A 72,089-nucleotide genomic window follows, 5' to 3' on the forward strand; every position below is an offset into this window, starting at 1 on the left:
GATGAGCTCACTAAACGTGTAGTATAAATTTTTGTATACAGAGAAAAGCTGGGAGATAGTGAATAAAGAGAGATCATATAGGATCATATAGGATCATAAAGAGAGATGTAGGATAGTTGGAAATACTTGACCTAGGAACTTAAGTTGTGAGCATTGATCTATAAAAAACATGATGAAAAGAGATGGGGATGTGGTTTAAAGAGTTTTGTTGAGGTCATTTAGGTTTTTTAACACTGAGTAATAAATCACCACTAACTTAGTGGCTTAAAACAACACCCGTTTGTTAACTCACATTTCTGTAAGTCAGAAGAACAAGCCGGCTTGACAGTTCTTTGTCGAAGATGTCATAATACCAAGTCCAGAATTTCAAATAGGCTGGAATCGTACCTGAGGTATCTGGGGAAACTTTGCTTCCAAGCTCATTCAAGTTGTTAGAATCCACTTTCTTGAGGTTATATGACCAAGGGCCTATTTCATTATTGACTCTCAGTTACAAGGTTCTCTCCTCTTTTAAAGGCCATCAGCCTCAGTTCTTTTCATGGCATCCCTTACATCTCCAACCCAACAAAAAGTGCCTTAAAGCATTCTCGTGCTTTGAATCTCTTTGACTTTTCTTTCCATTACCAGGTGGAGATACATTTCTGCTTTTAGATCTCCCATGGGATCAGATGAAGCCTATCACATACTCTTAACCTCAACTGTGCAACATGATGTAACTTCGTTACCAACATGATATTTTATCATATTTCCACTTTCTAGGGATTGGGGTGTGATATTTCTGGAACATAATTTACAAATCCTGTCTGTAACCAAATGTAGGCCCCTTTAAAAGCCAATACTCAAGAGAAAGGTGCTTGCTGATATAAAGGAGGGTGGCTTATTTTCAAGTGCCTGCCATCTGGAAGACAGGGGACTGATGTCTCTAAGCCCATTTCCTTGAGAAGATGGGGAACTTCCCGTCTACCAGTTTTTGAGGAAAGTAGGACTTGGGCTTGGAGGCCAAACTACAACAGCTCGTTTATACCAGAACTCTTAACTGGGAGTACATATTTGAATCAATCACTACCCAGACTTGGTCACTTCTCTAGAACAACCAAGTTAGAATTCCTGAGGGTGGAGACTAGGGATCAGTACAAAGCTTTCCAATTACCTTAACTAATGGGGGTCTCAGCAGTTTCAGATTTACGTACTCAACACAATATATGTGGTAACAACAACAGAAATGGTTCTAGCTAACAGCAGATATTGTCAATCTTATTTGACACTAATTAATACTTTCCCAGTGTTGCTTTCTAATTTTAGAGATTCTGAGATTTCTAATTAAGTTGAATATTTGTGTACATATTATGGCTCACATTTGAACAATGCACATATGCACACGGAAGTCAATCTAGAAATGGACCAATAGGTCTTGCCAAATTTGGAAAATCACTTAAAAACATTCAAAACCTGCTGAAGCATTAAATTACTTTCAAAGGTGGCTTATTCAGTAGAAATATCAGATCTTTGAGTGAGACAGTGGATCCGCTAAAATAACTGTAAAGCATGTAAGCATTAGGAATATTACTTAGTATTTTGAAAAAGAATGTGTAAGCTTTATTAAAACTGAAAGGTTTCCTAACTTTAATTTTTTGGAGAATTATGTTTATCAAGTCAAAGCTTGTTATTATAATAATTATGAAGATTTTAAAATTATTTCATAAATTTGAATTAAACCCATCTGATTTTTAGAAATAGTGCATGTATTTGAAAATGACCAATTTCTAAGGAAATACCTGAAACCATCACTAAAAATGGCCATAACTTATTAAAACTCAGCTAAACATAGGGCATATATTAAGAATATCACATTATCATATTTGAATTTGGAAGTATGTCCCATATAGCAAATATATAGCTGACATTTTTAAACCTTGAAATATTATTCTAAGCTTCTAAAAAATTAAAATAGAATTCAAACAATTAAGCTTCAAAAAGCATACCCTTTTCCACTTTGCTCTACAAACTCCCACAATGGTAGAACCAGCTGTAACAAAACTGCAATGCAGAACAAAACACATGCAGCCCACATGTAAATGTGAATTATTAATTTAGATTTCAGATGTGACATTTGAATTAAAGGTAGAATTTCAGTCGGTATAAAATTTCAGGGGGCAGAGTGTTTAAGACATTGGCAATACCATGAATTGAAGTCTTAATGTGTAGTTTGAAACACTGAGATTGCATTATCATTACCTTTCTTTTACAAATCTCAAAAGGATGTTCATTATCTGCTCCTTTCATTATCTTATCTCTTACTTATTCTTAAAATATTTTAATTTGATTTTTATCTATTCCATAGAAAAATATTCCCTGCATCGTTTTTCTACCTTATTAAATTATTTTGTAAATGTATATAAAATATTGTCAAATTGTTTTAGCCCCAAATTGTGTGTATTTACCATGAGAAAGTAACAAAACATTCACCAGCATTTAAAACTTTTTTTTATTATTTAGAGTTACTAATTAGTATCTTATTTTGATGACTTATCTTTTAACAGGATGGAAATTTCTCAACACAAGGGGTATCCTCATAAAACACAACTAATATCATATTTAATGGTAAATTATTGAATATTTTCTCATTATAACTGGAAATAAAGATTGTATTTATTAACTTTTCCATGTCTATTCAAAATCTCACTTGAGGAGTATTTAGTCAGTGTAATAAGGCAAAAATGCATAAAAATTGAAAAATTAGAAATAAAACTGCATTTTCACAACAGATCTATTTTCATACATGATCCTGAAGAATCTCAGGATACTCAGTAGAATTAATTAGCAAATGTATCAGTCTTATGATAAAATGTCAATATATGAAAATCAGATGTAGTTATTGAATTTCTATATAAAACGATCAGATATGACAAAACTAAATTTTATGATATTATCAAAAACCATAAATAGGATAGTGGGTTAAACTGAGCTTCTAAAATATTTATATGCCAATGTCCTAATCCCTAGTGACTGTGAATCTTACTTTATATTTAAAAAGGGAATTTGTGGATATAAGTGAATTAAAGATCTCAAAATGAGGAAATTATTCTGGATTTTCTAGATGTTTCTTAAATTCAATAAATGTTCTTAGAAGAGAAGCAGAGAGGAAAAGGTGACATGAAAATGGAAGAAAAGATTGAAGAGATGTTTGCACCAGGTAGAGAATTCTCTGACAGCCAGCAGCAGCTGGGAAAAGCAACGGACAGAATCTCCCAAGAGTCTCCAGAGAGCATAATCCTGCAGATAGCTTGGTGGTAGACTTCCTGCTTACAGAGATGTGAGAGAAAAATTTCTTTCTTTAAGACACCAAGTTTGTGATAATTTGTTACCTTAGTTCCAGAAAAATAATATAATGAGTATTATTTTTATGAAATGAATGTAAGGTATACATAGAAAAGTATAAAATGTTGCTGTGGGAAACTAAAGACTAACTAAATACATTAAGGAAAATATCATACTGAAATATTCAAAACTGATGTTATCACTGTCCCCAAATTGTTCTACAGACTTAATCGACTCAAGTATAAATACTCAAAGCCTTTTTCTTCCTTCAAGTTTAAAAGTTTACTTTACATAAAAATTAATATACAATTTTCTGTCTTTTTCCTTTGGTGCACTTTAAGTGCATCTTCTCACTGTTTTCTGGCCTCCAAGGTTTCTGTAAGGTATCAGCTGATATTTTTATAAAGATCACTGTACATAATGAGTTGCTTTACTTTTCTTTTCTCTTTTTAAAATTTTTAGGTATTTCACTTTTTTTACTGTTGTTCAAGTACAATTATCTCCATTTTCCTGTCACCACTTTCCCCTGCTCTTCTCTTGTTAGTTTCAAGATTCTCATTTTTGTCTGTATGTTTCAATAGTTTGGTTACAATGTGCTTCACTGTGCTCCTCTCTGGAATTTTTCTTTTATAATGTTCTGGAGCTTATTATATTTGCAAATCCATGTATTTCCTCATGTTTAATTAATTAATTTATTACAATAATTAATTAAAAAATCTCTGCGTCCTCTGCCTTCTCAGAAAAACATCAGCGTGTGGTTACCTCTCGCATTGTCCCTACCAGTGACCTGGCCCACAACCCAGGCTTGTGCCCTGACTAGGAATCAAACTGGTGACCCTTTGGTCCACAGACCAGCACTTAATCCACTAAGCCACAGAAACCAGGGCTCTTTCTTCATTTTCTAAGACTCCTATAATATGTAGATAAGGTCTGTGTAAAAAATCTCAAGCCGTGGTTAATATTACTAAAATTGTTTGCACAATATTGATGTAACTTGGCTACTAGGGAGAGTGGACTAGAATGCACATGTGTACTAGAAAGTGGGGGTGTTATATGCCACTGAGTGAGCACCTGTACTGTGTGGCCATTGCATTCAAAATGACTGAGTAAGTAGAACTATGAATCTGCATGAAATTTTGCATTAAGTGTGAACATTCCTCGGCAGAAACAATTCAGATGATTCAGAAGGCCACATCTATGGGCAACTGGGGACTGGCAGCTTCATCACAACAATGTGCCTACTCATGCATCATATCTCATGCAGTTGTTTTATTTTTTTTGTCAAAATATCAAATCATCCAGGTGTTACCCCACCCACAACTCAGACTTGGTGACTGTGACTTCTGGCTTTTCCAAAAACTAAAATCAACTTTAAAAGGGATGAAATTTCACACTATTGATGAGATTCAAGAAAACACAACAGCGCAGCTATGGCAATTGAGAGAACTGTGTGAGGTCCCAAGGTGCCTACTTTGAAGGGGACTAAGACATCATTATCTTATTACAATGTTACTCATATCTTCTTCAATGATATCTCTACTTTTCATATTGTGTGGATGGATACATCTGAACAGAGCTTGTATTAGTCCAATTTGTGATACTCATACAATCCTTAGAGTATTTTCACTTTTCTTTAACTCTTTTTTTCTTTCTGCTCTACAGACTCAATAATTTCAAATGACTTATCTTCAAATCTACTGATCCTTTTTTTTAAATGACGAGTGTCTTTTTTTTAAGATTTTATTTATTTATTTTTAGAGGGGAAGGGAAGGAGAGAAGGAGGGAAGTATCAATGTATGGTTGCCTCTTGTGAGTCCCCTGCTGGGAACTGACCCACAACCCAGGCATGTGCCCTGACTGGGAATTGAACCGTGATCGTGTGGTTCTCAGGCCCGAGCTCAATCCACTGAGCTACACCAGCCAGGGCCTGATCCTTTTTTCCCCTAGATATTTAAATCTGTTGTTGAATACCTGAAGAGATTTTTTTAAAAATCCAATTATTGTATTTTTCAGTTCCAGAATTTCTTTTGGCTCCTTTTAAACAAAATTTCTCTCTTTGCTGAAACTCACATTTTAGTAACATATTGTTCTCCTGATGGCTTATAATTCATGCTTGTATTTTTATTTAGCTATTTGAGCATATTTGGGACAGTTGTTTTAAAGTCTTTGTCTGGTCAGTCCAATGTCCACATGTCTTCAAGGACAGATTCTGGAGATTTATCTAGTCCTTTGAATGGATCAGATTTTCCTGGGTTTTTGGTATGTTTTGTATGACTTCAACATTGGGCATTAAGGCCCAATGAAAGCCAATGAAAGTCAAGTGAGTTGGACATAAAGGGGGGGGTGGTTATAAAGAGTATGATTGTCTAACCACTATGTTCTACACCAGAAACTAATACAAAGGGATATTGAATGTAAACTGTAATTAAAGAATAAAATGGAAAAATACTGAAGAAATATGCATTGAACAAAAAGCCACCTCTCCCCATTTTTGCAGACAGAGCTTGTGTTGGGAAAATACTCTGCTCATTATTTGGGTATTCTTTGATCCATTAGGATCAGCCTGAGATGTAGATTTAAGGTCTTTTCACTTCTTCTCTGCAGTGACTTTTGTATGTTTAACTTTAACAAAGTGCTTCACCACAGTTCTTCCTCGGTGCCTTAGATGATTTACTATATGTCTCCACCTGTAATCTCTTGCCTCAGTCTATAGTTTTGTCTCCTATAGCTTTCTCAAGCAGCACCCACTGCTTCTCCTTGTCTGACATTCAAGTTATACCATTGCCCTCAACCCTTTGCCTGAGCTCCAGGTTAGAGAAATAAAAGATTAATCTTTCAGGCAGGCTCCAGGCAGATTAGAATACTACAAATAATGTATTTTTCTGATTATTTCCACTAAAAAGGGGGAGTTGGGAACACATCTGTTGCCTCCTCTAGAACAAAACTGTACCATACCAGGGAGGAAGAAAGGTATGGGATGAAGGTGAACATAAATGAGAAAAATTTCCTCCCAACTTGAATGTGGTTCTTTCTTGAGTGGGTGTTCACTTTATGGCTGTAGACCTTTGACTGATTTACAGAGCTCTTATAGACTTACATTGGCCTGTTTCTAGTTCAGTAGTTTTAATTTGCTTTTCCAAATGTTTCTGTAGAGAACGAAGGCTTAGAGCTTTCTACTAATGATTTTGCTGATATAAAGCTCAACTTTGAGTTTTAATATTTCATGTTTAACCTAGGACTTGTTGATATGTTACTTTTCTCGAGCATGTTAAAAATTATATAATTGAACTAATTTATCATCATTTATTTAGTATATATCAAGGCATGTATTAATATTATCACAATTTTTCCCTACATATTGTATGATGAAAAAAGATGGAGCTACAAATGGTTAAAACAATTTTTTCTAACATTATTTTTGTTACTAATTCTGCAATACTGGATTATTCTTTATGTATATTTCATAGAATTTTTGTAATAATGCCATGATTCTTGAAATGATGTAAGTTCAATGAATAAGATACTACTATTGTTCAATAATTTTAAGTTGCTATTTTTATCTTTATTTGGTTATATAGTAAAGATTCCAGATTTTAATATCAGTTTGACACTAAATTATGGGCTTTTACTGTATTGTATTTTGGGCCAATACTTAATATAGTGTTAAGAAACTTAATATTATTCTCTGTGATCATAAAAATTAATGTAGATTGAGTTGGTAGCCATGTTGATGCCAAATACTGGTAAATGTAGACCTCAATTTTTATTCCCACTTATATGGTATTTTCAAGAAATTAAAACAAAAGAAGTTTCAAAGGCATCTTTTTGTTTTGCTTAGGGGACAGGAAAGAACAGAGCTAAAAATTTCTATAGAATAATACGATCCTTTCAGAGGTATTTCCTGAAAATAATCTAGCTATGGGAAAATATTATGATCAACATTGTCATTTTAATTTTTCCCAAGCTGCATAACAAGGCCACTGTAATCAAAACAGCCTGGTACTGGCATAAAAACAGGCACATAGACCAATGGAATAGAACAGAGAGCCCAGAAATAAACCCAACTCTCTACGGTCAATTAATATTCGACAAAGGGGGCAATAACATAAAATGGAGTAAAGACAGCCTTTTCAACAAATGGTGTTGGGAGAACTGGACAGCTACATGCAAAAAAATGAAACTTGAGCACCAACTTACACCATACACCAAAATAAATTCAAGGTGGATAAAAGACTTAAATATAAGCCGTGAAACCATTAAAGCCCTAGAGGAGAGCCTTGGCAAGAAAATCTCAGATATTCCACGCAGCAATATTTTTACTGATACGTCCCCTAGAGCAAGGGATATAAAGGAAAGAATAAACAAATGGGATCTCATCAAAATTAAAAGCTTCTGCATGGCTAAGGAAAACAGTATCAAGATACAAAGAGAAGCAACAGCTTGGGAAAACATATTTGCCAATGATACCTCAGATAAGGGTTTAATCTCCAAAATATACAAAGAACTCATTCGGCTCCACTCAAAGAAGACAAGCAACCCAATCAAAAAATGGGCAGAGGACTTGAACAGACATTTCTCCAAGGAGGACATACAGAGAATCCAGAGACACATGAAAAGATGCTCGATATCACTAGCTATCAGAGAGATGCAAATTAAAACCGCAATGAGATACCACTTAACACCAGTCAGATTGGCTATCATAAACAAAGAAACAAACAACAAGTGCTGGAGAGGTTGTGGGGAAAAGGGGACTCTAGTTCACTGTTGGTGGGATTGCAGACTGGTACAACCACTATGGAAAACAGTATGGAATTTTCTAAGAAAACTAAAAATGAACGTACCTTTTGACCCAGCAATTCCACTCTTGGGAGTATATCCTAAGAACCCTGAAACACCAATCCAAAAGAACCTATGCACCCCGATGTTCATAGCAGCACAATTTACGATAGCCAAGAGTTGGAAGCAGCCTAGATGCCCATCGGTAAATGACTGGATCAAAAAACTATGGTACATTTACACAATGGAATTCTATGCTGCAGAAAGGAAGAAGGAACTACTACCCTTTGCAACATCATGGATGGAACTGGAAAGCATTATGCTGAGCGAAATAAGCCAGGCGGTGAAAGACAAATATCATATGATCTCACCGTTAACAGGAATCTAAACAAACCAAACAAGCAAGCAAAATACGACCAATGACACTCAAATATGGAACAGGCTGTCAGGGCCCAGAGGGGAGAGTGGAGAGAATCATAGGGGAAAAGGGAATGGACTCACATGAACAAGTATAAAAGACACATGGACAATAACTAAGGGTGGGGGGTGGAAAGGGGAGGGAGGTGGGGAGCATGGGGTGGGGGGTGGGCAGGGTTGGGAATATAAGACAGAAACCTGTACTTGAACAAGAATTAAATAAAAATTATATTAAAAAAAAGAAAAAGAAAAATCCCTTTCTGTCATATGTAAAGGAATGTTAAATCATTTCATTATATTTTGCATGAATTTACTTCACGTCTTTCCTAACTCTCTGTGGCATTGAAAATGAACAAAATATTTTAAAGATAAAATGGAGACAATATAAATGTGGAACATACATTCTTCGAATGCAAATAGACTTTGAATAAATATATAAAATATACAGTATGCTTCTGCTTTTATTTATTTTAGCATATTTTGAAGCTCTAATATTAGATGTTCTATATACTCTAGACATGTAAATATTTGAGTCTAATAAACATACAAACATCAAAAATGTGCTTAAAATCTGCTTTTGTATGTAATACTACACAGTTGTCATTTAAAACTAAAATAAATGTGATTGAAATGAATCCAGTTCTAATTAACATGTATAGTATCTCTACTTACTTACATATAAAACATTTTTAATTAAAAGTTTGCTTAAAACTGTCCACTAAACAGAAAACACCATTTTTATATTGTCTAGACTTCATGATTTCTATTGAAATTAATCCAGATTACTAAATTTAATTATGAAACTGAGTCATAAAGTTTTTTTTCTTTTTGTTAGATGGCAGAGAAGAGGAGTTGTTAATGACAAAGCAGTGGAAAAATGGGCAGTAGTTACTAAGAGTTCAAACTGACATATAAGATTACAGTCCAATTCTCTGTGGGCTCAAAAATTTGAAGTACAGTAATTTCCATAAACTTCTTAAATTGTCACCAAATACTAGATTGGATTTCAGGATGTGAATATTTTAGTAAAGATTTATTTTTTCACCAAACTACTCTGTCTTGACGTGTCGTGTTTCCTCTCACTTGTGACAATATTTTTTCTAGAATTTTCATGAAATGAATGTATTTGGTATGTAAATAAATATTAAAAGATTAACGAGCCATCAGCTTTACTTTTTTTGCTTTCACTCTCTTTTAAATCCAGTCCAACAAGTTTTTGTCTTCATCTCTCAATTAAATATATGTATATATATATATATATAGATAGATAGATAGATAGGTATAGATATATAGATATATAGATATATTATGAACTATCCCTAAGAGGGAGTGATCAATTCTTGATTTGTATCTTACCATCTTTCTCAATTTTCAGTGGTATTTGACAGAACAGATCAACACTACTTTTCTTAATTGTGTTTCACTTGCCTTCCAATACACATCCTCCACTAGATTTCTTTTTATTTCACATATTGTTTTTTATGTTTTTTAATTTTCTGAATGTTTCTCCTTGTCTCAAATTTTGAATGTTAGAGTATGACACAGCTTATTCTTTCTACCATGTTTCTTTTTCATCTACAGTCCACCAAGGAACTCACTTCAAGTTCCCTAAGTTTAAGTAGGGTGTCTTCACTAATTCCCAAATCCTTCTCTCAACCCTCAGTTACCAGCCATAGGTGTATTTATGTAAACACCTCTGAAACACAGATCATATCAATAATACAGATGACTCTATTGGAAAATATAACATGAATGTGACTATACGCCACTGTGACTATAGGTATAATCCTTGTACAAGTCCTCATCACTTTTATCTAAGCTATTTCAAAATCCACCTAAAAAGTTTCCTTGCTTGCACTAATAACTCTTCATATATTAGCTAGACAATTGATAATCAGTAAAACACATTACATTCTTTTCAGCTTAATATGCTGTACTATGTATTTAAAAAATTGGAACAGAATCCCAAGTGCTATGTAGCTTTACGTAACATGGCCTGTATTACTTTCTTATTATTCCTGTAACCAAGTTCCACAAATTTAGTAGCTTAAAACAACAAAAGTTTATTTTATAGCTTTGGAGATTAGAAGTTCAAAATGCATCTCATTGGTCTAGAATCATGGTGTCTAGAAAGCTGTTTCTATGTTTTTTAATTGTTGTTCAAACACAGTTGTCTCCATTTCCCCCCACCACCACTCTCCCCTGCCTCACCCATCCTCGCCTCCCACCCTGAATCTTACCCCACTTTGGCTTTGTCCATGGGTCCTTTATATATGTTTCTCAATGACTGACCCTCCCCCCTTTTCTCCCACTATCCCTCCCACCTTCCCTCTGGTTACTGTCAATTTGTTCTTTATTTCAATGTCTCCAGGTATATTTTATTTGCTTGTTTTGTTGATTAGGTTCGACTTATAGATGAGATAATATGGTATTCATCTTTCAATGTCCAGCTTATTTCATTTAGCATAATGCTCTACAGTTCCATCTATGCTGTCATTAAGGGTAGGAACGCCTTCTTTCTTTCTGCTGCATAGTATTCCATTGTATAAATGTACCATAGTGTTTTGATCCATCCATTTACTGACAAGTACTTAAGTTGCCCCAGCACTTGGCTATTGAAAATTGTGTGTAGCTGTCCAGTTCTCCCAACACCATTTGTTGAAGAGGCTATCTTTACCCCATTTTATGTTACTGCCCCCTTTGTCGAATATTAATTGACTGTAGAGAGTTGGGTTTATTTCTGGGTTCTCTATTCTGTTCCATTGGTCTATGTGCCTGTTTTTATGCCAGTACCAGGCTGTTTTGATTACAGTGGCCTTGTAATACAGTTTGATATCATGTATTGTGATCCCTCCTACTTTGTTCTTCTTTCTTAACATTGCAGCTGCTATTTGGGGTCTTTTATGGTTCCATATAAATTTTTGAAGTGTTTGTTCTATGTCTGTGAAATATGCCATTGGTACTTTAATAGGTATTGCATTGAATCTGNTGCACCCCAATGTTCATAGCAGCACAATTTACAATAGCCAAGAGTTGGAAGCAACCTAGGTGCCCGTCAGTAAATGAATGGATCAAAAAACTATGGTACATATACACAATGGAATTTTATGCTGCAGAAAGAAAGAAGGAGCTCCTACCTTTTGCAACATCATGGATGGAACTGGAAAGCATGATGCTGAGTGAAATAAGCCAGGTGTTGAAGGACAAATACCATATGATCTGACCTTTAACAGGAAGCTAAACAACAAAACAAACAAGCAAGCAAAATATAACCAAAGACATTGAAACAGAGAACAGGCTGACAGGGACCAGAGAGAAGAGGGGAGGGAATTTCAGGGGAAATAAGGGAGGGATTTAGAGGAACCTATATAAAGGATACATGGACAACAACTGAGAAGGGTGGAAATGGGAGGGAGGGGGGAGAATGGGGGATGGGATGAGATGGGAGTAATAGACAGAAAACTGTACTTGAAAAATAATTAAATAAAAAAATTGGAGGAAAAAAAACAAACAAAATACAGTAATGACAAAAAAAAAAGAAAATTGTGTGGCTGTGAGCATTGGAGTGCATAGGTTCTTTTGGATTGGTGTTTTAGGATTTTTAGAGCATAATTCCAGCAGTGGAATTTAAGGAGTCTCTAGGGGAGAATCCATATCCTTGCATTTATGTTTTCTCTTGGTTGCCCTCATTTCTTGGCTTATAGTTTCCTTCTGTCTTTAAAGCCAGCAATGAACAGTGAGTCTTTCTTACTTTGTATCTGCTACTGATTTTCCTACCTCCTTTTTTTTACTTATAAGGCCTTTGTGACTACACTGGGCCTGCAGATAACCGAGGATAGTTTCCTCATCTCTGAGTCATCTGATGAGCAGCTTTAATTCCATCCACGATTTTAATTCCCCTTTGCTATGTAACATAGCATATTCACAGGTTCTAGAAAGTAACTATGCACATTTTTGTAGGGCCATTATTCTGCCTAGCACATGGGCCTTGGCTATATTTCTGACCTTCTATTCTAAAATACTCTTTCTCCTTTATTTTATGCATCAAAATAATGACCATGATATTCTTCCCTCATGTTAGTTTATAAAAAAAAATCAGGGCATAAAAAGTTCTGATTCTTTCTACTTGAATTAATCTTCACATAGGTTTTCAAATGCCTTTCTCATTTCATTCAGATTCTATCCAAGTGTGTATCTCAAGTTTTCCTTCATTATCCTATTCATAATTTTCTTTTACCCCTTTAATCTTTTCCAAGTTAAACTTTTGTATTACTTTTTAGCCTGTATAACAGTACTTATCATTACACTGCATTTTTATATAGTACTATGACTGTGTATATACACACATATATGTAGTCATATATGTATACGTACATGAGATCTGTCCATAAGGTATCCAGACACATAATATGAAAAAAATAGACACATATATTGAAGAAGTTATAAGAAACAAGAAACATTGTACTTAGGACAATGACACCTTAGTCCCCTTCAAAGTCAGCACCTTGGAACCTCACACAGTTTTTCCAACTGCCATCAGCAGTCTCATCATATTCTCCTGAATCTCATTGACAGTCTGAAATTCCTTCCCTTTCAAAGGTGATTTTAGTTTTGGGAAAAGCCAGAAGTTGCAGGGCACCAAATCTGTGCTGTAGGGGAGTTGAGTCACCTGGGTGATTTGATGTTTCACAAAAAAATTCCTCCAGACATGATGCATGAGCAGGTGCATTGCTGTGATGAAATTACTGATCAACAGTTGCCCATAGATGTGGCCTTTTGAATCTTCCAAATCATTTCTGTGAAGGAATGTTCAAGCTTCAGGCAAAATTTGATGTAGATTTCTTGCTTTCTTGCTCAGTCATTTTGAATGTGATGGCCACACAGTACATGTACTCATTCAAGTGTCTACTGCACCCACTGACTAGTACAGTGAAGTCATCATTATTCACGCATGCACATTCTAGTCCACTCTCCTTAGCTGCCAGTTACATCTATGTGGTGCAAACTGTTCTCATTGTATTAACAATGGCTGGACTTTTTCCTGACACAATCATGTGTGTGTATGTATTTTTTCTAAGTCCCAAAATCAGAATATAAACTCATAATTCTGCATTATTTATCAACATATTCTTAGAAATTTAATCAGTGTTTTGTGTAATATGCTTCATAAACTTTTACTGAATAAAAATAAATATTTAAATAAGTCTTTGTGATTACAAACTACCATTGGTTAATTTATTTTATCCTTTACTGACCTTTTGATTTAAAAAATATATGGCAAGGTTATTATGAGTAATACGTTGAATTATTATTCAAATCTACATCCATTTACCTTTGTGATATGACTCAATTTATTTACTTCTGTAATCTCAGAAAATTTTAAATACAATTAATACACATTGTAATTGAAATATTGTTAGTGCTGACCTCTCTTTAATATGACAGATTCATGTTTGTGTGAGAGACTCTCATTCTCATGTTGTCATTCAAAAGATAAAACAATTAATATGAAATACATTTTATTTAATTTACTGGGGTGACATTGGTTAATAATACTATATAGATTTCAAGTATAAATTTCTATGATACATAATCTGTGTATTGACTTGTGTGCCCACCACCTAAAAACAAATCATTTTTTGTCAGAAATACACAGGATGCAAATATGATATTAAAAAATTAGCTTAAGCCAAAAAAAGAACACATTAAGAAATTAGAAAGAGCCCTTGCTGGTGTGGCTCAGTGGATTGAGCACAGGCCTGCGAACCAGAAGATCACGGTTCCATTCCCAGTCAAGGCACATGACTGGGTTGCAGGCCAGTTCCCAGCAGGAGACACATGAGAAGCAACCATACATTGATGCTTCTCTCCCTTTCTCCTTCCCTTTCCCTCTAAAGATAAATTTTTTAAAAATCTTAAAAAACAAGAAATTAGAAAGAAAAAAGAGCCCTGGCTGGTGTAGCTCAGTGGATTGAGCCCAGGCCTGCGAACCACATGATCGCAGTTCGATTCCCAGTCAGGGCACATGCCTGGGTTGCAGGCCAGTTCCCAGACAGGAAACCATAAACTCAAGAGAGGCAACCACACATTGATGTTTCTCTCCTTCTCTCTCCTTCCCTTCCCCTCTAACGATAAATAAATAAAATTTTTTAAAAAGAAAAAGATCAGAATTCTATATCATAGTCAATATCTGTAAATAGGACTTTAATTTAGAGAAATCACACGTAAATCAGAACCAAATTAAAATATGAACTGGGAGTTAGGATATTAACAACTATACATGAATAAGAAACTAGTAATTTATCTTTTGGTATATAATCAAGATCTGTGTTAATATTACTGGTAAATAGGGCTCTTCCACAAAGTCACAAGAAAAGCATTTCAAGGACCCATTCATGAGAGGTTGAAAGGTAATGGTAAAATTTATTGAAGTAAAAACAATTAATTGTCTCCAGGTGCCATTTCTCATTTACAACCAGGTGGCTTAGCTCCATAGCCCTTGTCTTCACCAAGCCTAGTAGAAGGGCCGGGATGTAGGGTATCTGAAGCTGCTATAGTTCAGTTTATTCCATGCCAAAGCTTAGTCCAGCTCAGTTTCTGTCTCTGCAACTAGCTTAGTCTCTGTTCCTGGCTGTACTCCGACCAGTGCCGTGCTGCTGCACCCGGCCCATAACTGGAGCCCACCCAACCTCGGGTTCACACAGCTGTGGGGCCACAGGGCTACAAAAGAGAGAATGCACAAATGACCCAAGGACAAATAAACAAACACATGCTATGAGATGGGCCTTTGTTAACCTTTGATTGTATTTGCTCTGGCTTGGGAAGAGAGAAGCTTTCTTTCCAACTAACCATATCTTTCCTGACTTTTCATGGCTTGTGTTGTGTCTTTTTGTTATGCCATCTATTCCTTAGATCCTCCCAGTTTCATGCCTTCAGCCAATCTGGTTCTTTTCCCAGGCTAGGCACCTCTCCTTCATGGTCTCCATCTTGGCTCCTCCCGTGTACGCCCCAAAGTAGAAAGACCTCCCCAGTGCCAAATTGGTATCTATTGAGCATGTGCACAGCAAAGTAATTTCCCTTTTATTGTTTATTTCTCTCACCATAGTCTGAGAAAGTGAACTAGTTGTAATCCTGGGGAAGTAGAAAAGTTGGACCCTCTTCCCTACATGGGGGGCAAAGGGGTATTAATCCCCATGGCAGGGATTTGGTTATCTCCTCCAGGGTATTTGAAGCTGTAACTTCCAGATTTAAGCCTGATGAAGTGTAACTTCCAGAATCAATCAAGCCCAAGCAGTATAGCTCTCTTCTTTTTTGTTAACTCCTAGCTGCCTACACTAACATTATTACACAAAGACAGTAGACACAAAAAGCTGATGCATCAGCAAAATTAAATTCTGAACTTGTTTTATCCTTGAAACCTGCTTACCATTCAGGATCATAGAAAAACAAAGGACACCAAGGTATCAGAGGCCTAATTATGCGTTGTGCTTGGGTGTGAATTCTAAATGCATATAACCGACAAGGTACAAGTATAGATACTCCAGATAAATGTACATGACAACATGTTGTGAATTTGTAAAATTGCAAATCTTTGTAAGTACAAATGTAAACTCGGGGAATAAATTTAAAAAATGTACTTGAACTCAAAATAAAACCAAAATAAAACACAATACACACACGCACACACACACACTTGAAACAGGATGCAGAGTACAGATTGAGGTAATTCTAAATATAAGAAAGTGTATACTCACACAAAAATGAGCGATAATAGAAACTTTAAGGAGTTATTAAAATAAGTATATTCAAAATATTCATATATACCAATCATAACTCAAGAACAGATATGGCAACAATTTCAAATTTTGAAGAAATATATTTGAATAATGGCAAAATTTCAAAAGTTAAAAATATATTCACTAAAATGAGTACTCAGAGAACATGGCAAAGTAGGAAGTACTAGGTATCTGTCTTGCTACTAGATAGCAAAGGCACTGACCAAATCTCTCTGATACAACTATTTTGGAATTTTGGAGTCTAATGAAGACTTGAAATTTCCAGTGAGAAGACTTAACAGTAAATAGTGGTAAACTCTCAGCCTAGCAGCTGTTACCCATGCCCCACCTCCAGGTAGGCAGCTGTGTGCTAGTCCCTGGAGCAACCAGCACAGAGCTTGCAAGAACCACAGTGGACAAAAAGGACCTTGTTTTACAAATATCAAGGACCACTGGTATAATCACTGGTTGCTACTTCTGACTGCAGAGGTGCAGAAGAAAAGTCTCATAGCCATTGTTGTTGCCCCTGCAGGCATTGTTGCAACCCCCTCCTCCTCTTGATAAAGGGCCCTGCAAGGGGAATTTAAAGGTCACTGCTGATCTCCCCCGAGCCCCTTCGTTTTCTTTTGTCCCCTTTACAGAACTGGAGATTCAAAAGCACCTGTACATACTGGAAAAATCAGAGTGACCATATATGCCCAGGAAAAGGTGCAGTTTCAGAAAAATCCAGAGAAGACCTTAAGTTTACAACTCAGGTTGATTCTTGGACTAGAGACAGACTACAATAATAAAGCATAATAATAAAAGAAATAACAAGTGAAAAAATGTAACTCCCCAGTTCACCCTGAGGTTCAGGAAGGACCTGATTTATATAGTTGCTATATTATTGGATATAACTGTACAATGTTTAACAACAACAACAAAACAATAAAAGCATACAAAGAAACAAGAAAGTATGGCTCATTTAGAGGAAAATAAATAAAAAGCAACTGTCCCTCATAAAAACCTGATGGTAGATCTTATAGACAAAAACAACAGCCCTAAAAATGCTGAAAGAGCTAAAACAAGGTAAAGATAGATTCAAGAAAAAAACATCTGAACAAAAGGGAATTATAAAAAAAGGCCAAAAAAACCTAAAAGAGATAAAAATTATAGCTGAAAATTACAATAACAAATATTAATAATTCCCTGGAGGAAATAGTAGGTGGAGCTGAGCAGGTAGAAGAAAGAATTCACAAAGTTAATGATAAGATAGTGAAAATTATTGAATCTGAAAAGCAGAAAGAAAAAAGTGTATTAAAAAAGTGAACAGAGCCTAAGGAACCCATAGGACATCAGCAAAGAGTCTAAGATACGCAGTTTGCGTGTCCTGGGAGGAGAGGAGATAGAGATAAAAATGCAGAGAGAATATTGGAAGAAGTAATGGCTAAAAACGTCCCAATTTTCTAAAATGCATGCATATAAATATTCAAGAAGTTCAACGAATACCAAGATAAACTGAGAAACTCACACTAAGATGCACTGCCATCAATCTTTTGAAATCCAGAGACAAACTGAGAATCCTGGAAGACGTCAGTAACAACTAATTACATACAAATGCTCCTCAAGAATAACACAGCAGATTCCTCATCAGAATCTTTGAGACCAAAAGGCAGTGCGCTGATATATTCAAAGTACAAAAAACAAACAAAAAAATTTTGTCAACCACAAATCTTACATCCAGCAAAACTGTTCTTCAAAAGTAAGATATTCCTACCTAAACAAAAGCTGAGGGAATTCTTCACCAGAGCTTCCCTGCAATAAATGCTCAAAGAGGGCACTTCTAAATAAAAAAAAAACCAAAACACTAGATAATAGCTTGAAGCAATATACAAAAATAAAGATCTCAATAGCGGTAAATACATGGCAAATTATAAAAGATATTATAACAACAGTTTGTAATTCCATTATTTGTTTCCTACGTGATTTAAGAGACTAATACTTTAAAAAATGTATTAGTCTAAAAGCTAGTATTACTGTAACTTTGGTTGAGAATTCCACATTTTTATGCATTATTTAAGATACTAATGAATTTAAAGAAATTATTAATGTATTTTGTGGCACATAAGATGTAAAGATGTAATTTTGTGATATCAATATACAAAAGGAATGAGAACAGAGCTGCAAAAAATACAGTTTTCATGTTTTATTGAAGTTAAGCTGTTATAAATGCAAATCAGAGTATTTTAACTTTAGGTTGTTAAATGTATTTCCACAATAACCACAAAGAAAAATTTTATATGATACATATATAAAAATAAAACAAGGAATGTAAATATTTTACTACAAATTAATTAAACAAAAATAAAGACAGTATTGCATGATAAGAGTAACACAATTTATAAGGTGCACAAAAACAAATAAAATGACAGAAGTCCAACTTTTTAAATAATCATAATTATTTTAACTGTAAATAGGTTAAACCTCTTCATCAAAAGACAGATATTGGCTATATAGAAGCTTTTTGCTGCAGTCCCATTTGTTTATTTTCTGCTTTGTTTCCAGTGCCTTAGGAGATATATCACCAAAACTATTTTTACCTTGACTATCTGAGATTTTATTTCCTACGTTTTCTTCTAGGATATTTAAAAATATTTTATTTATTTATCATTAGAGGGAAAGGGAAAGAGAGAGGGAGAGAAATATCAATGTATGGTTGCCTCTCATGCATCCCCTGCTGGGAACTGGCCTGCAACCCAGGCATGTGGCCTGACTGGGAACCGAATGGTGATCCTCTGGTTCACAGGCCCACACTCAATCCACTGAGCTACACCAGCCAGGGCTTCTAGGATTTTTATGGTTTTGAAACTTACTTTTTTGTCTTTTATCTATTTTGAGTTTATTTTTGGAGTGTGGTGTAAGTTAGTGGTCTAGTTTCATTTTTTACATGTACCAGTCCAGATTTCCTAATACAGTTATTGAAGAGATTGTCTTTGCTCTACTGTATGTTCTTGCCACATTTGTCAAATGTCAATTTCTCATACTGGTGTGGGTTTATTCCTAGGCTCTCTGTTCTGTTCCATTGATCTATACATCTGTTCTTGTACCAGTACCAGACTGGTTTTATTATAGTGTCCTTACAGTATAGCTTGATATCAGGAGTTGCAAAACCTCTACCTTTGTACTTTCATGAGTTGGTTGAGGCTATCCAGGGTCTTTCTGGTTCAATATATGTTTTTTGGAGTATTTGTTCTAATTATGTGAAGTGTGCCATGGATATTTTAATAGGAATTTTGTTTGAATGTATAAATCACTAAGATGAACAGGAAACCCACTATAATGGAGGACATTTTTGCCAGTGATGCATCTGACAAAAGTTTAATCTCCAAAATATACAAACAACTAATACAACTCAATGCCAGGAAGACAAACAACCCCATTAACAAATGGGCAAAAGACCTGAATAGACACGTCTCCAAAGAGGACATAGAGTTATCCGTACACATATGAAAAACTGCTCAACATCACTAATTGTCACAGAAGTGCAAATTCAAACCTCAATGAGATATTACCATAACACTTGTCAGAGTGTCTACCATACATATCAAAAAACACCAAGTGTTTGTGAGGTTGTGGAGAAACAGGATTCCTACTGAACTGTTGGTGGGAATGAAATTTGGTACAGCCACTATAGAAAATAATACATAGTCTTCTTTAAAAATTAAAAATGGAACTCCCGTTTGAGCCCGGGATTCCACTTTTTGGAATATACCCTAAGGATCCTGAAAAACTAATACAAAAATGTACACACTTCTATGTTTATAGTAGTCTTATTTATAATAGTCAAGATGTGGAAATACCCTAAATCCCTATCAGTAGACGTGAAGATAAAAAAATTTGTGATACATTTACACAATGGGATACCATGCACCAGTAAAAAAGAAGAAACTCTCACATTTTGCAACAGCATGGATGGACCTGGAGAAAATTATGCTAAGTGAACTAAGCCAGTCAATGAAAGAAAAATAACACGTGATCTCACTTATTTGTGGAATCTAATGAACACAATAAGCCAACTAACCAAATAGTAACAGAAACTTAGATATGTAAAACAGATCACAACTGTAGGGAAGGAGGAGGGGGACAGGAAGAAAGGTAGGGAAGGAATAAACCAAAGAACATTTATGCACTACCCATGGACATGGACAAGGACAATAACATGGGGATGGGCTTTGGTGGGGAGAAGGTGAGGCTGGGTGGAGGTGGGAAAAGGGAGAAAAAAAAGGAATGACTGTAAGTGACATAAACAATAAAATTAAAACTAAGAAAATAAATAAATGAAAAGAAAATAAGAGTGTTACAGCTATGAAACTAGAAATGACATTATATTACAATGACATATTTGAAAAAGAACAAGCCTTTTTCCCACTGTATTCAGCAATGCATTCTTTCATACACAGAAACGTTTTCTAAGAAACCCATGTATAGTCTATTTCGTGGCTTGTAATCCACAAGTATCTAAAATCTACGAGACAAATTTGTCTAGAACAGTCTACTTATAGTTCTCAATCTGTTTTTCATTCTGTGAAACCTACAGTGGACTCTTTGAACACTCGTGTTTAATTTGTACCAAGCAGGATTTTTACAAAGTCTTTTCAGCAGAGGATATAACCCCTAAATACAAACACTTCTCATTATGTAATGAGTACATGTGATTTCAGAGGTAATAAAATGTGTTATTTTAAAATGAGAAAAATCAGATATTTGAAGAATTAACTAAACATTATTCAAGTATATGATATCTGTAAAAGACTCACTTTAATTCCCATGCACAGATAGATTAAAAATAAAAGGATGCAAATACATATTCCATGCAAATGGTAACCAAACAAGAGCAGGGTACGTATACTAATATTGGACAATAGAGTTTTTAAAATTGAAAAAGACCACTAAAGACAATGAAGGTCAAATAAAAAGTTCAAATAATCAAGAAGTTGCAGTAATTTTAAATATTTATGTGCCTAAAATAAACTAACAACATATATGATATAAAAACTGACAGAATTAAAAGGTAAACTAGACATTTTTCTTTTTTCCTTTGCTTTATTTTATTTTTAATTATAGTCGTCCCCATTTTCTCCCCATTACTCTCGCTTGCCTTGCCCACCCCCACCTGTCACATTCAACCTCCCCATTGTTTTTGTCACTAAGTATTTTATACCTGTTCCTTAACTTGACCCTTCCCCTTCTTTGCCCCATTATTCCCTCCCACTTTCCCTCTAGTCACTATCAATTTTTTCTTTATTTCCATGTCTCTGGACATTTTTTAATGTCTGTAGACATTTTTTGTCAAAACTGGGGGAGGGTAAGGCACCCCCTGGCATCCAGTGAGAAGAGGCCATGGATGTTGCTAAATATCTTAAAATGAAGAAGGGTAATCCTATATAATAAAGAGTTTTCTGGACTCAATTGTCAATTGTTCCAAGATTAAGGAACCATGATATAGGTACATTTATCAGACAGTCTGGGTTTAATGTAATAACCTAAGGAGTTAGTTCTTTTTTTAAAAAAAAATTTATTTATTTATCTTTAGAGGGGAAAGGAGAGAGGGAGAGAAACATCAATGTATGGTTGCCTTTGGTGTGTCCCCTGCTGGGAGTTGGCCTGCAGGGAACCGGCCTGCAACCCACCTAAGCAGTTAGTTCTAATTGCTTATTTGGTTGGCTCACTGTGAGGATGTAAAACAAGACTGAGTTTTTATAAAATCCTTAGAATGACATAATAAAATATGTAAATACAAATAAAAGACTATTAGAATGGATTATAATATATAACATAACTATTCTACTACTATATTTTTTTCTTTTTAGACACAGAGAAGATTGTTATTTCACCAAGGCAATGGGAAATTAAGTTTTGTTGTGTCAGTTTCTTATAGCTAGGTGCATTGGTGGATGTGAGTGGAGAGATGAGAAATACTCATGGAAATGGTTCTATACCAGAAGGACAGATACTAAAGAATATGTAACTGTCAGAGTTAAGATATTGGGCAGCAACATCAAAATAATGACCAAACTTTCTAACCCATAACAATTCTTGGCATGAGAAACTTAACCATGGTGCCCCTAGGACTAAAATATGTACATATTTTATTGTGTCTTCTTTAGTTGCTATATCCAAAAGAATAGTAGGGGTGGGCAGGGCAGGAGAGAGCAATGGGGGAGAAATTGGGAAAACTATAATTGAACAACAGTGAAAAAAACATTTGCAAATTTCTGTGTAACAACTGAAATAATATGTGTAAATGTTTTTTTTGTGGAAAAACCTCTTCAAAACCTGTACAAGATACACTTTAAAATACATTTTTAAAATGAGATGAATTGATAAATAGGTAGAAGGATGGCTAGATAGGACAAAAAGGACAGTGGTAAAATATTAATGGTAGAATCTAAGTGGTGAGTATATGGATGCAACTGTAAAATTTTTTCAACTTTGCTCTGTTTGAAAATGTTTATAATAAAATGTTGGGGGGAAACATGCCAGCCTGTTTATTGCAATAACAAAGAAAAGGGAAAGATAGTTGTCCATTAAATTGACAATGAAAACATGGCAGATAGACTTTACTGGAAATCACTTATTCCCCAAGAAAAGGAAGGAAACAAATGCGAAACACCTACTGACCTTAGATAGATGCCTAGTTGTGAGCAAAAATTCTCTGAACTCGAAACTAAAAAAAATGGTGATAAAGTGCTCTAAAATACCAAAAATAAATAAATAAACAGATAGATAAATGGAAAGGGGTAAGGGGAGAAAGAAATTAAAAGTAATCTCATAACAAGCAAGCTGAAATTATTAAATGTGTTGCAATTTTGTTTTGCAGAGACTAAATGGGTAAAAGAAAACTAATTATCTTAGGAATTTTTGAGTTACGAAATTTCTACTCTATGACCTATTTTATGTTTTAAAAGTTTGTATTTATTTGTTTTTTACAGAGAGGGAGGGAGGGAGAAGGAGAGAGAGAGAAACATCAAAGTGTGGTTTCCTTTCCTGCACCCCCTACTGGGAACATGGTCTACAACCCAGGCATGTGCCCGGACTGGGAATTGAATCAGCGACCCTTTGGTTCATGGGCTGGCACTCAATCCACTGAGCCACACCAGCCAGGGCTCTATGACTTATTTTAAAAGGATCAGATAGTCTAGCTGAGAAGGGTGGCACATTCAATTTTGGCAAATGTCCCAAATGTCACACTTTTCATTCCCTTATCTTAATGTTCTATGTAGAACCACCTAGCAATTTTATTATTATCTATTAGTCTAGTCTACTCTCCCTGGAATTTCATGTAGACCTTGTCTAGTGTATTCATCACTATATCAAATGTCTGATATACAGGATTTCAGTAATTTCATGCACTAGTAGAAATACAATGGTAATTTTCATTAAAATACTTGAGACTGAAAGAAAAATATGGCAACATAAAAGGGAAAGCTTTCATGTTACTAGAAATGTTAATTTATGTGAAGTATCACTTTCCTTGAAAGTCAGATTGAGTAAATGCTACCAGAAATAAACTATCACTAAATTCTCACCAATCTTCCACCAGTGTATTATTCATGTAGGTCAGTATTGTGCGGGTCCACTGAAGTTCTTTAGCTTTGAATAACTCAAGGGCCTTGGTATAAGATGTAGTTTCACTATGTTTTACAGGACCCCCTTCTCCCAAGCTACTTCCAACAGCCTCTGCATGTAGAAATTATATTTCAGTAGAATTATAGCTAAGAGATCATACATACAACAGAAATTTCCTAATTTCTGAAATGTAATGCCATTTTGTCATCCTTCTAGAGTTAAGTGTTCTCACAATTTTGAATAAATTAAAGAAGCTACAAGGAAAAAGAATATTCTGATGTTTGACAGTTGAAGCTAGGCTCGAGTCGCCATGGTTTACAACTGATTTTATCCATATTTCAGGTCTTAGTCATTTCACAGCCTCTAAGCCATGCAAATAAAAGGGAACAGGAGTATTAAAAAACAAACCTGAAGTGAATGATATCACTGTTCTGTATGGTGAATTTTCAATCTAACATGTCTGGCAACATACCTGCTGCAATTTAGCAGTTCGAATTATAAAAACAAAAGAATATTTTTGTCTCCTTTGAAATATGCAGTGTGGAGGAGATTCTTAATATTCATGAGAACAGAATCACTTATTCTAAGGATGTCATCACTAAACTTCCTCTAAAACCTCAGTGTTTACTGAGTTTTCGAGCCCCCCCAACCACCGCAAAATTGGCCATGATGACAAAATGGAAGCTATTTGGCAGTTTTTCAAAAGAAACTACACTCACTAAAACTGATTTGAGCACCTCCACTGTTGAAGGCCCAGCTTAAGCATCTTCCATTTCCTGAAATAGAACAGAACACAGGATTATTTTTCCCCAGAATGCTGGTTGTTAAACATTTCTCAATAAACCACTGAAGCATTACCACAGTGATTTTGAACATTTTTCAAGACAGATGTTGGGAGGGCATATAACCCTCCCTGGTGGTGGGGAATGATCCTTGGTTAATCTTTCATGCTGCTTCTGGAAACTAAAGGAGACCAAACTCTCCTGAACAGTGAGTACTTATTCTACTGTCTGGATATTCAAGGTTAGAAGCACAGTAGTTCATTTTCATTCTCAAACTATCCAAACTGCTGTTCTTTTAAAAAGTACAATTCTTCAAAAATCCAAATATATTATACTTCTTTAATTTCAATATATCCAATGCAATAAAAACAATATGCAATATTTTTGAGATACAGTATCTGAATTTATCTGATTACTAACTCCTGTCTTTTAGCAATCTGGAACTTGTTCTACTTCAGTGGAAAAGCCACATGCCCATTCTCTTCCCTGAGGCATTCTGTACATTTGAAAAGTTATACATTCAAGTAGGTTCTACATTCTTAACTTGATCTTTGCTCTTAGACATTTTAATTCATTTATTGGTTTTAAAAGTGGTAGAAAGCAGGTCAGCAGTTAATAGGCAAGGGAGTAAAGGAGGGATGGATTATAAAAACACACAAAAAATGCTTTGTGGCTATTGGCATTATTGTTTCATATTCCAGTTTGTGGCAGTGGTTTCTTGGATTGTATACATATGTCAAAACATATAGAATATATATAGTATTTATATTATTTAATACTACGCAAGTTATTGTATATATACCTAAATACATATCTGGTGAAAAATAATAAATGCAAAGTTCACCCCTTGATTTGATCTTTGTAAACAAGCCTTTTCAATTTCATTGTTTTCTAGTTGTGTGGGGCGGAAAAATTGTTATTTAATGGTCACATTACTTACTGATGAATGATTTGGTATTTTCTGAAGTTATCCCTCTCTTGTCAGTGCCAGTAATAACCAATATATATTATTAACATTCTGCTTTCCAACCTCTGCTTCTTGCACTACATTTCATTAAGTCAAATATTTTTCCACTGCCCAACTTGGATAACCAACATCCAAGCTTCTAGCATCTTCTCTGTTACCAGGCCTTGGGGCCATTTTCACATTTGTTAATAATTTGTTGTCACATTGCACTTCTAGGGGAAAACTTATGTTTTAGTCAACGTAGCCTATGCTACGCAGTATAACAAATACATTACAAAATATTGATTAAACAATAAAATACTATATCTTATTACACTTTGTATTAAGCACTATGCGATGTCTTTAGGGCAGAAATTTCCCTGGAAGATAACAGAACAATAGGTAGATTACACGTATACACATCATGGGTTGGCAGGAACTTTAGTACTTGTTTTTACTTTGGAAATCAATTGACCAGAGCAACTGTTATCTGGAATGTTACCAATAGCTCCATATAGACAAGTTGGAGAGATCCATATGCCACAAGAAGAAGAAACCTGGAAGGTGGTATTCAGAGAGTAGAGTGCTCATAACTGAGAGCATGGAAGGTGTGTGGATATTGGTAGTGACAAGGCCTAGCGTATAACCACGGGATTGAGAAACCGATGGATATTGGAGAGATTGCAGGGCAAGATTATTAAACAAGGGTAATATTTCAAACAACTGAGAAGCCAAGGCATTTAATTTCTCTAGGTGTGTATTAAAATAATAAGAATTAATATTGGGATAAAATTGGGGAGAGTAATGTAAACCATGAGTTAAAGTTATTGAGAAAGGAAGTGGAGTGAATTGAGCTCGTAAATATTCACTGTTGCCTGAAAACAGTAGTTAGAACAACATAATAGCTCCCCATACTTTTTAAATATATGGTGTGTTAGCAATTGTAACTATATTTTAACAAATTTTACATTTACATTAAAATATTCTCTATTCTCCCAACTTATTTGTACACAGTTTAGATGATGGTTAAATTTACATTTTAGCTTATAGATTAAAGTATATTGAGATGTGACCACGGAGTGACATAAAAGAGATTAAAGATTTGGATCAGAAATAACTGATGCACTTTAGAGTTGAGGAGAAAGAGTGCATTTTAGTTTATACCAGAAAATGACATATTATATTGGAAATATTTTGGAAGAAAAATGTCCAAAGTGTTGAAGTGACTCTTATTCTTGGTATAATTAAAGGTTTGAAACTACTTTCTATTAAGAAATGTCCCATATTATTGGAATTGGTAGAAGGTAAAGTCTATATTCCAGTAAAGACACAGAAAAGTACACATGCCTACTTTCTTAATTTTTCTTGCAGTGCAGCATAAATATACCTCTTAGATTGGGTCAAATACACTCACTTGAACAGCATGGGCCTATGTTTCAATCAACAGGAAATTGTGGGACAGCATTTTCTGACATGGTCACAGCAATATCCAGTCTCTAGAGTCCAGTGGGAGGCGTGGATGGGTAGGAGGGGAGGACATTGTGGGGGGAAAATGGAGACAACTATACTTGAATAATGATAAAACAATAAATAAATGAGTAAGTGAATCATGGAAGGGGCTAGACAAAGAATGTATAAATGACTCATAGACATGGACAACAGTGTGGGGATTGACTGTGGGAGCAGGGATGTGGCATGGACAGAGGAGGGCAAGGGGGAAAATTGGGACAACTATAACAGAGCAACAATAAAATTTTTTTAATAAAAAAGAGCTACAATATGACCCAGCAACTCCACTTCTAGGTATTTATCTGAAGAAATCAGAAACCTTAATTCAAAAGACATATGCACATCTATGTTCCCTCCAGGCTTATATACAAGAGCCAAGAAATGGAAGCAACCCAAGTGTCCATCAATCGAGGAGTGGAAAAAGACGTGGTACTTGTATACAATGGACTTACTCAGCCATAAAAACATGCCGTCTTACCCTTTGTGACAACACGAGTGGACCCAGAGGGTATTGTGCTAAATGAAATAAATTACAGAAAAACAAATACAATATGATTGCACTTACATAATTAATGAATAAACAAAATAGAAGCAGACCCATAGATACAGAGAATAGATTTATGGTTCCCAGAAGGGAGGGAGTTTGGGGAACTGGATGAAAAAGATGAAGAGGTTAAGTACAAATTCATGGCTACAAAACTGTCACAGGGAAGTAGAGGACAGCATACGGAATATAATCAATACTACAGTAATAACTATGCATGGTGCAAGCTGGGTCCTTGAAATAACATGGGGAACACATTGTAGAGGACATGCTTGTCTAACCACTATGCTGTACACCTGACTGATAGAAATTAATTTTAAAGGTAAACTGCAATTGAAAAATAATTTTAAAAAGAATCAACTTAGCTTGTTTCAATGTAAGCATATTTTGGTTGGAAAATATGCCTTCTTAGTTAACCAAAAAGTTACTGAAAGAAAACACAAGTCTCTACTTTTTAAATTAAGTACAAAAAATAAAATCTAAAGTTTCTAATAAATATTGATATTTATTTTATAGTCACACATAGATTATTGTTTTAGTAAAACAAATAGTTAAATGCTGAAGAAATAATTCATGTTCAAGCACGAACAAAATTGACAGTAAAGATTAAACTCAAATTATACTAGAAATGCAAGGGATTTCAATTTGAGCCTCAAGCAACTATAGAAGTTCTAGTTAGAATGTCTCAGTAAGATAAGATAGTTCAGGCTTTCCTCTGAGTAATGTAGACAAGACTACATTTTCGAACATACATTATTGTTAAAGAATGGTAGTTAATATCAGCAAGTAGCTTTCATTCAACATACACTTATAAGACTTTGTTATGTGCCAGGAAAAGTTCTACGTTAGGCTTACACCAATAAACTGAACCAGAAAAAACCTTTGCATTACGAAGCTGATACTCTGGTAAGCAAACTTCTAAGTCAAGACATGAAATTCCCAATGTATGCAACTTCATATAACTGTCTGTCATACATACACAAACATATATTTTTCTTTAGGACTTGGTGAAAATATAACTCATTTTTTAAAATTATGAAACCAAAAATTCTGTCTTATTTAAGCAGTTACCTCTCAAATAAAAAAAAAAAAAAACCTCCCTAGAAAATGTTTTATCATTTGAGTGCATTTGCGTATAATTGACTAAATTACAGTTAGGCTGTAGTTAGGTAACTTCAACTATCAAACATCAGAATATTCAACATTATTCAAACAACATTTACCTAACTGTTAGGTAACAGTTGCCTGTATTGCCTAGTGAATACTTTGAGATAATCAGTTCATTTGTATTTATTTCTGCAGTATAACATGATTTTAACACTATTTTTTTTACTGGTCTGTTACAGTTGTCCCAATTTTCCCCCATTGCTCTCCCCTGCCTCCCTCAGTCGATCCCCACTCTGTTGTCCATGTTCATGGGTCATTTATACCTGTTCTCTCACTAGACCCTTCCGCTTCTTACCTCCCTTGCAGTCCTACCTCCCCTCTGGTCCCTGACAGTTCATTCCTTGTTTCCATGCCTCTGGTTTTATTTGGCTCCTTTGTTTGTTTCCTTCATTGGATTCCTGTTATAGATGAGATCATATGGAATTTATATTTTGCTGATTGGATTATTTCACTTAGCATAACGCTTTCCAGTGCCATGCAGACTGTTGAGAAATGTAGAAGTTCCCTTTTTCTGCTGCATGGTATTCCATTGTGCAAATATATCATAGTTTTTAATCCATTCACTACTGACAGGCAGTTAGGCTGTTTCCAGAACTTGGCTATTGTAGATAATGCTGCAATGAACATAGGGGTACAGAGGTTGTTTTGAATTGATATTTCAAGCCTCTTAGGGTATAATACCAGCAGTGGAATTGCCAGGTACAAAGGCAGTTCCATTTTTAGTTTTGTTTTTTTTTCCAGGAAATTCTATACTGTTTTTCACAGTGGCTGTGCCAGTCTGCAATCCCACCAACAGTTTACTAGGGTTCCCTTTTCTCCATATCCTTGTCAGCACTTTTTATTTATTGATATATTATTGATGGCCATTCTGACCCATGTGAAGTGGTATCCCATTGTGGTTTTAATTGCATCCCCCTGATGGTTAGTGATGCTGTACACCTTTTCATGTCTCTGGGCCCACTATATGTCCTCCTTGGAGAAGTATCTATGTAAGTCCTTTGCTCATTTTTAAATTGGATTGTTTGTCTTCTTGGTGTTGAGTAATTTGAGATCAGTATATATTTTGGAGATTAAACCTTTGTCCAGTGTATCATTGGCAAATATGTTCTTCCACAGAGTAGGTTCCCTAGTCATCTTGCTGATGGTTTCTTTAGCTGTGCAGAAGATTTTAACTTGGTGTAGTCACATTTTTTATTGTTTTCTTTGTTTCTCTTGCCCTGGGAAATATATTAGCAAAAATATTTTTATGCAAGATATCTGAAATTTTACTGCCTATGTTTTCCTCTAGGATTTTATGGTATTGCGGCTTATATTTAGCTCTTTTTATCTATTTTGAGCTTATTATATTGTATAGCATAAATTGGTGGTCTAGTTTCATTATTTTGCAAGTACTAGTCCAGTTCTAACACACTATTTATTGAAAAGTTGGCTTTACTCCGTTGTATGCTCTTGTATCCTTTGTCAGATATTAATTGACCAAAAAGGTATGGGATTTTTATGGGCTCTGTATTCTTTTCCATTGATGTATATGTCTGCTCTTATGGCAGTACAAGACTGTTTTGAATACAGTGACTTCATAGTATAGTTTGATATCAAGTATTTTAATCCTTCCTGCTTTATTCTTTCCTTTCAAGATTTAGGAGGCTATTTGGGATTTTGGGGGGTTCCATATAAATTTTTGAAATATTCATTCTAGATCTGTGAAATATGCCACTGATATTTTAATAGGAATTGCATTGAATCTATAGATTCCTTTGGATAGTATGGACATTTTAATGATGTTAATTCTTCTAATCCATGAACAGGGTCTATTTATTTGTGTCTTCCTTAATTTCTTTCTTCAGTGTTCTGTGGTTTTCTGAGTACAGGTTTTTTACCTCCTTGCTTAAAATTTTTCCTAGGTTTTTAATTTTTCTTGTTGCTATAGTAAATGGGATTTTTTCCTTGTTCCTTTTTCTGATATTTCATTGTGGATATACAAATATGGCCTTAATTTCTAAATGTTGACTTTGTATCCTGTTATTTGGTCAAATTCACTTATTAAAGCAAGTAGTTGTTTGGTGGAGACTGTAGGGTTTTCTATGTACACTATCATGTCCTTTGTGAATAATGACTATTTTATTTCCTCCTTCCCAATTTGTATCTCATTTATTTCTTTTTCTTGTCTGATCACCATGGCCTGAACTTCCAGTACTATGTTGAATAAGAATGGTGAAAATGGATACTCCTGTCTTGTTCCTTATCTTAAGGGGATTGCTTTTAGTTTTTTCCCCATCAAGTGTGACGTTGGCAGTAGGTTTCTTGTATATGGCTTTTACTATGTTCAGGTATGCTCCCTCTATTCCCACTTTCATGAGTGCATTTATCATAAATAGATGCTGGATTTTATTAAAAAATTTGCATCTAGTGGTATGATCATTTAATTTTTGTCCTTCATTTTGTTTATGCAGTTTATTACATTTATTGATTTGAAAATATTGTACCATCCTTGCATCCCTGGGATAAAACCCATTTGGTTTCAGTGTATGATCTTTTAAATGTATTGCTGGATCCAGATTGCCAATATTTTGTGGAGGATTTTAGCATCTATATTCATCACAGATAATGGCCTGTGGTTTTCTTTCTTTGTTTTGTCTTTACCTGGTTTTGAAATTAGGATAACACTGGTCTTGTAAAAAAAATTTTCAGAGTTTTCCCTTTTCTTGAATTTTTTGGAATAATTTGAGAAGGATAGCAGTTAGTTCTTTAAATATTTGGTAATTTTGCCTGTGAAGCCATCCAGTCCGGGGCTTTCACATTCCTGGAGTTTTTTCATTACTGCTTCAATGTCACCAGTTGTTACTGGTCTCTTCAGGCCTTCTGCTTCTTCTTGATTCAGTTTTGGAAGACAGTGTTTCTAGAAAGTTGTCCATTTTGCCAAGACTGTCTGATTTCTTAGCATATATTTGATCATAGTAATTTTTCATAGTAATTTCTTACACTCCTTTGTATTTCTGTGGTATCAGTTGTAACTTCTCTTTGGTTTCTGATTTTATTTATTTGGGTTCTCTCTCTTTTTTTTCTTGATGACTCTGGTTGAAGGTTTGTCAATTGTGTTTATCTTTTCAAAGAGCCAGCCCCTGGATGCATTGATCCTTTGAATTATTTGTTTAGTCTCTATGTCATTTAATTCTCCACTTCTCTTATTTCCTTCCTTCTGCTCCCTGTGGGCTGTGTTGTCATTCCTCTATTTCTTTTAGTTGTAGAGTTAGGTTTGTTATTTTAGATTTTTCTCTTTTCTTTAGGTAGGCCTTTATTGCTATGAGCTTCCCTATCAGGACTGCCTTTGCTGTATCCCATAAATTTTGGGTTATTTTGTGCTCATCTTCATTGGTTTCCAGATATTTTTTATTTCTTCCTTGATCTCACTGTTAACCCATTTATTATTTAATAACATGTTATTCAGTCTCTATGTATTTTTATGTTTTTGAATTTTTTCCTTGAGGTTGGTTTTTAGTTTCAAGTCATTGTGATATGAGCACTTGCTTAGTAAGATTTCAATTTCCTTGAATATGCTGAGGCTTTTTTGTGTACTTCCATGTAGTTTATATTTGGAAATATTCCATGTAATTTTGAAAAGAATGTGTATTTTATTTCTTTTCAATTTCAAATACCCTTGTTGATTCTTTGTTTGGAAGATCTATCCATTGTTGACAATGGGGTGTTAAAATACCTTATAATGACTATGTTACCGTCAATATTTTTCTTGAAGTCCTCCAAGATTTTCCTTATATATTTAGGTGCTTCTACGTTGGGTGCATCTATGTTTACAGGGGTTATCCTCTGTGTATATCNTTAGTTGTAGAGTTAGGTTTGTTATTTTAGATTTTTCTCTTTTCTTTAGGTAGGCCTTTATTGCTATGAGCTTCCCTATCAGGACTGCCTTTGCTGTATCCCATAAATTTTGGGTTATTTTGTGCTCATCTTCATTGGTTTCCAGATATTTTTTATTTCTTCCTTGATCTCACTGTTAACCCATTTATTATTTAATAACATGTTATTCAGTCTCTATGTATTTTTATGTTTTTGAATTTTTTCCTTGAGGTTGGTTTTTAGTTTCAAGTCATTGTGATATGAGTGCTTGCTTGGTAAGATTTCAATTTCCTTGAATATGCTGAGGCTTTTTTGTGTACTTCCATGTAGTTTATATTTGGAAATATTCCATGTAATTTTGAAAAGAATGTATATTTTATTTCTTTGGGGCAAAGGTTTCTGTATAAGTTAATTGTGTCCATTTGCTTTATAGCGCTGTTCAATTTCAAATACCCTTGTTGATTCTTTGTTTGGAAGATCTATCCATTGTTGACAATGGGGTGTTAAAATACCTTATAATGACTATGTTACTGTCAATATCTTTCTTGAAGTCCTCCAAGATTTTCCTTATATATTTAGGTGCTTCTATGCTGGGTGCATCTATGTTTACAGGGGTTATCCTCTGTGTATATCCTCTCTTTGCACCACTCCCTCAAATATTCAATAGTGACATTTTTTTATCTCTTGTTATGGCCTTTGTTTTGAAGCCTCTTTTGTCTGTAATAAGCATTTCTATCCCAGCTTTTTTAATGTTCATTTACTTGAAATAATTTTTTTCCATCCCTTCACTTTCATCCTATGTAGATTTTTTGTTCTGGGGTGGGTCTCTAATAGACAGCATATGTGTGGGTTGTGTTTTCTTACACCTTCAGCTACCCTATGTCTTTTGATTGGACCACTTCATCCATAAGCTTTAGTTATGACCAAGTTATTTACAGACTAAGATAACATTCCATTTTAGGTAACTCTGTAATGTTTGAGTTTGTAAATTGTACTTTGACAGGAACTTGTTTAGCTAAGGAATCTAGACCATATTATTATTGACAAGGAACACAAAATTATTGGCAACTGTCATTATTAGAGTCTGATTAATAATAAGGCATGTTCATTTAAATTTCAATTTATTAAAAAATTAAGTAAAATTTTAAAACATAACTTTTAAACTATAGAAATATAGGCAAAGAATGAATGAGCATGTCATGCTGCAGAAATGTTGTTGGTACTGACTTTTGTGATAGCTTATACATTATAGCTAAATTCCTATCTAAGTTGGCTGGTATGTTTAATGATGGGCTTTCAACTTAACTCTACATTTTCTTGCTTTTCTGGATTTCACTTCGACCTTTAATATCATTTCAGCACATTTTTTTGGTCCTGTGCTTTCTTGCTAAGCAGCTCAGAATTACCTCCAGGGCCCCTATGGGCTCAGTGCTGGACCTAGTAAAACTTTCTTTGATGAATAATCTCCTGATAAGTGTGAGTTGTGCGGCAAAGCACACTTATTTATGGCTGACATAGTCTTGTGTCAAAGAACATAAAATTGAAGCTAGAGTTAATAACCTGCCACTTGGTATTATACCTGAATTTTCACTCCTTTGCTGTTAAGGTTGTATGAGTATTTCCATTAAAAATTGATTTTCAGTGGCTTGTAACTTAACTGCAAATGATCTGTCCATGAGAGATGAAAACTAATATATGAGTGCATCCCTTAGGAGCCAATGCATAATTAAATTTGCATGGTTGTTTTAAAGCTAAATTGTGGAAAGTTAGGGGTGATAATAAAGAAGCCATGGGTTTAGGGGAATACTACAAATTAAATTTACGTTGAATTTCTTTTATTTTTAATTAGCAAATACCATTAATTTAATCATTTTGATTTCATAGAAATTAAAAAAATATCAAAGTGCATAACATTTTTTTCCTTTTTAAGAATATGTAGGCTCACCACATGTTCCTACCAGTATTAGGAACATTCAACGAAAGCTTGCTTTGGATTTTATTGTGATATCCACTTTATATCAATGCATATTTTAATTTTTAGTTTTCAAAGCATTTAACCATTTGAATTAATAAATAATTAACAATTACTTTCTCTTCATAAGGTACTTTTTACTAGGTGCTGAGGGCTCAAAGATAAATTACACCATACCTGCATGGAAGGCCTAACAGTCTATTATGATGGAAAGCAAGATGGCACATGTCAGTTCATGAATGACAAAGGCAAACAAAACGGGTCTCAGAAGAGGGTGGTGAGGGCTTCAGGTTAGGAATGAAGAATTAGGAGTGAAGAAGTTCAACTATTTGCCCATGAAATAAGTGCATTTGGAGAGAATAGCTTAAGAAAAGCCATAGAAAGGAGCATGCAAATATGTATTTAAAAAACCTAGGGATTTTTCAGAAAAGGAAATTCAAGAAAGGAAAAAATCAGGACAAAAATCAGGTTTGGAGTTACATTTTCATCACTATGCCACAGGATATCACTGACTGTTTTTAAACAAAACATTGTTCTTGTTGGAAGAATAGATGAAGAAAATTAATCTGGAAATGCTGTAAATTGGCATCATTGTATTTTGTTTGAGAGTGTTGACTTAGGTCATCTTCCTGGGTTACAATCTCAGCAGCAATATTCCCTTGCCCTATAAACTTGGAAAAGCCTTTTAATGCTCTAGTCTTTGAATGGTTTGTAGATAAAAGATGATAAAATACACAACATTTTTTGTAAACTTGTAAGAAGTAAATGAAAATACACATAAGCACTTGGTGCTATGATTGAATACGTGATAAGCATTAGCTGTTATAGTTATTAAGATGAATGGAAAGAATAAAAATGTAAATTACAAAGAATTTAGCAATAAATATAATTTTTAAGATAGAATTATTGGTTAACCTATATGAGGGCTTTAGAATGAAACTATGCATTATATATAGAAAGTGTGCAGGTGCAATACGCAAGGCTAGAAGGCAGATCAGATTTAAGCGGTAAGAAAACTGAAGTAAAATAATAATTTTCAGATTTTAAACCCAAATAACTAAGAGCGTGAAGAGATTTCATGATCATAAAAGAGACATCATTAATCTTAATGACATTATTAAGAAACTAGTAATATAAATGTTGAAGCTTCAAGTGTTTATTGGACATGCAAATATCTGGAGGATAGTTGTAAATAAGGTAAGAGACTTTAGTATAAGGTGTCTCTTAAAATAGACAACAACAAAATGGAAATTTATAACTGTAATATATATTCATAACACTTGCATTATAATACACACAAATGAAATTGATTATTTGTGAACTAACTGCAAACAAATTATAAATATATATATATGTAATACAAAAGATGATTGTGTAAATAGAAATTTTAGTCAAATTGAAATTATGAATAACTACAAAATTTGAGAGGTAAGGATACTTGCAAAAGTGAACTATAAGTTTGAATAATAAATAGCACAAAATATCTTTGAATTTCTTAGAAACAAAGAAAGACAGAGCAATATAATATATTTCCATAAGCAAATTGTTATAATTGTCTTTAATAATGAATATCTAGAGCTACCAAGGTTATAAAGAAATCAATAATCTCCTCCAGCACAATACTCTGGTCATATCAGTGATATTCCTACATAATTAGCTCCTTTATCTCTTTTTATCCTTTTGGATATAGTGCTGTTATTTTTTTTACAAAGCAAATACAAATGTGAGTCTTCTCAATAAATTTCTGTGATTCTAATTTATGTCCAGGCACCAGTTATTAAAGAATATTTTCTTGAAAATATACTTAAAATTCATCTCTTATTTTTTATCATCAATCCTATCACTGCATTTATGTGTTTTTAATATTGTGCAAGAATCATTGTAGGTATTTTTAAGATTTTCTGTATGTCTCTAAAATGTCATTTATCTGAGTTATCCTTCATTCTGTTCTAAGAATAATATTTTAAAAAGGATTCACAATGCTTAAATAATATATATATATTTTTAAATACTTTATTTATTTATTTTCAGAAAGAGGGGAAGGGAAGGAGAGAGGGAGAGAAATATGAATCTGTGGTTGCCTTTCATGTGTCCCCCACTGGGAACTGGCCTGCAACCCAGGCATGTGCCCTGACTGGGAATCGAACTGTGATCCCTTTCTTCACAGGCCCACACTCAATCCACTGAGCTACACCAGCCAGGGCTAAATAATATATTTTTCATAATTATATGTTTGTTTTTAAGGGAGGAAATAAGAATTATCATAAAAGCAAAGGTTCAATCTTTGATGTGTTTATTCCCCTTGAGGAAATAATTAAAAAAACAATTAAAGTAATTATAATTCTGGCCAGTGTGTCTTAGTGGGTTCAAGCATTATCTTATAATCAAAAGTTTGTGGATTTGATTCCTGGTCAGGGCATATGCCTGGGTTGTGGGTTTGATCCTCAGTCTGGGTGCATATGGGAGGTAACCAATCTATGTTTTTCCCTAACATTCATGTTTCTCTCCCTAAAGGCAATAAAAAATGGTCTCAGGTGAGGATAATTTTTTAAATTTAATTACAATATTACTGAAGGAGTGTTTACCCCTTCCTTTCTATAGAAAATTACCATCAGAAAAAGGTGGCTGTGGGAAAATATGAATGGCTAAAAACACTAAACACATAGTTTCCTTTGCTATTATCAATTGCAACTTTTCAGTACAGATTGATTAATGTAAATCTAGTCACTTCTCTTGATTGAATGGTAGATAGTTGTGAAGCACTGAGAAAAGCCAGTAATTAAATACAGACAATTGCAAACAATAAAAACCTCAAGGGGCAAAGCAAAACCAAACCAATAAATAATAATTACCCCACCACATACAAAACAGATGAATGAAATACAAGTCAACTTGAAATTAATCCTGCATCAATATTTCCTTAAAGTTGCCCATCTAGCAAAATCACTGCAATGACTTGCAGGAGGAAATGCCTGCAGAAGATGGAGGTATGCAGGAAGTACAAAGAAATGAATTAAGAATAAATGGCAATTGAGGTATCTGTGAAAATATTGCAGCATGGAATATCTGAGATTTCCCTACTTATGTTATCTGCTAGGACTTTGATGGCTTCAAAATTTTTATTTATTTATTTATTTTTAAACAAGGGTTTTGCAATCTTTTACAAATTTTTATTTATTTATTTTAGAGAGGGCAAAGGAGGGAAAAAGAGAGGGAGAGAAACATCACTATGCAGTTGCCTCTCATGTGCCCCTTGTTGGGGACCTGGCCTGCAACCCAGGTATGTGCGCTGACTAGGAGTAGAACTGGCAACCCTTTGGTTCACGGGCTGTCGCTGAATCCACTGAGCCACACTAGCCACGGCATAACTTATCTTTAAGTCTTTTATCCATCTTGACTTTATTTTGGTGTATGTTGTAAGTTGGAGGTTGAGTTTCATTTTTTTTACATGTAGCTGTCTAAGTCTCCCAACACCATTTGTTGAAGAAGCTATTTTAACTGTATTTTATGCTTTTGCCTCTTTTGTCAGTATTAATTGACCATAAAGACATAGGTTTATTTCTGAGCTCTATATTCAGTTCCATTGATCTATGAGTTTGTTTTTATGCCAGTACCAGACTGCTTTGATTACAGAAACCTTATAATATAGTTTGATATGTTATTGTGATCCTTCCTGCTTTGTTCTTTCTCAAAATTGCTGCAGTTATTTGAGGTCATTTATGGTTCCATATGAATTTTTGAAATGTTTGTTCTGTAACTGAGAAATATGTCATTGGTACTTTAATAGGGATTGTGTTGGCACGTTACAATTGGTACTTTAATAGGAATCTATATATTGATTTGGGAAGTGTGGACATTTTAATGATGTTAATCATTCCAGCCCATGAACACAGTATATGCTTCCATTCATTTGCACCTTCCTTAATTTCTTTCTTCAATGTTGTGTAGTTTTCTGCGTAGAGTTCTTTTACCGCCTCGGTTATGTTTACTTCTTGGCACTTTATTTTTCTTGTTACTATAGCAAATGGGGGGATTTTCCTCCTCATTTCTGTTTCTGACATTTCGTTGTTGGTGTACAAAAATGCCTTCAATTCCTAAATCTTGACTTTGCATCTTGTTGCTTTGCCAAATTCACTTATTAGTTCACATGGTTTTTTGGTGGCGTCTGTAGGGTTTTCTGTGAATGCTGTCAAGTTATCTGCAAACAATAACAGCTTTATATCCTCCTTTCCCAATCAGATGCCTTTTATCTCTTTTTCTTGTCTGATTACTGTGGCTAGCACTTCCAATACTATGTTGGATGGAAGTGGTGAAAGTGGACATTATGGTCCCCTAGACCAAGAGACATAAAGGAAACAATAAACAAATGTGACCTCATCAAAATAAAAATTGTCTGCACAGCTAAAGAAAATATAAGGAAAATGAAAAGGGAAGCAACTGTATGGGGAAATATATTCCCAGTAATACCTCATACAAAGGTTTGATTTTCAAAATATATAAAAAACTCCCACAACTCCACTCCAGGAAGAACAACCCAATAAAAAATGAGCAAAATATCTGAACAGATACTTCTCCAAGAAAGATATATACAGTGCCAAGAGACATATGAAAGGATACTCAGCATTGTTAGCCTTCAGAGAGATGCAAATTAAAAACACAATGAAATACCAAATCAGAACAGTCAGAATGCCCATCATAAACAAATCAATAAACAATAAATGCTAATGAGGTTGTGGAGAAAAGGGAACTCTAGTGCACTGTTGGTGGGAAAGCAAACTGTGGAAAACAGTTTGAAATTTCCTCAAAAAACTAAAAATGGAACTGCCTTTGGACTTGGCAATTCCACTGCTGGAATTATACCCTAAGAATATTAAAACACCAATTCAAAAGAACCTATGCACTATGATGTTGCATAGGTTGTATAATTTACAATATAATTTACAGTATAATTTATAATAGTCAAGTGCTGGAAGCAGCCTAACTGTCCATCAGTAAATGAGTGGATCAAAAAACTGTGGCACGTTTACACAATGGAATATTATGCATTGGAAAAAAAGAAGCTCAGCTCCTACCCTTTGCAACAACATGGACAGAATAGGAGATCATTGTGCTAAGTGAAATAAGACAGGCAGTGAAAGACAAATACCATATGATCTCACCAATAAGTGGAACTTAATCAACAAAACAAACAAGCAAAATATAACCAGAGACATTGAAGTGAAGAACAAACTGACAGTAACCAGAGGGGAGGGGGAGGAACATGAGCAGGGAGAAGGGAAGGGCCATCATGGAACTGGTATAGAGGAACACATGGACAGAGCCACAGGGGGCAGCACTGAAGGCAGGAGGTGGGGTGGGTGAGCCAGAAGAAAGTGGTGGCAGGAAAATGCAGACTGTACTTGAATAATGATTAAAAAAAGGAAAATAAAAAAGTAATTGAGAGTGATAGGAATATATTTTAAATTGCTCTAATTTTCTGTTTTAATAAACTATGATTATGACAATCAAAGATAGAAAAGGAAACAAAATCAAGATAACAGAATAAAATGAGGTGTAGAAAGAACACCTGTCAGGAAACTAGAAAATCTTAATTTAAGTTCTTGCTTTATTGCTTACTCACTATGTGACCCTGGGGAATTCACTTTCTCTCCTACAATATCTATTTCCAAACCCATAGGATATCGTGCAAAAATGGTTCAGCTAACCAAAAGATAAATAAGGGGATATGAAGTTAGGTAGCTCCAAATTCCACAGGATTGTGGTATCGCAGTCAAAAGGGGTAAGAGGTTGGTCTTAATCTTAAAGTCTATACAATTTCCATTACTCTAAACTACAATAAATAAAACAGCAAAAAGGAAACATTTACATGAAAGATACACAGATCCAAGTGGACCCAACATTTCACCTGGGCACTGTTCAAGGTATCCAGGTACTCATTTGTTGGTTCACTCACTAAACATTTATTGAACAACTACTATAATTCAAACATTGTGTCAAACAGTAATAGGGGGGCTGCCTATGGTGGAATCTGGGTGACTCCCACATACATGAAAGAAATGAAGCCAACCCAGATATTTTGTTGTTGTTCCTGTTTCAGGGATGAACACAAATATGGAACAGAAAATGGAATGCCTACTCTGAATTTGGAGGTGATGGCATTGGAAATGAAGACTTCAATAAAGTTAAAAGGATTGAGGCAACTCTAGGGGAAGTTTTTAACTATTTAAGGCATCTTGGGAAGTAACTGAGACTAAAACTAACTGTGCAATTAGATTACATTAATCTTATATTACTGATACATTTCCTAGTTGAATTCTTAAGTACATGTATCAAGTACATACTACTTTTCTGCTTATAATAAAATAGTAAATTCATGAGAATAATTAGAATATTTAATTTTTTCATTTTAATTATTTTAAAAGAAAGTGTGAGTTTAAAATACATAAAAACTGAAAGTTGGCAGATGTTAAAGATACTGCATCTTACAGAAAGAACAGGTTTCTGATAAAAATAAGCAAGAAGCACAAATGTAAGATTTTTAAAATCAGTGTAGATATTTAGAAGATTTTATTTATAATGTGATCAAGGAGAATATGTTATAGGTAATTTACATTATATATAGAAGTTTCAGTGTTGTGATTCACTGAGATATTCCCAGTGTAAATTCTATTTTTGATGTTATCATTTGAGTTTTTGGAGTTCAATTGCTCATATTTTCAACTGAGTCTGGCATAATATCTACAGTATTTTTATTAATTTATAATACCACTATTATTCTGTACATATTTTACACATGAAAGTTTACAAATATAATTTGTCATTATTTTCTATAAACTTGTATCTTTCTTAGTTTTTGTATTTTCTATTACAGTATTTTTTTGTATGACAAACTAAACTTTTCAGTGGATTGAGGAAATCTCTCTGCAAGTAAAGTTTATATGCAGTGAAAATTATATGTAGAATTACTTGAATTTAATCAATTCGTTTAGCTATAAGTCCTATTTTAATTACTGTCCATTTCTTTCAGTCCTAATTCTGCCAGTTATAAGAAAGACCTGTCTTGTAATATTATATTTTTTCTGGACACAACACCTGTCCGGTGATTCAATCATTTTATTAACTTTTATGCCCACCTTGAGTATGTTCTTCTTAGGGCTTTAAGCATGTTTGTGGACATGTAGCACAAAGTAGTATCAACATATCTCCCTTCTTCCCCATTTTACTGGTCATCTATTTAATTCTTTTTAAAAAATCAAGATTTTTCTATAGCCAGTTCTCAGCACTATGACATAAACCCTATCACCAAGCTTCTCCAATGATTAAAATATTCTAGAAACAGTTACCTACTGTGTGTCCCTGATATTTTTCTCTTTGTTGGTGATTTATCTGCTACAGAAAAGATTGTTTTTCTTTTACTCTAAAAATATTTGTTTCTCCCTCTATCAGGGCTTCATCACATTATTTCCCTATTCATTTGCTCTTTGGGCATAACTTGATATGGATCAAATATTTGCTACTGTTAAGGATGTTTTGCTTTAGAATAATCTTTAAATTTTTCTATGGATTCACTTACCTCCCTACAAAATAAGTCATAATACTTGACCAACTTTCATGGCCCATAAGGTTTTTTGACTTTACTAAGATCTTTGAGGCACTTGAATGCAGAAAAGAAAAAAAGTTGAAATCTAGGAGATGATTACTGTTGTTCTGTGGAAAAATGATACTAAAATACAACTGTGTTTTAACACTTCCCCTGGATCCTTGTCCATTCCGTTTTCACTTCATTGACTCTTCTCCGTTATGCTGCCATGGATAAAATTATGTAGGAGATCAAAGGCTGCTGAGCTCTATGGGTGTGATTGAAACACCCCCTCTAAGTCAATTAGATAAGCTTCTCGGTCTCCTCCTCCTAAATTTATATTAAGGCCTATGCTTTTTGTGAATATATTTTATTTTCACGGGGGTGTGACTTAGTTGGCATATGTACAACTACATGAAAACACTGAATGTGTTGGAAAGATAAAATATGTTAGCTTAAAATTTAATTTTTCACATGAATTACTTGCCTTAGTAAAGTGGACAATGCTTTCTTAAATCATGCCTGGCAGAACTTTATTTTCTATTTTCAGCTATGTGCAATAAATCTATTGTATTCTGATCATTTTATTATTAGTGTTTCTAGGTTTATAATGCAATTTTTAAAAACTCTAAGAGAAAAACGTTTATGGATTTGAATAACTTTAGTTTAAATTTTGACCCACATTTGCCAGAGATACTACATGACATCTAGTTATTCCCCCAGTTTTCCTTCAGAACAGTAGGTCTTGATGACTTGAGCAAAGAGATATGGTTTTGTATAAAATCAGTTTCCATGTTGTTTGGAGAAGGATAGCAAACTCTTCAGCCTTTGGAGACTTTCCAGTGAAGTTCAAATGTGCCTACTGATGTCAGAAGCATGCACACAAATTAGTAGAGAAGAAACAGAGTAAGAAAACTGTACAAAGAGGTTCATATGGTGAGAGACACTAGAATTAACATTAGCAATTGTTTTGAATGCTGCAAGTTTCATAAATTTCAGAGGAAATAAAATAATGAGTATATTGTCAATTAACATAAAGGCTTGGAGTTTGTAATTGCATTTCTCTTTGCATTTAACATTCAATGACTTGAGGGCAGAAAGAACTGTATCCTTTAAAAGAAGAAAAGAGTGATTGTTGTAAGTTTATTATTTTCCTCTTAACTGTTATTTTGACATGATTTCAAATTTGTAGAAAAGTTGCAAGAATAGTACAAAGAATCCCATTAATTTTCTCTCCCAAATATTAACACTGTACTGTATTGAGAATAGATTGTGCATATGTTACTCCTTTATCCCTATCTTAGTATGTATTTTCTAAAAATGTGGCTAATAATGAAAACTCTTGTAAATTATCACAGCACAGGCAATAATTTCAGGAAATGTACCTCAATATGGTTCTGTTATCTAATATACAAACATTATTCAGATTTCACCAAGTGTTTTAATAATTCTCTTTAGAGCAAAATAAAATGCAGGATCAGGTATGGCAGTCAGTTATCATGCCTCTTTAGTCTTTTAATCCAGAATAGTCTCTCAATTATTTAATTCTGTTTGATATTTCAAAGTACAAAGGTCATATGTTTTGTACAGTGTCCTTCAATTTTGGTTTGTCTAATCACATTTTACCTTGATTAAATTCAGGACATACAGTTTGGTAGGAATACTTAGTGACAGCATTGTGCTGTCCTCTCAGGAGACACAAGAGGTTGATCCGCCCCATTCCTGGTGGTGTCACCCTTGGTCACTTGGTTAAAGTGCTGTCAGGTTTCTGTAAGGTTAGATGTGAGTGTCTTTGCATATAGACTATTTGCATATAAGACTTGCCATTCCACCTTTATCACCCCAGATAAAGTCTCAGTGGCTTTACTCACAGTGTATGTAAAGGTAATGTACAACACATATGTTTCAGGATAACGGTGTGATGAAGTGCAAAAAAAAAAGAGGAGATAAGAAGTAAGAAAAGAATGGAGAAAGAATAAAAGTGGCTTTGACTTTATGCAGGTCTGTAAATAAATTTTGTTTTGCTACTTATTTTCTGTGTTTTGTTTTTTCTTCTGATCTGTGAAGATAAGATTTTCCACTTTACATGGCTGTTTGTAAATTAAAAACCAGATATACCTAAGTCCCCAACCCCTTCATCAATGTATGTCAGCTTGCTGTTTCTCTATGCATCTGTTTTTAATTTGCTTGTTCGTTTTGTTCATTAGAACCCACATATGAGTGAAATTATATAGTACTCATCTTTCTCTGACTGGCTTATTTCACTTAGCATAGTGTTCTCCAGGTCCATTTGTACTGTTGCAAAAGGTAAGATTTCCTTCTTTATTATGGCCTAATAGTATTCCATCGTGTAAATGTATTACAGCTTTATTATCATTACATTATTATTATTTATTTTAGAGAAAGGAAGGGAGAGAGAGAAACATTGATGTGAGAGAGAAACGTCAGTTGGTTACCTCCCACATGTTCCCCGACCAAGGGTTGAAAACGTAACCTCCATAGGTCCCCTGACCTGGAATTGAAATCCCAACATTTTAGTGTACGGGACAAAGCTCCAACTAATTGAACCATACAGACCAGGGCCAAAAGCTGTATTATTGTGTTAACCAGTGTCACCCCAATAAAATCAATAAAAAGGAAAGAATTCAGATACACCTAGAGCTTGGAAAAAATCAAGTACTTAGTGCTCAGTGTCGTGGGTTAGCTATCATAAATATTGTAGCTCTGACAAGTGACCAAAACAATTAGGATGAACTGGGGGCAATTTAAATTTAATCCCAGTGAAGCAAAGACACCTGAAAATATCTGGTAGAGCTGCTTTGTTTGCCAAAACAATTTAATCTGGAAAACATAGGTGTGATGAGCAGAGTCTACTTACCATTACTTAAAAATAGAAAACAAAAAATCACCATTTACTTCTGCTGCATCTGACCTATTCAGACATACCAAAATATGAAACTCTTTCCGTGCTTAACATTGTTACATTGTTAATAACTCACCATTGCCATCTTCCAGTCATGAAAGGTGGCTATCTTCCCTTGCTTTAGTTTTCACATTGGTACTTCAGGAAAAGAAAGATGGTATACAACTTTTAAAAGATCCTCATCTTTTATTATTAAAATATAAAAACTAGAAATATTATTTCAAGAGTAATACAATAGCCACTCTAGTAAAGTTAAAAATATGGAGTACTGGGACGCCAAGAACCCTGAGGGGACCCTCACTGACTGTGCTGTCTGGAGTGGTAATTTCTGCTGCCGCCATAGCAGCCCCCGCTATAAAGAACGCAGCCTCCTCGGCCCAGGGGTACCGCAGGCAACAACGATCTTCCACACTGGGCAGCTAAGTCTTGTCCCTGTACCACCCCTTCTAGAACATGGAGGAAAATGGCTGATCCCTGAAGAATTCTTCCAGTTCCTTTATCTTAAAACCAGTGTAGCGGGACCCTATGCAGTTGGAACTGGTTTTATCCCATATTTTCTATCCAAAGAAATATATGTGGTTACTCCAGAGAGCATTTCTGCCTTGTCAACAATAGGTCTGCTTCTCTATATTGTTAAAAAAATATGGTGCCTCCAATGGGGGATTTTCTAACAAACTCAATGAGCAAAAAAAATATCACCCAACTAGAAGGGACAGGCTTCCATCAACAACATCCAGGATGTGCTCAATCTGGAGAAGTCCCAGCAGGCACTGATTCAAAAACACCATTACTTTTTTGATGTCCAGGGAAATAACATTGCTATGGTCTTGGAGGTTACTTGCCATGAACAGCTGCATAGAGTATATCAGGAGGCAAAAAATTGCCTGGGCTGTATTATATCTTGGTGCAGAATATGGTGCATGAGAAGGAGCAAGAGCGCATGATACATGGTGTGGAGAAGCATGCGGTGCAGGGTATCTGTGCACAGCAGGAAAGGAGACGATTACTAAGTGCATTGCAAATCTAAAGCTGCTTGCAGAGAAGGCCCAAGCACAGCCAGTTAGGTAAATAAATCTACCCAAATTGAATGGAAACTAGACTGTGAAAAACCTTTCTGTATCACCTTCTACTGGAGTCCAGTGTATCTCACCTAAAGAGGTAAAGTGTGAATTTTGTCTAATGACAGAATTAAAACGATCTATTGGCCAGTGAGATGTTTCTTGTCCTTCTTTCTCTGCATTTTGAATCCTGCCATGTTTCCTTTTGAATAAGCAGTGTGCTTTTAACAATATCTAATACCTGACTAAAGACTACCAGGTCATCGTTCACATTTGTAATTAATTCTGTCATCTTACAATGAAGTGATAGTAAAACAAAAAATTTAAATAAATAAAAGTATGGAGGTGGACTTCATTTTAGTCAAAGAAAAATATATAGAATGTGTGCATTGTTATGTGATGATAAATAATAGGAATATAAACAGTTTTCAAAATAATTATTTGTATTATCTAAACTAAAATTAGCAAACTCAATTATCACTGTTTTGATGATTCAATAGTTTGATTTTTTGTATATGATTTATATAGAAGAGTCCATTTAGTCTCAGATTAGATGATTTGTTTAAAAATAGAGCATGTGATTATCCTCGTAGTGTTTCTTCTAGAATTCTTCTGAAACAAAACGGCAGCTCTCTGTTAAGTTACATGCAGCAGACAAATTTATTGTAGTTTTTCACAATGATAGAATTTTTCATGGATTTTTCAATGCTTAGTTGAGGACATTCTTTGGCATACATATCTGGTAGCTTTCCAAGCCTCCTTCTATTTCCATTTCTTCCTTGCCATCAGTAATAATAATAACAACAACAACAACAATAATTTCTTATGCCAGGTGGTCATAACTTCAAGAAATCATTCTGGCTCTAGGACATGAATTTTGATAAATTAAGAAGAGGAGGAATGAGGATAGGATGCACTTTGGGCCAGTTTGTGAGGAGGACACATTTGCAAAGGCTTTCTAGAAAAGAGAGAGGAGGTGTGATATAAGGTAACTCCCTAGGTTGTTACAATTTTGTGACCATAGAGGATCAGGCTTGAACACAAAAATCTATAACACTAATGATGGCAGAAGAAAGCTCAGGGTGGAGAAAAAGAAAGAAAATATGAGCATAGGAACACATTGTACAGTTGTTCAGTGAACCAGTCCTAGAACTGCAGATATTTGCTATACAGAAAATGATATAGTCTTACCTTTTATCATTTATGGTTTATATTTGTGTTACTGCAGTCATCATCATCTTATCTTTTTCAGGTGTTTTGGCATAAAAGTAAAGATAAATAACATCATTCATGCAAAAAATATTTGGAGTATCTAACTGCAAATCACTGTTCTCGGTGCTAAGGATGTATTTATTAATTTTTAAAAGATTTGCTTTAAATTGTATTCATGTATTTTTAAAGAGATGAGAAGAGAGGGAGAAAGAGAGGGAAAGAAATATCAGTATGTAGTTGCCTCTCATGTGTCTCCTACTGAGACCTAGCAGGCAATCCAGGCATGAGCCCTGATGGGAAATTGAACTAGCAACCCTTTGGTTTGCAGCACTCACTCCATTAAGCCACGTCAGCCAGGGAATGCAGTATTTAGATCAAGAAATTCCCCTAGCCATATTTTGGCTATCATAATAATTAAAATGAGAATATAGAGAGGAACAAAAAAAAGAATACACATTAAATTTTTAAAAAGGCAATGAAGGAACATAACATTTATTGCACATTGTTGTAACAATTTTTAAAAGGAATTAAATGAGATAATACTGAAAAATCGAGCCAGATCTTGGCACCTAGTAAGCACTGAGTTAACTAATAATAGTAGCATTTTAACTAAATATTACCAGAACAAAGTTTTGGAATATAATGATGAATTCTGAATTGTATAAGAAAGTTTTTTTAAAATATAAGAAGAAAGTATGTAAAACTATAAATATATGTTTAATCTTTAAATTTTATTTTTAACTGTATTTTATTAATTATACTGTTACAGTTGTCCCAATTTTTCCCCTTTGCCTCTCCCTGCCCAGTACTCCTCACTCCCTCAGGAAATCCCCACACCTTTGTTTATGTCCATGGGTCATGTGTATAAATTCTTTGGCTACTCCATTTCCTGTTCTGTACTATACATCTCTATGGCTATTCTGTGACTACGAAGTTGTACTTTTTAATCCCCTCACCTCTTTACCCCTCTTCTCAAAAACCCATTCTGTCTAGCAACTATCAAAGCACTCTCCTTATCCATGATTCTGTCTCAGTTCTTTTTGTTTGCTTAGTTGTTTTTTTTTAATTCAATTGTTGATAGGTATGTGTTCACTGCCATTTTATTGTCCATAGTTCTGATACTCTTATTTTCTTAAATAAGTACCTTTAATATTTCACATAATAATGATTTGGAAATGATAAACTCCTTTAGTTTTTCTTGTTTTGGAAGCTCTTTATCTGCCCTTTGATTCTAAACTACATCTTTGCTGGATAGAGCATTCTTGGCTGTAGTTTCATTGCTTTTCATAACTTTGAATATTTCTTGCCAGTCCCTTCTAGCTTGAAAAGTTTCTTTTGAGAAAGCAGCTGACAGTCTTATAGGGATTCTCCAGTAGGTAACTAACTTCTTTCCTCTGGCTGCTTTTAAGAATCTGTCTCTATCTTCAACCTTTGGCATTTTAATTATTATGTTTTGTGATGTGGACCTGTTTGGATCCATCTTGTTTTAGACTCTCTGTGCTTCTAGGACTTGCATGCCCATTTCCTTCACAAAATTAGGGAAGTTTTCTTTCATTAATTTTTAAAATAGATTTCTAGTTTCTTGCTCTTCCTCTTCTTCTTTTGGTGCCCCAATGATGTGAATATTGTGTGCTTAAAGTTGTCCCAGAGGCTCCTTACATTGTTCTAGTCTTTTTAGACTCTTTTTCTCTTTTAAAAAAAATTTTTGGGGTTCCTTGTGTTCCAAATCATTGATTTGATTCTCACCTTCATCCACTCCACTATTGATTCCCTGTAAATTGTTCTTTTTTTTCCATTAGTGTATTCTTCATTTCTGCATGGATCTTTTTTATGCTGTCAAGATCCTCACTAAGTTCTTTGTGCATCCTTTTAACCAAAGTTTTGAATTTCCATCTGATAAATTGTTCATCTCCATTTTGTTTAGCTCTTTTTGTGGAGTTTTATCTGTTCTTTCATTTGGCTCGTTTCTTTGACTCCTCATTTTGGCAGCCTCCCTGTGTTTGTTTCTGTGTATTAAATAGAGCAGCTATTACTCCCTATCTTCAAAGTGTGGCCTAATATAGTAGGTGTCCTGTAGGGTCCAGTGGCAGAGTTCCTCACCCCATCATCCATGCTGGGCACTCAAAGTGTACCTTTCATGTTGGCTGAGTATGTCCTCCTCTTGTAGTTAAGACTTGGTTGCTGTTGGCAGGTCAATGGGAGGTATTTACTTGGGTCAATCAGTCAGCTGCAATGACTGGCTATGACCACTGACAACAAATATCCACCGTCCATGGAAGTTCAGCTGTTCAGGAGCCGGGTGGTGGTGCTCTGATATGGTCTGTTGCTGTCCACTGACTGTGCACACTCTGGGTTTTCCTGGGTGGTGTAAGCAAGGCTCAGCTACTACCTGTGTTATGCCTGGATCCACCCAGCATGAGCAACCAATTAATTGGAAGATGGCTGCTAGTTCTGCTGGGCTTGTAGGCTCCCATGCAAAGCAAAACTGTGATCTAGAGCTGGCTGCTGCTAGTGCCATTCCTGAGGTAACTTAGCCAGAGGTATAGGTGTCGGGAACTTGCTGAGACTGGCTATTGTTGTTTGAGAGAATTTAGGAGAATGTGACTCCTGAGCGAAGACCAGTCATTCATATAGAAAAAAAACACTGTTTACAGTGTTTACAGTGGGGTTTTTTTTTTTTTGGTGGGAGCTCAGGGATTTCTCAGGGGACAGTCAACTCTGTTAGCCAGTTTGGTGGTGTATCAGATATGGCTCCTGCCTGCCAGCTCTGTCGCTCTGTCAGGGTAGAGCTCAGAAAGAGAATGATGGCCTCTATCCACCTCTTTGTCTGGGGGGAATTTTACCCCAGCTCTACCCTTGATGATAGACACATCATTTCCTCCCTGTATGTCTCTGGTGCCTTGCAAGCTGCCACTGTAGTCATGAAGCTCAGAAGGAGTGAGTCTGAGTAAGTGGTGTGTGGCCCCTTTAAGAAGAACTGCTTGGAATTCCAGTAGTTGTTTTCATTGACTCCAAGCACACTGATTTTTACAGCCAGAAGTTATGAGGACTTATCTTCTTGACACTGGAACTCTAGGTTGGGGGTCCTGGTGTGGGGCTGGGACTCCTCATTCCTGTGATATCCATCCTGAGTTTTATCCACCACACATGGTGGGATCAGCCTGTTCCACATCTCCATGTCTCCCCTCTGGATGGATATGGCTTGTTCTTTAATTCCTTAGTTGTCGGACTTCCATTCAACTCAATTTCTGACAATTCTGAGTGATGGTTGTTCTATAGCTGTAACTTTGATGTGGTTGTGTGAGGAGGCAAGCCATGTTTGCCTACATCTCCATCTTGACTGAACATGCCTAATCTTTAAATTTTAAAGTAAGTACTATTTTTTAAAGGAAAAGACTGTCAGTTTGAACTACACTTACAAAATCCTAACCATATAAAAATCTAAGCACTGTAATAAAAATGTGCAATCTTTTAAATTAGATAGTTTTATTGAGATACACAGGGAGTTTTAGGAATTGGAAGAGGATTGGACTCCTCATATGCTTTACAAAAAACCTTGTATCTGTAGTTATCTCCAGGTAGCTTATCTTTTTTTTTTCATAAGCAGCATGGTAGCCTTCTCCAAAATGTTTTTCCAAAATCTCAATTAAGCAATTGAAATGAAGTCACTCTCTGATCCTAGCAAAAGAATAGTAGTGTCAAAACATGGTATAATATCAATGAATATCAGAGAAATATTAATGAGTCACTACCCTGTGGTTGGAAAGATAATCTTACCAGAGACTACTGAATACTTTGTCAAAACTGCCCAAACATCAGAATTTGCATTTCTGTTTACACTTTCCTCCATCATAATTGGTAGTTTGTCACTATTTTTTTACTTGCTTGGAGGCATTTTTCTAACTGAATACATTCTGAGACAGAAGAATCCTCACTTATCAAGGCTGTCAACTTGGCCATTTCTCTTTTTAGTTTTTCTTGTTAGTTACTCTCCTGCTTTTACTTACTTAAGACATGTCACTCATTCAACAGATGCACTGACAGATACTAGGCTGACGTGTAAATTTATTCACAGGAAAGAAAAGGACATTTTTGTCCTGATGTTTTATTTTTATCTCTGTGTGCCATCTTTATTTGACAGATTATAAAACCATATCCATATTAAAAAGCATCTTTAAATAAAAAGTAATTTGCCATATCAATATTGCCTTTCCACCTCTTTTATTTCCATGGCCTCAGAAAGCTTATTGAAAATAACATTTTTCACATATGGAGACAGTAATCCAAGTAATGGTGAATAGCCGTTCTTTCTTTCTTTCTTTCTTTCTTTCTTTCTTTCTTTCTTTCTTTCTTTCTTTCTTTCTTTCTTTCTTTCTTTCTTTCTTTCTTTCTTTCCTTCCTTCCTTCCTTCTTTCTCTTTCTTTCTTTCTTTCTTTCTCTCTCTCCCTCCCTCTCTTCCTTCCTTCCTCCCTTCATTTCTCCCTTCGTGCCTTCCCTCCTTTCTTTCATTCTTCCTTTTTCTTTTTTAAAAATTATGTCTTGCTCAACGTACACAAGGAAAAAATGTGTTGTCTCCCTATATCATAGAGACAAGTGGAGAGTGTATACTCTGCTTGCACTTTTCTCAAAAGCTAAAGATATTACAACTCAGAAGGATAGGAAATAAAATAGTCAAATTCAGAACTTAGAAACAAGAGTCAACAAGAAAATCTGTATTACATTTTGTTTAGGAAAGACCCTTCTTTAAAATGGAATAAAGCTCTTCTTCATATGTCAGTGAAATGAGCAGTCTTTCTGTAATTAGAATGTATAGACTCAATTTACTCCCTTTAAGAGTTTAGATATGGAAATTAAATGACGCTGTTGTAAAATGATGTTTGAAAATACACATTTTTCCTATATTTAAAGTATGTATAGTTAGTGTGAGTTACCATTTGAAAAAAATCAAAGTCCAATTCCCATAGAACCAGTCATCCTGGATGTAAAAAATTCACTACGTAGCCACATCACTGAACACATGTCAAGCTAAAAGCAATAAATACACAGCACTTATGTAGGGTCTAATAGTTCTGAACACAAATAGAGTAATTAGTATAAGTATTTATCAGATGTTGTGCATGTCTTAAAAAGACATTTCATTCCATTAAGCTAGTTCTTTTCATGACTGGCAATACTCAAGTGGTTCTTGAAAGCTAGAAGGTCTCCATTTGCAAGCTCATTTAATTGTTTCAAAATATCTTAGAATTTAGATATTTAGGGGTTATCTCAGTCAGTCTGATAATCAGCATGAATAAATGAGCACTGTACCCTCCTGAGATAGAATATTAGTATTTGTCAGGTACGTCAGAACAGTTTATCATTTATGCAACTTTTCATAGAGATATTTACTCTAGGAGCATGCTTATTCAATCTGGAATAAACCCTTTATATCACAATGTGGATTTGGGAGAAAGCAATCAAAGAAATATGTGAGAAAAATTAATATGAATTAATATAAGACACTATAATTGAATAAGAGACTAATAAAGTATTTTTAAGTACGAGTTATTGATTATGCTATTACAGTTGTCTCATTTTTTTCTCCCCTTTACCCTCCTCCACCCTGCAACCTCTCTCCCACCAGCATTGCCCTCTCTTAGTTCATGTCCATGGTCATACATATAAATTCTTTGGCTTCCCCATTTTCTATACTATTCTTATTCTCCCCCTGTCTATATTGTACCTACAAAGTATGCTTCTTGCTCCCTGTACCTTTTCCCCCATCCTCCCCACTCCCTTCTGATAATCCCCATGTGATCTCTATTTGTAGGATTCTGTTCCTGTTCTAGTTGTTTGCTTAGCTTGTTTTGTTTTTGTTTTTTAGTTTCAGTTGTTAATGTGAGTTTATTGTCATTTTAGTGTTCATAGTTTTGATCTTTCTCTTTTCCTTTGATGAGTCTCTTTAACGTGTCAGGGCTTGGTGATTATGAGCTCCTCTAACTTGACCTTATCTGGGAAGAGCTTTATGTGCCCTTCCATTCTAAATGATTGCTTTGCTGGATAGAGTAATCTTTGGTGTAGATCCTTGCCTTTCATAACTTTGAATACTTCTTTCCAGCACCTTCTTGCTTGTAAGGTTTCTTTTGAGAAATCAGCTGACAGTCTTATGGGAGCTCCTTTGTAGGTAACTGTCTTCTTTTCTCTTGCTGCTCTTATGATTTTCTCTTTATCTTTAATCTTGGTTAATGTAATTATGATGTGTCTTCATGTTTCCCCTTTGAGTTCAACTCCTTTAGGACTCTCCAAGTGTCCTGGACTTGTATGTCTATTTCCTTCACCAGACTGGGAAAGTTTTGCTTCATTATATTTTCAAATAAAATTTTAATTTCTTGCCATCCCTATTCTCCTTCTTGCACCCCTATGATTTGGATGTCGGGGTGTTTAAAGTTGTCCAAGATGTTCCTAAGTTTATTCTCAATATTTTGAATTCTTGTTTCTTTATTCTGTTCCAGTTAAAAATATTTATTTCTTCCTTCTGTTTCAAGTCTTTGATTTGAGTCCCAATTTCCTCCCCTTCATTGTTGGTTCTCTGCACAGTTTTCTTTATTTCTCTTTGAATAGCCATCACTTCTTCTTCTATTTTGTGTCTGTACTCAATCATTTTTGTGAGCATCCTGATTGTCAGTGTGGTGATCTCTGCAACTGATAGGTTAGCTATGTCACTTATTTTTTCTGTTTTTTTTTCCTGGAGTTTTGATCTGTTCTTTCATTTAGACCACATTCCTAATCTTGGTGAACCTATATGTTGAAAGGGGCAGAGCCTTAGGTATTCACCAGTGAGGACAAACCCATGTTGCTGTGTTGTAGTGCTATATGTGGGGGAGGGGTCAGAGAGGGAACAATGCCACTTGCTCAGCTCTTGTCCCACTTTCTGTCACTTTCCTTGCTACCCACAGCAAATTGGGCCCTTCTGGTGCTGATTCCTGGGTGGATGGGTTTGTGTATGTTCTAGGACTCCATGGGTCACTCCAACAGTCTCCCTTGTGAGACTGGGAGTTTCTGCTGTCACCCCAACCCTCACAGATTTTGATATCCGGAGGTTTTGAGGCTTTGTTTCCCCTCACTGGAATCCTGAGTTACATTGTCTGCCTCGCTCCCCAGTTGTTCCTCCTGGTTGATTGGCATGCAGATGTGAGACCCCCAGTTCGCCAGCAGCCAACTGGCTCTATGTCCTTTCTGCCCTGTCTGCTGGTCCCCACCCCTCCTACCAGTGTGGACGAATGCTTCTTTAACTCCTTGGTTGTTGGACTTTCATATAGTTCAGTTTTCTGGCAGTTCTGGTTATTTTTTGTTTTTAAATTTGCTATACATTTTTTTTGGTTGTTCAAGGAGGAAAAGAGTATATCTACCTACACCTACATCTTGACTGGAAGTTCCTGTCCACAATATTTCTTATAATGGCATAAAAATTAAAATTCAATGTTGTGCTTAACATCAGGTCTTGAGTGTCTAATGCAGATATTGCTAGTATATAGTAAGTACTTAATGATAGCTGAGTGAAAAATAAGTAAATGAACCCCTCAAAGCTACATGCTTAAAAGACTCACAATTCACTGTTAGGCTAAGTCCTTAATGATTTATTTTTCATTTGACAATGGTGCACTTCTCATGAACCTAAACAAAAGAACCATTAGTTTATTACTTTCAACTGGGTGTCTCATTAGCAAGAAAATGTGTACTTCCAGAGTTCTGTTATCTCTGGTACCATTCACATACATTTAAAATCACTGCTCCAGTAGCTTATTCACATTTTGAACAACTATTTAACATATCTTAAATAATTATTGAAAACAAAGTACCAAGTAAACAACAATCATAATTACTTGGACCTTATCCTTTGAATATATGTTGAGTTATTGAAATCTGTCTTCAAAGGGGCCAAACAAAAACGCTACCACAAAGCAAAGAAAATATGTTACTAACAATACACAAAGTTAGTTTTTCTGGCTCTGTGGTGGTAAAAGAATTTGCATTTCAGCTTTTAATTGATTTTTTTTCCTATTACCTGGAGAAAACCTTATGAGCTAAAAAATGTTAGAAGTTTTCCTGACCATTTCTTTCAGCTCATTGTTCTGCTGTATTTGTAGCTGCACACCAGATGTGGTCAAGGGACAGCTGGTTTCCTGGGCATGGAGGCAAATGCTTCACGATGCACCTGGATGGGGATTTTACATACAAAGCAGTGAAGCAGCCATTCCTTTCGCATGAAAAATTAGTTCGAAACCTGACAGCTTCATGACACATCATGATGACTGATGAATCATAATTTTTCAGAACAGCTGAAAAAAAATAAGTATACCTCAAGGATATCTATGAATTCCCAGTTTCTTAGTGTGTATATCATTTCCACCTCAAATCCCTGGGATAAATCCATCTTATTTGTGACATTTTTCACACATAAGTGCCATAGAAAGCACCTTACTTTCTTTCACTAATATTGTTTTAACACTCTTTGTTCACTGTGACTTAGTATTGACATTTCTGTTTAATGTTTCTACAACAGTTCTTCAGTAAAGTATTCTCTTAATAATTTGAGAAATATTTTAAAAATAATAATGAATTTATAAATAAAGAAAACATTGCTTTATAAAGGAGTTGAATGATTTATATGGGTTAGTATGATTTTTAACATTTGTTATGGAATATTTACAGCTTACAGAAAATGAGAATAATGAAGAAAAGTAGTAAAAAATTTGCATATTTAACATGTTTGCTTTTTCTGCATATTTTCCTTCTGTGTATACACTTACAAATATAGATGTATTTATATTGTATAACTATAAGGTACATCTTACAAAAATGTATTATCATTTTTCCATGTTATTGCAACCACATTTCTATTAGTGCCTACTTAAAATTTTTCATAACATTTATTTTTTATGGTGGATTTTTTATTGTTATTCAAGTACAGTTGTTTCCAATTTCCCACCACCACTGTGCCCGACTGCACCCATCCCCACCTCCCACCCCCAATCCTTCCACCATTTATTATGAATGCTACAGAGAGGGAGGGCCAAAAGTACGTTTACAGTTACGAGTACATAAGACAGTTTATTCTTGTATTATTTACTAATTACTGTATTGTTTTCCAACAAAAACATATCAAGTTACGTTTATCCCACCCTCTATTTTTAGCTATACTTGATGTCCAGCAACTTGTCCCTTTCTTTTGTAATTAAAACTATGATTTTGTACTTTCTTATATTTTCTATCATTTTTATTCCTCAAAATTGCACTCTTCAATAACATTTTGTCTTGTTTTTATAAAAATTTTCTTTCCAAATATTTAATTATTAAATGTGTGTGAAATGAGTTCATCTACAGAGTGTCATTAAAAATTCTATCTTAGTTAATATATATAACATAAAGCTGCCTTTTTCTTTATATCGATATTGCCATTGAGATTTAGCAGTAATGTTTAGCATACAATGTTCTCACTGGTATTCTAATGCATATAAACAATTTACTTTCTGTTCATTATTGTTGAATTTATATTATTAATTAGATTTTTATCTTTTATTTTTTTATAAAATTTATCTATCTTTAGAGGGGAAGGGAAGGAGAGAAGGAGAGAAATAGCAATGTATGGTTGCCTCTCGTGAGTCTCCTGCTGGGAACTGGCCTGCAACTCAGGCATGTGCCCTGACTGGGGATCGAACCTCGATCGTGTGGTTCGCAGGCCCGAGCTCAATCCACTGAGCTACACCAGCCAGGGCTAGATTTTTATTTGATTTAATTACTTGAATTTTTTGTCTCATGGTCATATACTGTACAAAAAAATTAAACTTTTTCTATTTAACGCAGTGTTTATCACCATTCAGAAGACAAACCTCTAGCTTTTACTACGTAAGTCCACACTTTCTATAATTGCCATCTTTTGTGGCTTTTTTGTGAGTTATTTCATTGGGAAATTGATTTGCTTCTCTGTGCCTAGAATGTTAATATCAACCCCTCAAAACTGAGAACTGAAGTGTAATTTAAAGAGCAATGACACCCATCTGTGTAGATAAGCTTATAATATTAAACGGAAATCAGAGCATTGGTTCCTCAGGGTGGGTATGCTAACCTATAGGAAACATTTTTAATTTCACCTTCCTGGTCAGCATGACTTTAGTCTTTCATGTCTGCACTATAATGTATCTCCAGGCATTATTATATACATCCCCAACACATACAGCTTTGTCTAGACTGCCAGTCAAAGTACCCAAAGTATTGGGCACAGGACACAGTCAGGGACAATCAGTATCCCTTTATGCTGAAAACTTGGATCTTGGGCTGAGTTTACATGACACTGGAAAATGATGGGCTTCTTCTATTTCAATGGGAAGTTTCTAGAGACATTTCCTGCTACATGTAGTCCCTTTCTTGAGCCTCATTTTTCAAATGATGTTTTAAAATTCTACAAACTACTTCTTTCTTTCCAATAATTTATTTTATTTTTTCTTTTCTAATATTTTAAGTATTTGTGTCATATTTAGCCAGTGATAGAATTGGGTACTTAAACATAGAGAGCCTTGAAATAATTTTTTAAGAAAAAAATACAAAAAATAATAAACTTTTAACATCAGTTCTATACATCTGATACACTCTGATAATTTAATATATATTGTGTAAAGACTTTAAAAATATTAATTCCTATATTACTAGATTATCTTTTTAATTTTTAAGAATTAAAATGTTTTCTAAATATACATATACACTAACATGCATTTCTGTTATGTGTGAGTATGTGATGTGCACAGAAAGGCCTGTTTTACCAGATGTTATTAATGTTAAATGTAATTGCATAAACTATATAAAATATAGACAAATAGATAGACACATATGCATACTATTGTACATGTAATTTCATAGCTTGTTCTTTTTTAATATTGTGTAGTATATAATTTAACTTTTTAATATTTTTTGATATTATTTAAGATATTGTTTAATGTTATAGGTATGTTATAATGTAATTAGTTCCTAATTATGACCACTTAGAATATTTAAAGCTATGTATTCTTTTATTTAAAATAATAAAACAGGTATTTGATTCCAGAAATGGAAAAGCCATTATAGGTAATTTATAAGCAATTTGTTTCACATTTTTAATTATCAGGACAAATAAAAGAGAAGAAGAAGCAGACATTCTTTATGTTTTTTAAGTCTATAATAACACATTTAAACAATTATATCCATTGAAGAATTTCAGGACAGACATTTGTGTAAACAACATACTTTAAATTTGTGACTTCACTACATTATTAAATAAAATCACACTTTGTGAGTAGAAACTAAATTCAAACTAGCTTTTTCAGCAGTCTAACAAGAACAAAAAATGTTAGCTTTGACTTTGCCAGTTATTATTCAACTACTTTTGATGTGGCTCTATGTATTTTCACCAAATTATATCACTTTAAAATCATTTTAATTTAACATTTTTAGAAATACTCTCTAGGATTTTAAATTATAGGGTATTCTCAACAACATTAAATATTCTGTAGACTTAGTAAAACACTCAGAAATTAGTTTTTAGCAAAAAGAGTTGAACAATACATACCACCAAATAAATCACGAGCAATTATGAAGTGCCTCAGGTTAAAAGGCACTTGAAAGTGCCTTACTTTTGAAAGCCTTGCAGTTTTAGATTATTTTCAGAAATTTTACATCTGGATCTCACAGCACCCATATGTACATTAGATCTCCAATATCTGTACATGGAAATATCCTCAGAAAGCATTATTCTTCTAGAAGTATGTTGCAAGTATTGTGTTCCTGTCTGGTGCTTATGCCTCAGGGTTGTCCATTAAACCACCAATTTCTACACTGAAAAAGTTTTTCTATAATAAAATGCTGTTGTTTTAAGTATGCTAATGGCTTTACCTGAGGGTTAAGAGTAAAGATGAAAATGATATATCCATTCTTGTTGTGTGCATACGTGTGTACATATTCTTCCTAATTATGTCTTCTCTAAATGACTCCTGTTTAACTGATTGAAAGATAAACTGCTCTGTTTCAGCCTTTATGTTGATTTGATCCCTTAATCTGAAATAAACTTTACCTATGACCAAACCAAAAACTGGAGAAAATCAGAAAATTTCTATAGTCCACTAGCCAGAAAGCGTGTATTTATGTAAAGTTTGAAACAGAATTAATGCTGACAGCCCTGGCTGGTGTAGCTCAATGGATTGAGTGATGGCCTTCAAACCAAAGGGCCACTGGATCAATTCCCAGTCAGGTCACATGCCTGGGTTGCAGGCCAGGTCCCCAGTGTGGGGTGGGTAAGGGGAAACCACACATTGTTCTTTCTCTCCCTCTCTTTCTCCTTTCCTGTCTCTCTAAAAATAAGTAAGATCTTTTAAAAAAAGAATTGATACTGACAGCTTTCTAATTAAGGAATAGAACAGTAAGAGAAAAAAATGTTTTGTAAGTTATTTTTTCAATGTTTTGTATTTGGCTTCTTGTTATGGATTGATGTGAAGAACAGAGAAAGAGGTGATTATGAATAAATATTCCACCTACCTACCCAATATTTCAAGTCTTTTGACTACAGCTGCCAGTTAAAATCTGTACACTTACATTAGAGTCTTGAAAAATTGTTTCATGAAAACATCAATTATATTTAATCCTACATAAAATAGTGAATTAAATAAGTTACTAGATAAAGTTTTATTAGTAATAGTGTTAAGAAGAACATGTAATACTTTTTAAAATTCATTGATGTTTATATAAATATATTGTACAACAATGTTTAGTTTTGAAATTTATATTATAAAGCTAGTGCTTGTATTTCATTGTGATGAAATAGAGAAAACATGTGCTGCATATAATTATTTATGTAAAGTTAACATAATTACTATTGTATTTTCCAAATTGTAATAAAATAATTTTAATATACTTCTCAATATGTATTCCTAGTAGTGATATCAAACACAAGATTAGTCTAGCTAAATTATTTTAGAAACTACTTACTATTAATTGCACATCTAATGAAACCAAGGGTCCTTATGACTTTGATTAAATTTAGTTTTATTTTATTTAAAAAAATTTAAATTGATTTAATCTTTGTTGCATTTTTTCCATTATCATTTAGTCCCCTTACACCCCCCCACTCCCAGCAATCACCAACTGCTGTGCATGTCCATGAGTCTTTTTTTCCCTTTATTTTCAGTCTCTCCACCTCCTCCTATTTCCTACCCATTTTCTATCCTCCTGCTCTTCATCTATGAATCTGATCTCATTTTCCTTGTTACTTCAGTTTGTTCATTAAATTCTACATATGAGTGAAATCATATGATATCTGTCTTTCTCTGACTGGCTTATCTCATAGCATAATGTTCCCCAGGCCCATCTATACTGTTGCAAAGGGTAAAATTTTCATCTTTTTATGACCAATTAGTATTCCATTGTGTAAATATCCTGTAGTTGCTTTATCCACTCATCTACTGATGGACACTTGGGATACTTCGGTGATTGTAAATAATGCCAAAATGAACATAGGGGTGCTTATGTTCTTTCAAATTTGTGTTTTGAGCTCCATTGGATGTACTACTAGAAATGGGACCATTTGGTCACAAGGTATATTCATTTTTAATTTTTCGACGTGTCTCCATTCTGCTTTTAAATCCTAGCTCTCTATATATCTTGTTCTCTCAGTCACTATCCCTTAGAGACCTACTTAGCCTTTCTACCAGATCAGTGTTTTCCAAGTAGTGTACTCCAAGAATTTTTTAAACATGCAGTACTCAGTCAGGAGCACTGACCTCTTTTCCCTTAGATTAAGAGTAAAAAAAATTATGCCATGACTGGTATGGCTCAATAGACTGAGTGCTGCCCTGCAAACCAAAGTGTTGCTGATTTGATGGCCAGTCAGGGCACATGCCTGTATTGTGGGCCAGGTCCCCTGAAGAGGGCGTGGTGGAGGCAACCACACATTGACATTTCTCTCCTTTTCCTCCCTTTCACCTCTCTCTAAAAATAAATAAAATCTGTAAAAAAACTTAAAAAAATTAAATGACAATAGCCTACAGAAGAACAACAATTCAATGTGAATGAATCAAAATTATACTTATTTTTTGTTAGATTGGCAAAAATATATTTTTGGTGTGCTGTAGAATTTTAGTAATTAGTTTATGTGTGCCATGAATTATAAAAAAAGATTGAAAATCACTGTCCCAGATAATCAGCAACCCTGGAGAAGCAGGAGACAGTAGCCTGGACCTAACTAATGGCCACTATGATCTGGCTCTGACAAGTATGTTTCACTTCCTGAGCACTAATGTGGAACAAACGTTCCCTTGAAACTGGACAGAAGGTCACTGGAAAAGACCCCAGATCTGTCCTCAAGACCTGAAGAAATGATACATTACCTTTACTTCACCTGTGACCAATCAGCTCCCAGCACAACCTCAGATCTCTAAGTAATGTTATCGTGTGATATTGCCCTACATAATCTGTAACTTACAAGCAATCAGTGAGTTGGGGCTTTTGAACATTAGCTTTCTGTTCTCCTGATGGTACCATTCATCAATAAAGCAGCTCATACCTCTTCGCTGAAACTCTCGATGTCTAGTGCTGGGCTCTGCGAGCACCCAGTGGATGAACTCCTCATGTTCTGTAACATTAATATTTACCAGTGACCATTGGGGCTCAGGGATATAGGAATAAATAGAATAAACAAAGCATGAAACAGATAGAGCTAATTCTTTAATATAGAGAAAAAGAAATAAATGTAAACAAAAACGTGACAATTTCAGATTATGTTTTGTTAAGAAAAGAAATTAAAAGGATAGGTAGTATAGAAGTTGTAGGGTGAGTACTAATTTACATAGCATGGTAACACAAATCCTGTCTGAAGGAAGCTTAAACTTAAGTGGCAAAAGACAAAGGGGTAACTATACTTACAGAGCATAAAGAATTGAAATTTCAAAGACCCTGAGGTAGATTTGTGCATAGTAAACTTAAGGCACAGGCAAAAGAAGGGTTTGAGTGCAATGTCCTGAACAAAGCAGACCTGACATTGGAGAAGCAGTCAGACACCACGTTTGCTGAGGCATTTTCCGATTTGATCTGGTGTGTGCGGTTCATAACAAGCCCCAGAAGATGCAACAGCTTCAAGGAAAGCTTTGAGTGTTTGGTAATGGAGAATTTCAGAATGTATCTGATGAGAAACTGTGAACTGTGGGATTCTAGATAAAGTATAGTAAGATACTGGCATTTGATGTAGAAACAAATCTGACACTGACTAGAGTTGCAAGACGTAGCAAATAAAAATAGTTCCAAATAATATTGTTAGTGTAAACATGACTCATGCAATATTTAGGACATACTTATAGAAATATATTTTTGTTATTTACCTAAAATTCTATTTTATGTAGGTGCCCTGAATTTCATCTGCCAAGCATAAGATCCTTGGCATTCTTTGAACATCCAGGCAGAAAAAATAGTTCCACGGCATTTGAAGGGGGAGGCTGTAGAAAGAGCTTGTTAGGGGGGTGGGTTGGGGGAGCACAGAATCAATAATTCTGTGTTGAAAATGATCTGTTTAAGAAGCATATTAGCCATTCACATAGGGATACTAATAGCAGCTGAAGAGAGAAAAGAGGGTCTGAAAGAAAGATACAGTGGTTGTCAGCACCCAGATGCTACTTAAAGTTGTGGGAATACTTAATCAATGGCGACGAAGGTAGCAGCCAGAGAGCCAGCGGGTAGGAGAAATATGAGTGTGTGGTTTCACAGAAATCCAGGGAAAGTGGTCTACAACTAAATGAGGAAGCATTGTTCAGTACGATGAGAAGAGAAGTCTGACTTTCAGAGGTTGTTGGTGTTTAAGTAAAGTGAAAACCCCAACAGAGATAGGTAAAAAAAGATGGGGGTGCCGGGCAAACAAGGAATATTAACTGTTGTGACAATGTGCCATGTTTGGAGAACAAGGAAATGGTGTCAGAGTCGAACAAGGGATCACGGGTTCAAGAAAAGTGTTTTGTGTTTTTAAGTTGAGTAGGATTATCATGTTTCCAAGTAGATGAGACTTTTCATCAGCAATGGAAAAAGTGAAGCAGATTACACATAATATTTGCAGAAGGAAAATCCTTCACCAGTTGAGTGTGTATGAGCTCAGGAAATGGAGACTAAGTGTGTCAGAGCAGTGAGGCAGTGACTCTGGTCATTAAATGAATGCTTCTCATATCATTTTATATACCTTCTAACAGGCACCTGGGATACAATATTTGAGGGTTAATGATATGAGCTATAAAAATACATAAACATATTGAGGAAAATACACACATACATCCTGAAGCATTTTTTTTTTGGTGGTCTCATCTTTTAGTCTGGACAGAGAACTCTCCTTGGAGCCGTGAAAACTCTTTGATCACAATTCACACTGTGTTCTACTTTAATTGTCATTCTATTGACAGAGAGTAAATATAATTTAGAATTTACCCCAAGTTAAATCACTAGCCCTTGCAAATTTTAGTATGCAATAAATATGATGAATGAAAGAGTTAAAAATTTAGAAAGAAAAAAAGCAATCCATGTGTCTCTGGCATTTTAGATAAACCACTGTTTACTCTGAAGCCTCTAAATAAATTGATTTGTTTGTAACTCAAAGACTGAGCATATAAAAAATATAAATAGCACATGTATTTTGTAACTTTGACAAATTGTTTCACTTCTGTAGTTTTCAATATGTTTCACAAAGTGAAAAAGAATTTAAGAAAGTACTCAAGCTAATTAAATTTACAACATGTTTTGCCATTTGTGGAGTTCTATCATCTAATGCTTCCTTTGACTAACCAATTACGTACAAAAATAGTCTCGATTTTTCAAATAATGTTGAAACTTATAACAGTAGAAAACCAGATTCTAAGGTATTATGTCACACTGGGTGACATTATGATATTTAAACACTAAAACATTTTAAATTAATGAATATTACATTGTATTGATGTTTTAATGCATTATTAACATATTATTTACAGATATGTACTGTACTGATGATGATCTAAATTGAAGTGGTTGCAAGTCACTATATAACATGTTTCTTAATTGTTCTGAAATACACTAAGAGACCCTTTTATATCTTGTATTTTGAAAACACAATCATTTTGAAATTGTTTATTTTTCAAAACTATTTTTCACAATAGCATGAACAAATGACCTATTTTAAATGTTATTGACTCTTATAAGGGGAATGATAGAATATATGAAATATTAATAGTCACACATGGTTTAAGTGACCATTTATTTAATTTTTTACATCAATGTGAATAAAAATATATGTATGTACTCTGCCAAACTACTCTTCTGATGGTTTGTTCTATCATTTATGGCTATAGATGTAGATAGTCTTGTAATGTACATTGCCCATTTTTGTAAGTTACTCCACTGAATATGTTTGCAAAATAAATGTTCTACTTCCCAGAGGCCACTGGGCATTTCACAGGACTACTTGGAATATTTCTGGTATTTACTTTGTTCATGTTCAACTTGTGTTGGCATTTTAGATAGTACATGCTTGCTTTCTATGTTCCTCAGCAGATTTTGAGTTGGTTCTACCTAGAAACACAATTTGGGCAAGAACTGCTGTCTGATATTATTAAACATGTATTTGGGAGGTCTTATTTCTATGTTCCCTATAAATGATTTTTAAAATGCAATAGTAGAAGCCATTTGAATGCCTAGAAGTAACTCTTTCTGAATTAAATCAGATATAGACTACAGGAGTGTTACAACATTCCTTCTGGTGTATCATCACATGAAAAGTACACGCTTTGTTCAACCATTTTCTTTTCAACAGCATCTCTGAATGTGTTCGTAGGAAACTATGTCCCAAAGTTGGGTGATCTGCCGGCAGACTGGACGACCCCTCCTTCAAAATAGACTTCAAGCTTGAGGGTTCCAGAAAGCTCTTAATTCATTACACACAGTATTCTTCACTTGTGTACTGCCTGGTAAATTTCATGTACCTTCTGCAGTTCTGCATTTCTGGGGTCACATTATTATTATTATTATTATTATTATTATTAAGAAAACATTTAGGGTAATCTCTTCCAAAGTATCTTTAAGTCATGTTAAGTAAAGCACAACTGGTATTTTATCTTTCTAAGAAATACAATTGAGACTTCTCTATTCTTTTTATCATTTTTTAAAAATTTTCAATTACATTTGACTTATATTATTATGTTAATTTCAGGTGTACACTCCATTGATTAGACATCAAATAATTAGCGATCATCCTGATAAATCTGACACACATCTGACACCAAATACAGTTATTAGACTATTATTGACTATATTCCCTGTGCTGTACTTTACATCCCCAGAACTATTCTGTAACAATGAACTTGAACTTCTTAATCCCTTCACCTTTTTCACCTATCCACCCATCTCCCTCGCATCTGGCAACCGTCAAAATGTTCTCTGTATTTATGAGTCTGTTTTTGTTCTGCTTGTTGGTTTATTTTGTTTTTAATTTTGTTTCATGGATATCGGGAATGTAAATAACAAAATGACTAACAAAGTAGAAACAGACTTGTAGAAAACAGACTGACAGCTTTTAGAGGGAAGTGGGGTTGCAGGGCTTGGTGAAAAAGGTGAAGGGATTAAGGGAAAAACGCACAGACACGGACACCACAGTATAGTGATTACCACAGGGAAAGGGAGTTGGAGGAGGTAAAAGGGGGTATGAGTTGATAAATGGTGATGAAAGAAGACTTGACTTGAGGTGGTAACACACAATACAATATAAAGACATGTATTATAGAATTCTACACCTGAAACCTATATAATTTTATTAACCAATGTCACCTCAATAAATTCAATTAAAAAGAAAAAACACAAGTGTATGTACATCAAAAATTTTGGATGACAAATGATAAAGGAATTTAATTATCAGAGTAGAATAGGATATCTGAATGTAATGTATTTAATATTGTTTCCCTCTTGGCTTGAGAATGCAAACTTTTTATATGAAATCAATTCCATCCAGTACTTTGTTTCATATGACTAAATGTTTTTAATAATTCAGTTATTAATTGAATATAAAATCACACAATAAATTCTTAAGTCACTTATTTTAAAATATTTTTATTGTTGTTTAAGTACAGTTATCTCCATTTTTCCCCCATCCTGCCTCCCCCCCGCACACCCACCTCCCACCCTCAGACTCTTAGGATTTGTCCATGTGTCCTTCATTCCTGTTCCTAGATGGCCCTTCGCCTACTTCCCCCCATTATCCCTCTCCCTGCTCCCTTCTGGGTCCTGTCAGTTTGTTAACAGTAGCCTAGTAATGGATGGTAAGAAAATAAAATCTAGGAAAACTATTTGTAGAAAGCAAATATTTTCATCTGCATGAGAAAATACAACATTATTTTCCCTCCAGAAAATTACCTTAAGTTTAAGAATAGTGAGACTGTGCGTCATTTTTTAAGTAATCTACTGTTCAGTAAAGAGAATAATTTACCTCATCCTAGGCATATACATGAAAAGGTCCGCTGGTGGCATTTAGGCAACTGCAATGACTGGAAGGAAGAAGCACAACATGTGATGTATTCTAGTAGAAAAAGAAAAGGAAAAAAGAAAACAAAAACGAGAATCCCAGGCATAAAACCTGAAGACTTCTAATTTAGAGGAATATCTAACCCATGATCCCAATTCCATTATTATGTATCATGGAAGTTTTGTGTCCTGTCTTTGGGGTCTCATTTCCAGTTTAGTCAGAATGACCAAAAAGGTCCCACGAGAAGCAAGTGAGGCAATGGAGATAGATATAGATGTAGATAATATAGATATAGACAGATGTAGATGATCATATAGATATAGATAGACTGTACATAGATATTGGTATAGATATAGATATATAGATGCCCTCCTTAAAAACTAAAGGAGAATTGTTGAAGACCCATATACTATAGCATTACTTTATTTTTTTTTGGGGGGGAGGATGTCAATGACTTGAAATTTCTACTAGAGTCTAAACCTTAATCATTATACTTATTCTTATTGCTGTTTTTATTAGCATTTAATTGTTCCAGTTATTGGCACAATTTCTTTCATTTAGTGTAAAAATATTAAATCTAGATCAGTTTGGGGTTATATTAGACTTTTACAATCTTTTTTTCTTATCATTAATCATTAATGTTCAACTCATTCTAGTTAGTCTAATTAACATAATTTCACATAATTATAGGTGCTGAAATGACACAATTTATTTCCAAGTTACTTTACTCATAACATATCAAAGAAAATCCTAAAATAATGTCATAGTTCAATTTAATTTTATAGCACAATAAAATCTGAAGTTTGAAAATGTCAATTTTCTCTTGATCATTATATAATTCTTGTTATAGGCAAGAGATTAGAAAACTGATTTTTCATGAAAGAAGATAAATATTGAATAATAAATAATTTTCCTCAAATTTTAATAAATCAGTTTATATAAGATATGAGGATAAGAAAATTCCTTCTAGAAATTCACATAGTTATTTTTTCTACAAATATATGACACATTTTCTCTGTTAGTTAAAATTTCAAAATGTAAGGTCATAGCAAAAATTGTTTAGTTCACCTGTTACAAGTTCCTTCAAGCTCTGATATTTAGGACAAATTGAATAAGGATTTTCAATACTAATCATTTTTTTCAAACTACTATTTCTGAGACTGAAATGAAAAAAAAGGAAGAAAGGAAAGGAGGAAGGAGAGGGTGGAGGGAGGGGAAAATGCAGGGATAGAGGAGGAAGGGAGGGGGGAGGATGAAGGGAGGAAGAAAGAAAGAAAGAAAAAAAAGAAAGAAAAAGAGAGAAAGAAAGGAGAAAGACAAATCTCATTTCATACACATAGTACATACTGGAAAAGATAAAACCAAAAGGTTATTTGCTGATTTCATTTTAGGCTAATGAGATTTGTTTGTATTAATGTACTGAAAGTGTTGTAGTAGTTTTTAAAGTTTTTCCCCTTAAACAGCCTATCACTCCCAAAAGAACAGTAAGCCAAGTAACTTAATTATAAAATGTCCAAAGCTTAAGAGCAAGTGTTCACAAAGCATCATTATGAAATTTCAATAGCACTGAGACCTGCTCAGGTTAACCTGCCAACTATAAATTCTATTTGCAAGTAAAATTTGCCCTCTATCCTAATCAACTGCTCTAGAGCTGATTATTTCCCATTTATTTAATGCTGTCTGCCAGGCCTCCCAAATGTTTTAGTCCTTATTTTAGGACCATCTCAGACTCATTAGCCTTTTGCCTGACAGTGCCAATGTGACTGCCTGACAGCCTGAAACTTGGAGATGTTATGCTATTGAGTGTCAAGATCTTTCCAAGAAAAGGTGTTTAAAAACTATAAATGAACATATATTTAAATAATGCCAATTTATGCAGCAAGGTAAAAAAAAGTCAAATATTATACACTATATCTGATATATCAGAACATTGTTTTTTTTAAATGCAACCAGAATAAAATAATATTTGTTTTCCACAATTCTGGAAGCAATACCCTCTTTGAATTTTTTTCATTACCAAGTGTCCATTTGCAATAAGTTATATGTTATGAACTCTTTGTAGAATAATCATCTTTGATTACACTTAATTGAATAATATGCAGCTACAATTTTTGATCTTGGCTCAAAATGATCAAATAACAGCACTCCCATATAATTCAATTTAATATAATATATAATAAGAAATATATTACAGAAACACAGTTTTCACATTTACAGAAAATTTAAATTAACAGATGGAAATAAAATTTCATATTTGCTAATTTTTTACATTTTTCTCGAATAATCAAAATTAATGCGCCAGTGATTTAAACTAACAAAAGGCTCAGCTAGCACACTAGAAATAGGTTCACCTGATTATAAAATCATTCCAAGTGACCAAAACTGATTTTTTGTTTTTTATTGAATTTATCAGACTGACACTGGTTCATAAAATTTTACAGGTGTCAGGGGCACATCTGCATCCCATCATCTGTACACTGCAGTGTGTGTTTACCACCCTAAGTCCATTCTTCCTCCATCACCACGTACCCCTCTTCACCCTCCTCGGTGTCTCTGCACCCCATTTCCTCCTGGCAATCACCACACAGTTGTTCACTTAAATGCGTTTACCACGTGCTCCAAACCCTAACAGCTGCCAGCCTGCTCTCTATCTGTCTGTCTCTATTTTGCTTGTTACTTTATTTTGTCCATTAGATTCCACATACCACTGAAATCATGTGGTACTTGTCTTTCGCTGACTGTCTTGTCTTAGCATAATGCTCTCCAAGTCCATCCATGCTGTTGCAAAGGGCTATTAATATTGATTCAGACCTGCAGAAATTACTGTATTTTGCCATGTATAATGTGCTCTGGTGTACATTATACACCCATGTTTTTGCCCCAAACTTTCAGGAGAAAAAATTTTTCATGTTAATTTTTTATTCAGTTTTTTAAATGATTTATATTTAGATACTTGTTTTTGTGTTATAAAGGAATTTCAGCATTTATTTTTGAACATTATGATAAAGTAAATTTTATGTAACAAATAATTACAAAACACAAGAACAGATATGAGGTATTTCAGGTACTACCCATGTACATTGCACATCCTTATTTTTCCTCAAAAATTTGAGCAAAGAGTGTGCATTATATATGGCAAAATGTGGTAGTCATGTGCTTAGCTCATTTAAATTGGGCTTTCATGCAGTTTTGGGTGCCACCATCATTTAGCCTAGATTGGTGACGTAAATTTGCTAAATCACTTTCGGGGGAAACCTGAGCCTTCCACATTATTTTGATCTGAAGGAAAACAAATCAACTGGAGGAAAATTTTTAAAAATCTTACATTATGTCATAAATTTACATAGAAAAACCATAAAACATCTCTTTGCCTTATGACTTTTTGCCAAAATGCATCTGAAATTAGAACCAGGTAATCCCAAAATCTTGAATCTCTTCTTTATCTGACTAGGTTTTCTTAAAATCCTACCGCATGCATCTGTCAGTGGAGAGTTCAGCTAAACTGCTCCTGCTGTTGCTGCCTGGCACTCGTTTGCTTGGCCTAGCAGCCTCCCGGGACCTGAACCTTAACAGACAGACACTAGCACCTCCCGGAGGTAAATGCTCCTAGATAGCTGGAGAGTCACAGCAACTCAAGTTTTTGTTCTTGTTTTTCTTTTCCTTTTTTCTTTTGTTTTTCATTTAGTTCTTGTTATGACTTCTCCAACAGTCCTACAATAAACCATCTTCCCTGCTTCCCAGAGCCTGAATTCCTTATGTGACCTTTAGATAAGACCCCTGTTCGGCTTATCAAAGCCCTGTTCTGCTTGTTTGAATTGACCAAGCAGCCTTAGCTCAGGAACTCCAAAGCACTCTACGGGGGGGGANAAAATTTTTAAAAATCTTACATTATGTCATAAATTTACATAGAAAAACCATAAAACATCTCTTTGCCTTATGACTTTTTGCCAAAATGCATCTGAAATTAGAACCAGGTAATCCCAAAATCTTGAATCTCTTCTTTATCTGACTAGGTTTTCTTAAAATCCTACCGCATGCATCTGTCAGTGGAGAGTTCAGCTAAACTGCTCCTGCTGTTGCTGCCTGGCACTCGTTTGCTTGGCCTAGCAGCCTCCCGGGACCTGAACCTTAACAGACAGACACTAGCACCTCCCGGAGGTAAATGCTCCTAGATAGCTGGAGAGTCACAGCAACTCAAGTTTTTGTTCTTGTTTTTCTTTTTCTTTTTTCTTTTGTTTTTCATTTAGTTCTTGTTATGACTTCTCCAACAGTCCTACAATAAACCATCTCCCCTGCTTCCCAGAGCCTGAATTCCTTATGTGACCTTTAGATAAGACCCCTGTTAGGCTTATCAAAGCCCTGTTCTGCTTGTTTGAATTGACCAAGCAGCCTTAGCTCAGGAACTCCAAAGCACTCTACCGGGGGGGACCCTAGTAAAGGCATGTGCCTCAAGTCCCTTCCTCTCTTTCTCTCCCTGCACTCTTCCTTGACTTGCCTGTGTGGCCCCTAAAGTGTGCGGTTTACTTTTTCCAGGTCCTATGAATTGCGAGTAATAAACTTCTTTATTTCCATGTCTCCTGTTATAGCTGAACTGTGGTTTATCATTCGGGATCTCATGCTTTACTTAACAAACATTAATTTAACAAAGTAATAATAACAACCTTATATTACTAATATTCTTCAAAGAGGGGATATGAAATTTCATCTGATTTCAGAAGGTAACAACTATGTATACAAACCTATTTAAAATTATTTAAATACATACAAAAAAGCATATTACATATCAAATTTTGAATTTTCAATGTTCATTTTATAGACTTTTTCAAATGCAGCATGCCCTTATTTTAAGTCCATTAGTAAAGTATATTTAGACCAAGATTAGGCTTAGTATATAAATTATGGATCACATGCCAATGATACATTGGTACACATTTTCAGTGACTAGATAAAAGTCACCAATTAACATATGTTCCAAAAATCACTTCATATAAGAAAATAAATTTTAAATAGGAAAGTAGGAGTATAATTATCAAGCAGCTAGAACAAAAATAAATTAACTATGAATAGCACAGAGACAGTGCAAGGCTAGTGTAAATTGAAGATGCTATAGTTAGCACGCACTATTAAAAGGC

At 34.6% G+C, this 72,089-nt stretch overlaps 1 pseudogene; it reads left to right on the forward strand.

The window, feature by feature from the left end:
* The first annotated feature begins 3,153 nt into the window (after positions 1 to 3,153).
* Positions 3,154 to 46,236, forward strand: LOC118995747 (ATP synthase F(0) complex subunit B1, mitochondrial-like; annotated as a pseudogene).
* Positions 46,237 to 72,089: the final 25,853 nt, after the last annotated feature.

The sequence above is a fragment of the Sturnira hondurensis genome, unplaced genomic scaffold (genome assembly GCF_014824575.4).
Source record: "Sturnira hondurensis isolate 20B ecotype Veracruz unplaced genomic scaffold, ASM1482457v3 Scaffold0010428, whole genome shotgun sequence".
NCBI classification, from domain to species: domain Eukaryota; kingdom Metazoa; phylum Chordata; class Mammalia; order Chiroptera; family Phyllostomidae; genus Sturnira; species Sturnira hondurensis.